This window comes from Monodelphis domestica, chromosome 7, assembly GCF_027887165.1.
Source record: "Monodelphis domestica isolate mMonDom1 chromosome 7, mMonDom1.pri, whole genome shotgun sequence".
NCBI classification, from domain to species: domain Eukaryota; kingdom Metazoa; phylum Chordata; class Mammalia; order Didelphimorphia; family Didelphidae; genus Monodelphis; species Monodelphis domestica.
This window is the reverse complement of record NC_077233.1, coordinates 209,607,097-209,679,185: the sequence shown is the minus strand read 5'-3', so window position 1 is coordinate 209,679,185 and position 72,089 is coordinate 209,607,097.

Genomic DNA, 72,089 nt, shown 5'->3' with positions numbered 1-72,089 from the left:
TGTCAAAGTGCTTTTCTAAAGGTTAAGTATAATCATACTTACATACTACAATGGCTCCCTATTACCTCCAGGATCAAATATAAGCCACTTATGTTCAGTTCTATACTCTGCTATTGACTCTCAAGACTTTTCTACCACTCCACCTGCTCTTTCTCACCCCTCTCCAGTTTTATACTTCCCATTTATGCATTGCTTTCCTCCATTAAAATGTTCCTGAGACCAGGAACCATCTCTCTTGTTGCTTGCTCTTATTCTCAGATCTTAACATGATGCCTGGCAATATTATCTATCTAATCTATCTTATGTGTATATCATCTATTTATTTATCCATCTTATTTGTCTGTCAGTCATATATTTATCTATCTAACCTATACATCTTATCTATCAATCATCTATTTATCTATCCATCCATGTAATCTATCTTTTGGTCTGTCTTATCTTCTTATCTTATCTATCAATCCAATCTACCTTGTCTGTCCATCATCTGTTTGTCTATTATCTATCCAATCTATCCATCTCATTTGTCTTTCAAACATCTATTTATTTATCCTCCCTTCCATCTAGCTATCCATATCTAATATGCTATCTAGATATCTCATCTGTCTTATTTGTCTGTCAATAATCCATTTATCTATCCTTCCATCCATCCATCCAATCTATCATTTCTCTCTTATCTGTCTGTCAATCATCTATCTATCCATCCATCCATCCATCCATCTATTGATCTAATCTATCATTTATCTATTTTACCTGTATTATTTGTCTGTCAGTCATCTATTTATCTATCCTTCCATCCATCCACACATCTAATCTATCATTTATCTCTTATCTATCTTATTTGTCTGTCAATCATCTATCTCTATCCTTCCATCCATTTATCTGTATCTAATCTAATCTGTCCATTTTATTTGTCTTTCTTCAGCTTATCTACCTAACCTGTCTATCTATTTGCCCATCTCTCTATTTTGGCTTGGCATCTAAATCTCTTCATAACTTGGCCTCTACCTTTCTTACCAATCTTCTTACCCTTTACTGCCCTCCACATATTCTACCATCTAGGTGCAAGGGCCTATTTGTTTTTGCTCAGATACAATGCTTCATCTCCCATCTTCCATATTGGTACATTTGCCCTGGCATCATGACCTCCATACCTGAAATGCTCAGCCCTCTCATCTTCACCTCTTCCTTAACTTGGCCTCCTTCAAGATTCAGCTCAAATCCCACCTTACTCAGAAGGCCTTTACTGTTCCCCCAACTGCTAGTGACTTCTCTACTGAGGGCATCTTCCGTTTACTCTTTAAATCTTATATATATTTAGTTATTTTCATGATGTTGCCCTGTTAGAATGTAAGCTTCTTGAGGGCAGGGGCTAATTTTGCTTTTCTTTGTATCCCTAGAGCTTAGAACAAGACTTGGCATATAAGCCCTTAATAGATGTTTCTTGACTGACTGACTCCCTCTGGCAACTTTCTCCATTGCTGCCACCACCACAGCGAAAAGATTCAATCTCCCTCTGCCCCTTTGGACAAAGGTCCAAATGATGTGAGAGGAAGATCAGTACAAGAGGAAAGGTTTCCTAACTGGGGATCTATCACTTAATTAGCTGTGTAATCTCTGTCTTCCTCAGTTTTTCCATCTGTAAAACTGAAATAATGATAGACCCTACCTCCCTACCTCCCAGAACTGTTCTAAGGATCAAATGAGATATGTACAGTGCTTCATAAGCCTTTAAGCACTATATAAATGCTAGCTATTATTTCAACCACATAGAAAGAAGAATGGATTTGGGATCAAAAAACAGATTTGTGTCCTAGCTCTCCTAGTAACTAGTTATGTGATCCTTGCCAAATCACTTAACTTTTCTCTGAGCCTCAACTTTCTCATCTGTAAAGTGGTAATAATATTAATATTTGTCCTACTTCCCTCACAAGGTTTGGCTTGGCTTGGTTTTTTAAAGGAAAGTTTATTTTTAATCTTAAAGTGCTATGCACTAGGCACTGTGTTATGTATAAAATTATAAAAAAGGAGGGCACAAGCATGCCTTGCCTTCAAGGAAATTATATTCTACTGGGGAATCAGAGGAGAGCAGCACAGAAATGCCTAAGTACATAGAAGATTTCTACAGATGAGATGGAAGGCAACATCAGAGGGAAAAGCATGAGCAGCTGGTGGGAGAATGAAAGCATTCCTACTCCCAAGGACCTTCCATTCTAATAGAATATACATGCAGAGGAACATATTGGCAGAGGAACAGAAAAAATACAGCCAGGCTCCCCCTCCCCATACCCAACAACAGATTTAGAAAATGCACCAATCCAAGTTCTGATTGGGAAATCCTAGAGAAAAAACTCATAATGAATCATTTTCCTAGCACAGGTCAACATGGAAAGCCAGATGGAAAGGTCTATGGACAAGGGGGATGGAAGCTCTGGCCAGGAAGAGCCACAGGGAGCATTTTAGCCAAGCTATAGGCTTTGCACCAAAGTAAAAAGAGGTTCCAAATCCAGGGGAAAATACAGGAGCCCAACTTTGGGTGGGGTACAGGGACAGATGACAACTACTAGAGCTAAATAAGAAGGGGACCTGCACCTAGGGGTAACATTCCAACATGAGGAGTGACTGAGGGCCCCAGAATATATACTAGACATTGAGGAAATTCAGAAGCAAGCAGTAGTCACATGGTTCTGATCCTAGGAATGTAGTAAAATCTCATTTCTAGCCTCTAGTTCAGTCTGAAGCCTGTTGTAGAATTATCAGGGCAGCAATCATAGAGCAAAGGACTTGTGTTACTCTGAACCAAAGGAGATTTCCACCTGACTGATAAAGGCTGTGTCAGTAGCAATCTCCTAGAAATCCAGCTGGTGCAAGCTGACAAGGATGTTGCTCAGATCCACACATAGATCAGGGATTTGCAGAACTTAGAGCCTTGGAGGGTGGGGTGGAGACAGAAATTAGACTTTGCCCTAGATCAAAGCACTTTGGGAAAACTGAAAACTGCAGGTCTCCAGTCTAAGTTGTCCCTGAGATCCTGTAAAAACTAAATTCAATATCCCAAGAAGGCAGCAGCAGGACCAATCCAGACATCACCCTCCAGAAGTGTGGAGAGCTCAGTCCTAACAAATCCTGAAATCAGGAAGATGGAAAAATGAGCAAATTTTTAAAAAACTCATTACATAAGTTATTGTGGTGACAGAGAATCTCAAGACACAAATCCAGAAGAGAAAAACTCAAAGACATCTACAAATATTATCAAAGAAAAAACACAAGATAACAACTAAAATTTCTGAAAGAGATAGAGCAAGAATTTCAAATGTTTTTGTAAATTAAATGAGAGCACTAGAGGGATATTTTTAAATGAGAGCTATGGAAAAAAGAACTGAAGAGGAAATTAAGAGTTTGGCACAACAGGTTAAAAACTTTACCCAATCAGAAATCTTCATGAAAATTAAAATCAATCAAAAAGAAAATAATCACTTCTGTGAAATAAGAAATATTTTCTAAAAGTCAAAGGATTAAAAAATAGAAGAAAATGTAAGCTATCTCATAATAAAAGCAACTGAGGGAAGATAATTTAAGAATCAAAAAGAGACTAGATATCATATTTCAAGAAATCATCAAAGAAAATTGCCGAGCTCTTTTAGAACCAGAGGCCAGAGTGGAAATAGAAAGAATTCACTGGTCGTCGCCTAAAAGAAACTTCAAAATGAAAACTGCCAGGAACATTATAGCCAAAATGCAGAGCTTCCAAATCAAAGAAAAAATACTTCAAGCAGTCTGAAAGAAAGAATTCAAGGACTGAGTACACAGTCAAGAGCAAATATAATTAAGCAGCCACTACTATAAAGGACTGTAGAGCTTAGAAGATGATATTCCGTAAGGCAAAGGATATGGGTTTACAAACAAGAATAACTTACCTGGCAAAAAAACAAAAACAAAAACAAAAGTTCTAGGACTAGTACCTCTGGTGTTAAAGTTTGCTGAGCCCTTTTCAGGGCTATTCATCCATCTTTTGTGTCCACCTCTTACCCAGCTCTCATCTGTGGTTCCAAGAAGCTATAATATGCACAGTAACCCCACCCTAGTAAAATCATCTTGGCAGACAAGCCAAACCAGTTTAAGGGTAAATGAAAGACCTCAAATTTGTTAGTGAGTTAAGACGATGTCTACCCCAATATTGTAAAGATGGAAGAATGGACAAAATGGACAGATGAGAACAATTTGTTCCAATGGCCATGAAGACACTGTGGAGCTCTTAGAGATTGGCCAGACATCAAAGATGCCAAGGGCCTTCATCCTGGGCAATTGCTAGTCACCTTGACTTTGTCTTGTCACTGGACTTAGATGACCCTGAAAGAAAGAGTGGGGCTTACACTTTTGCACAACTCTGCCTCACTTAAATCCAATTCACAAGAAAGTCAAGACATCACCCCATGAGGTCCCTGGTCCTTTTTGAAAATAAAGGACAAACAACATCAACCTGGGAAAATAGAGTAGAATTCTATAAGAGGAAAAAATGGAATTTGAATGAAATAGAGAATTTCTAAACATTCTTAATGAAAAAACCAAAGTTGCATAGAAATTTTGAAGTGCAAACACGGCAGTTAAGAGAAACACAAGATAAATATGAGAGAGCAATCATGAAGGATTCAACAGGGATAAATTGTCTACATTACAATATGACGGAAGGTTATATGTGTCTCCTCAGATCCCTATCATTATTAGGAGTCAAAGAAGAAGACTAGATAGAGAGCTAGGCTATGGTCCACATGACTTAGAGTCATAGAATTCATGTTTTTATAATATATTGATGATCTTAGAAGACTGGAAGAAAGCAAAGAGGAATACACTGGGAAGGAGACAGAAGAAGTAGTATGGAGAAAAGTAACTCACATAATCAGGGTATTCAAGTAGAAATTTATACAAACAAGTAGAAAGAGGTGAGGAAAAGGGACAGGAGGATAAGACAGAGGGTAAATTAAAAGCATACATAATCCTAAATGAAACAAATTCTAATGAAAGATATATAATATTTAAAGCAGAATAGTTAAATTTTGTGGTAGAAAGGAATTAGAAATTGAGGGGTGCCCACTAAATAGAGAATGACTGAACAAGTTATGGTAGATAAACATAATGTAATATTATTGTACTGTAAGAATCAATGGGGGGGGGAGAATAGCTAGCACAGTAGAAGAGCACTTGGCCTGGAGTTGGGAGGATCTGGGTTCAAATCTGGCCTCAGAGACTTGCTAGATATGTGAGCATGGGCCAATCACTTTACCTGACTGCCTAACCTTTACCACTCTTGTGCTTTTTGTATTGATTCTAAGACAGAAAGTAAGAGTATTTTAAGAAAGAATGAAGGAAGGAGATGGTTTCAAAGAAAGCTGGGAACACTTAGATGCTTGCTAGCTGTGTGACCCCTGTTCCCTAGCCTTTACCACTCTTCTGCCTTAGAAACAACACACAGTATGGATTCTAAGACAAAAAAAATGCCCAATTTATACACATTCAAGACAAGTGGTCATCATTTTCATCTGGAAACATCCCATCAGGGAGAAACTAATGCAGAGTGAAGTAATGAGGAGGTCCATTCCACTTTTGGACAAAAGCTAATTTACATTTCATTCTCACATTATGAACATTTGTAGATTATCTTCACTTTGTCAGAACTCTTTTGTAAAAAAGTAAAGCAATTTAAAATGATTAGCAATACAGTATCTTCAACTAAAAGTGCATGCCACATTCCACCCCCATAATCCTTCCCCCAACCTCTCTTTCTTGTTAGTGAGTTTTTTAATTAACAGAAATCTATTTTCTTTCCTTCCCACTCCAAACTTCATTGAAAAAAGAGAGAAAAGAAAAACAAATTCCTTGAAACAAATATGCATAATCAAGCAAAACAAATTTCCTTGTTGGCTGTATACAAAAATATGTGTCTCAGTCTGTCCCCTAAATCCAACATCTTTGTCAGGAAGTATTTCATCATAGGTCCTCTGGAATCCTGGATAGGCATTTCACTGATGGTAGTTCTTACAGATTTCAAAGTTGCTTTTCTTTCCAGTATTGTAATATATTACTTGGCAGGTTGCATTGTATATAGGTTATATTACACATAGCTGTATTATATGACTTAGCAACTGGGTAGTACCATGGACAGAGCACTGGACTCTGGAAGACTTGAGCTCAAATTCAACTTCAGACACTTCCTAGCTCTGTGATCCTAGACAAGTCACTTGACCTCTGCATGCCTCAGTTTCCTCAATTGTAAAATGGAAGTAATAATAGCACTGATCCCATACTGTTGTTATGAAGATCAAATGTAGGAGCGCCTAAGTGCCTTACCGGATAGAGATGAGAAAGTCTGGATTCAAATCCAGCCTCAGGCACTTCCTACCTGTACAACCCTAGTTATTTCACTTAGCCCCAGTTTCCTATCCTTTACCACTCTTCTGCCTTGGAACCAATACTTAGTATCGATTCTAAGACAGAAGGTAAGGGTTTCATTTTTTTTTAAGATCAATCATGATAATATTTTTAAAGCACTTAGCCCAGTGCCTAGCACAAAGGGCTATAGAAATGCATGTTCTCTCCCTCCCTTCCTGATTTGTCTCACTTCATTCTTCATCAACTTATTTGTTTATTTTTATATTGCTCTTATAATACAAATTGTTCTCTTCATGCAGATCTACACATCTGTCTATACAAGTCTTTCCTTGTCTCTTTGAAATAATCTATTTCCTCATTTCTTTCAGCATAATCGTATTGCATAACATTCCTATATTATAATTTTTTCAGACATCCCATTGATGGACATTCCAATAATTTCCAACTTTTAGCCACCACAAAACTGCTACAAATGATTTAGTATGTAGGACTTTTTCCTCTTTCTTTGGTCTCTTTTGAGTATAAGCCTAACAGTGGTGTAGTTGGGTCATTGTTGAGTAACTTTTTCTCTAAAATTCCAAATTGCTTTCCAGACTATTTGTATCTCTTCTGATGCAGAGTGAAACAAGCAGAACCAAGAGAACATTGTACACCAAAAGTGAAACATTGTGGAACTATCCAGGGTAATGGACTTAACTACTAGCAACAAACAATACAATAATCCAGGACAATTCTGAGGGACATTTGAGAAAGATGCTATCCACATCGAGAGAAAGAACTGTGGGAGCAGAAATGCAAAAGAAAAACTAATGACATCACTCATCACTCTTTATATAGGTATGTGATTTGGGGTGTAAGCTTTAAAAATTACTCTATGATAAAAATGAATAATATGGACTTCCGGTCAAGATGGCGGCTTAGAGAAAGCTAAAGTTCAGATTTCCGGAAACCCTTCCCTACCGATCTCAAACTATATGCTCCTAGGGTGCCGAAATTCAAAACGATCAACAGCATAGACCCTGGGAATCCTCCTCCTGGACCTGGACCTGGATCAAAAGGTACGGCCCCCCTCAAAAGCCAGAACCCGAGATCACTCAGACCTAAGGGGTAGGAGTGCTGAGTCCAAGGCTACAGAGGGACATTAATTCATTGCTGGTGGAGTTGTGAACTGATCCAGCCATTCTGGAGGGCAATTTGGAACTATGCCCAAAGGGTGACAAAAGAATATCTACCCTTTGATCCAGCCATAGCACTGCTGGGTCTGTACCCCAAAGAGATAATGGACACAAAGACTTGTACAAAAATATTCATAGCTGCGCTCTTTGTGGTGGCCAAAAACTGGAAAACGAGGGGATGCCCATCAATTGGGGAATGGCTGAGCAAATTGTGGTATATGTTGGTGATGGAATACTATTGTGCTAAAAGGAATAATAAAGTGGAGGAATTCCATGGAGACTGGAACAACCTCCAGGAAGTGATGCAGAGCGAGAGGAGCAGAACCAGGAGAACATTGTACACAGAGACTAATACACTGTGGTATAATCGAATGTAATGGACTTCTCCATTAGTGGCGGTGTAATGTCCCTGAACAATTTGCAGAGATCTAGGAGAAAAAAACACCATTCATAAGCAGAGGACAAACTGTGGGAGTAGAAACACCAAGGAAAAGCAACTGCCTGAATACAGCAGTTGAGGGGACATGACAGAGGAGAGACTCTAAATGAACACTCTAATTCAAATATTATCAACATAGCAATGGGTTCAAATCAAGAAAACATGTAATGCCCAGTGGATTTACGCGTTGGCTATGGGGGGTGGGGGATGGGGGGGAGGAAAAGAAAATGATCTATGTCTTTAATGAATAATGCTTGGAAATGATCAAATAAAATATTTTTTAAAATGAATAATATGGAAATAGGTATCAAATGATAACATTTGTATAACACAGTGGGATTGTTTGTCGGCTCTAGCGGGGAGGGGGGGGAGGCAAGAAGGAAAGGAAAGAAAATGAATCATGTAAATGTGGAAAAATATTTTTAAAAATAAAATAAAATAAAATAAAACAATGTATCATGTTACTGTTTTCCCATGGCCTCACCAACATTTGTCATTTTTGCCAATCTGAGAGCTGTAAGGTAGAATCTGTTTTCATTTGTATTTCTCTAATTATTACTCATCTCAAACATTTTTCTAGTGTAACTATCCATAGCCTTGGTTTCTTTCCTTGAGAGCTGCCCGTTGTTATCTTTTAGACCACTTATCAATTGAGAAATGGTTCTTAGTCTTAAATGTAACTAAGTTACTTGTGTATCTTGGAAATGAGATCTTTATCAGAGAAGCTTATGGTAAAGATTTTTCCCAGTTAATTGTTTCCTTTTTCATGTTCACACAAAATTTTGTTAATTTTGTGAAATAAAAAGTATTGATTTTATTCTCTGTGTTCCTTCCTGTCCTTTGTCTGGCCATGAATTTTCCTTCTATCCATAAATCTGACACAATTTTTTTCATGTTTCTCTAATTTGTTTGTGATATGACCTTTTGTATATAAGGTATATATCTACTTGGAATTTATCTTGGTAAAAGGTGTAAAGTATTGATCCAAATCTAATTTTTTCCATACTGTCATTTGATTTCAGATCTCAGTAGCTTGTGTCTTTATATTTGTTGAATACCAGACTAGTATATATATTTGCTTCTATATGTTACATACCAAGTCCATTCCAGAAATCAATCTCTACTTTTTAAACCAGTACCAAATTGCTTGGAGAATTACTGTTTTGTAGTAGAATTTGAGATCTGCCACTGCTCAGATCCCTTCATTCCCAATTTCTTCATTATTTCCCTTGAAACTATTGACCCTTTCAGCCTCCATATTTTTTCTAGTTCCATAAAGTAATCCTTTGGTAGTTTGATCAACATAGTATTGAATAAATTAATTAATTTATTTTTATCATACTTTATATTCTTTTTATCACATTTGATATTCTATCATATTTATGTAAAATATTATATTTAGTATGTGATATAGTATTGACATATTTATTCATTAACTATTCACAAGAAATTAATATTTTTACAATTCTGAAAGTCCCTCTTTATTTCTATAAACAATAGTTTGTCTTCGTATTTCTTTTTTTTTTAAACTCTTATCTTCCTTCTTAGAATCAATACTGTGGGGGGGGGGGCAGCTGGGTAGCTCAGTGGATTGAGAGCCAGGCCTAGAGATGGGAGGTCCTGGGTTCAAACGTGACCTCAGACACTTCCTAGCTGGACGACCCTGGAAAAGTCACTTAACCCCTACTGAGGAAACCTCAGAGAGGCTTTATATGTGGATTGGGGGCAATGAACTAACACTGCTGTATGTGAAGATTGGACCATTCAAACAAAATGGCAGAAAACAGAGGGTCAAAAAGGGCTATTGGAGAACTCTGGACTGCTTGTTATCAGGCAGGAAGCAGAGAGAACAGGATGTCATCACTATGTCAAGTCTGAACTGGGGCCATTTCTGTGCTCTATTTGACCACTCTGTTTCCCAACTTATTTCATAAAAAGGGAGCTTAGCCAAAGTAAGACAATTAGAACTACTCTTAATAATTTCAAATTCACAGGAATTTGCAGTCCACTAAAACCACCAGATCTTTTTCACGTGAGATGACATCTAGTCATTCTTCCCTAGTGTTGCCCTGGTGAGCTTGATCTTTTGAATCCAAGCAGAGGACTTCAAATGTATCCAATCAATCAACAAACATTTATGAAGAGCCTACTGTGTGCCAGGTCCTGTGCTAAGCAAAAGACAGTCCCTCCCCTCAATGAGCTTACAATCTAATGAAATCCTTTTTGCATTTTAGCTAAATTATTTCTGGATCCTGATTTTATCATCTACCATGTTCAACATCTCTCCCAGGTTTGTATCATCTATGAGGTTTAGATGGAGGAGGGGGTCAGAGGGAGAAATAATTTATTATCATTCCACGTGGGGTTGGAAGGTTGCTCCATGCCCACAAGAGCAACCTTTTAATCTTCCTTTAGCTCCCACAGACCTCCAGCAAGATTCACTTAACATGAAGGCAGTCCATGTCCAAGCCTAGTTAAAAATACATCCAAACCATATTTCTATTGATTTTTCTCCTCCTGAGTTATGGGCAAGGGCCTGTCTTCGCCATTAGCCACTGGCTTAATTCTCTAGCTGAGATGGGAGCCCTCAGCACAGAGGAAACGGGAAACATTCCCCACTATGAGAGTGCTATTCCCTGTAGAGGGAAAAGGCAATTAATTAATTAATGTTAATTTAACATTAACATTAATTAAGAAAGAAGTGAGTAAAAAAGAAGATACAGCCATAGATAAGCTCTAGCTCTACACTAATCAGGGATGCTACCTCTCTCAAGATGGGGCTCTTTTAAAATGGACCCGTCCTTCACAGCCCAAGATGACACTCCTGACCCACTTGGTCTGCAGGATGTGGGTTCTGAGATGTTTTTAGAAGTGGTAAACCCTCCACTCCAGGCCATTCTCTTCCCTCCTCTCACCACAAACCATACTCATTTCTACCTTTGCAAAAACACAGTATGGCCTTTGCTTTTACTGCCTTTGCACTGGTCCCATCCTCCTCCCCTCTGGCTCTCCAAATTCCACTTATCCTTTAGGGATTACGGCCTATAGAATTTGAAGCTAAAAAGTTTGTTGCTATTATTGTTTAGTATTTCCATCTTGTCCAATCACTCTTCCTGGCCAGGTTTGGGGCTTTCTTGGCAAAGATACTATAATGGTTTGTACTGTTTCCTTCTCTGACTCATTTTACAGATGAGGAAACTGAGGCAACCAGCTTAAATGACTTTCACATAATTAGGACATATATTAAGCTAGATTTGTACTCATAAGGATGAGTTTTCCTTATTCCAAGCCCAGTGCTCTATCCAGTGCCATCTACCTGCCTTGAACCCAAGTAGGTCTTCTAATTCCAGAATTAATGCCCTTTCCACAATCCTTGACTTCCTATTACACTTACCCTCACTTTCTCCAAATCTTACTCAATCTTCAGAGACCCATATCAAAGCCCACTGTCTCCAAGGAGGCTGCTGCCTTGAACACTTTCACCCTCCTTGTTCTAAACTCCTGTAGCCCTTATGATCAGTACTACTAATGGTCCAGCTGGCTCATGGTTCCATGACTTTCACTGAGTTCTTGGGATGTTCTTCCTTCGTATCTCTCCTTCATGGTCTCCCTAGCTTTCTTCAAGTCCTACCTTCTACAGAAATCCTTTCCCAATTTCTCTTAATTCCAGGGTCTGCCCTCTGGCAATGAGCCTCAATTTTTCCTGTCTACAGCTTGTTTGTGCAATGTTCTTTGCATATTGTCTCCCCCATCAGGCTGTGCCACCCTCAAGAGCAGGGATTGCTGTTAACCTTTCCTTGACTTCCCAGCATTTAGCACAATGCCTGGTACCTAATAGGTGTTTAATAAATGTTTACTGACTGACCAGAGCTAGAAGGGACTTCTGAGACCAACCACCTCATTTTACAGATGGAAAAACTGAGACCCAGAAAGAGCAAATGACTTGCCTAGTGGAGAAAGGAAGGAAGGAAGGAAGGAACGAACGAACGAACGAACGAACGAACGAATGAACAAACGAAGAAACAAAGAAAAAAGGAAAGAAAGAGAGAGAGAGAGAGAGAGAAAGAGAGAGAGAGAGAGAGAAAGTCTAAAATGAGATTCACAGCAATCCTGAGAGACATTAATTACCTCATTTTACAGTTGAGAAAACTGAGGCAGATAGAGCTGGTTATTTACCTAGGGTCACAGGGCTGGGAAGTAGCCAAGACCAGATCTGAATTTAAATCTTCCTGACTCCAGACCAGCACTCTATAGTGACACTTAGATAAATGGTGATGAAAACAGACAACTAGAAAAGGCCAGTTTCTGGGCCTTAAAACATCTGGAGACCTCAAATGCCTCAGCCTCCTTCCCTGACTAGCCCTGGTCACCCAATACCACTGCACCCTGTACCGAGTGAGGGGGGGCCAGTCCACCCAAGAACCTGAATCAGAGTCCATCTGTAGCCAGCTTTGTGTAGAAGTGGGAAAGAAAGGAGAGAATGCAAGGAGAAAGGTAGTCTTATCTGAGCAAAGTAGGTGGTTGCCTGCCTACATGCCCCCAAAGGCATGCTGCTCAGGTTGAAACATGGTGGTGAAGCTCCATCTCTGTCAAGAACTTTCCCAACTTGAAAAGTGCAAATCTCCCAGTGATAGAGTATCATAGAACACTCGAGCAGCATGCTCTGAGCACCTACTAAACAAATGTCCCGCACTGTGCTAGAAGTTGGGGGAACAAAGACAAAAACAACACAGTCCCTGCCCTCTTGAAGACTTGTAGAGTAGCAGGAGGTCTGGACTTGACCTGGATTCTAACCGTGGCTCTGAAACTAAATTGTGTGGCTTTGGGCAAGTTTCTCTCGTTTCTAAGAGCCTCAGTTTCCCTCCCTGTATAAAAATGGAGGTCTATGCCAAATAATCTCTAACGTCTCTTCTAGTCCTGATATTCCACCTCTTTGGAATTTAGCAAAATCCTTTCCAAAGACAACCAAGGAATCTTCCGGCCCTGGGAGCAAGCATTGTAGAAGAGGGCAGTGTCTATGGAAAGAAGGAAACCAGCCCAGAGAGCTGTGTAGATACTTAAAACAGTGGTGCAGGGGTAGCTAGGTAGCAAAGTAGATAGAGAGATCAGGCCTAGATTCAGGAGGTCCTGGGTTCAAACCTGACCTCAAACACTTCCCAGCACTGTGGGCAAGTCACTTAACCCCCTCGATTGCCCAGCTCTTGCAGCTCTTCTGTCTTAGAGCTGATACTAAGACAGAAGGTAAGGGTTTAAAAAAAAATAAAAAACCAAAAACTATGTCTCCTCCTCAAGTTGCTGGGGGTGAGCCCAGAGGGGGTGGAGCCTTAAAGACAAGATTCCAGGCTCAGAACTCTTCTCTAAGATCCCAGATTTAAAGGGAGAAGGCTACCTCACAGTTCTTGACCTAGTCCAACCCTTTCATTTTATATGTGAACAAACTGAGGCTCAGGGACATTAACAGACTTGCCTAAGGTCACGCCGCTAAGAAGTAGCAGAGGCGAAATCTGAGCCAAGATCATCTGGCTCCAGCCGCCATACTGTTTCCCATCAAAGAGCTTTGGAGGAGATCCATACATGCACAGAACACGAGAGCTGGAAGGAGATTAGAACAAAGAATAGAAAATGTCAGAGCTGAAAGGAAACTTTAAAAACATCCTCCACTTGCCTTTTCAATGGGTGGGAGAGGGACTGGAGGGAAAGAAAGAATTTGGAACTCAAAAACAATTTTTAAGAATGCTAAAAAAATTAATTGGGGGAGAAAATGTTAGAAAAATTTTTTTTTGTTTTTAAATATATCATCCCATTTAAGATTATTCCTTTATTTTACAAATGGAGAAACAAAGATCCCTCAGAAGAAAAGAGGTTTGCCTGATCACACAGCAAACTACTTGAAGCCAGGACTCTGCATTAGGTAAAAAGTTAGACTAGGGGCCCTCTGAAACCTCTTCCAACTCTCAGATACTATGAATGAATGAATGAAAAATCATTCATTCATGCATGGTATATCTCTAAGATTCTAGGCAGAGGCCAAGGAATCGGCCCCTGTCCTACCAACTGAGCACTCCAGGAAACTCTAGGTGGGCTGCCTGCTAGTCCCCAGGAGACAGGGCTGACTGAAGCCAGCATTTTAAAATAAAGTCAAACTGGCTACCACGTTGAAGGGCGAAGAGAGAGGAGGGCGGCTGCTATTTGTGCATTCGCTGCAACCCCTCCCCCGCCAACACTCAATGCTCTCCATAGAAATTCTTCCCACACGAGCTGAGACCGTGTTTATTTTGGGACAATCAAAAGCTACCAAGGTGCCTCTGCCTGGCATGTTGAGGCAACCAGGCTGGGAAAGAATGTGGTCTGGAAGTTACCACGTGACTTGGTGGAGAAGAGAGGTGAGGACCCAGGGTAGGGGAGAGACCTTCTAGGAAGGGTGGCCACCAAGACTTAGACGAGCTCTAGTTCAGGCTCTGCCAATTGACTGGATGTGTGACCTTGGGCCTCAGTTTCCTTCTTCCATAAAATGGGAGGCCATCAGAAAAGTTGGAAAAAGTGATGGATTTAGGATCAAGCTCTGGATTCAAAGCTTAGCTCAGTGGATAAAGCATTGAGCTTGGAGAAGACCTGGGTTTAAATCCAGCCTCAGATACTTTCTAGTTGTGTTACCCTGGACTAGTCACTTTACCTTTGCCTTCTTCAGTTTCCTAGACTATAAAATGAATATAATGACAACACCTACTTAGCAGAGTTGTTGTAAGGATTAAAAGAGAGAATATTTGTAAAGCACTTAGTATAGTACATATAGTAGGTACTATATAAATGCTTATTCTATTGCTTTCTCCTCCCCCTTCCCTGTCACTTATAATCTGTGTTATCTTCAGCAAATCATTTAATTTCAGATGGGTCCCAGTTTCCTCATCTGTATAAGAAGAGGGTCAGGCAAATTGTGCTCTGAGCTCTAAATCTGTGATCTGTATTGTTATTGTTCTTTCATAATAATCTATGAGATAGGAAGAACAGGTAGCACTATTTCTCTGGACCAGAAAAGGTAACAGATGAATGCCAGAGTGATAAACGAATAAAAGCTAAAATCCATGTGTCCTTATTCCCTGCCCAAGACTCTTTTAACTCTTCTCTGTTGAGCATCTGAATTGGATATTTGTGAGATGTCATAAGAGATGGTCAAACTCAGAGAAGGCAACTGGACTTCTCCATTCCCAAAAGACCAGATCCTTGTTATCAGGAGACTGGGATGCTATAAGACTACAAATGCTAGCACTTATTTTTGGAAATGTTTTGCTTTTTCTACTTACATGTCTTACCTAATATTTTTCTAAAATTCTATTTGCCTCCTTAACTCCTTTCATGTTGTTTTTGGTCAGACATCTAGTTCTGAAAGGGAAAAATTGAGGTCCCCCATTAGAATAGGTTTACTGTCGATTTCCTACTCTAGCTCACTTAACTGATCCTTTAGGAATTTAGATACTATAACATTTGGTGTGTTTTTACTGTTTTTACTTCATTGTCTGTTACCTTTTATCAAGATGTAGTTTCCTTCCTTATCTCTTTTTATTTTTAAATCTTACCTTCTGTCATAGAATCAGTTTGGTTCCAAAGCAGAAGAACAGTAAGGGCTAGGCAATTGGGTCTAAGTGACTTGCCCCAGATCATACAGTTAGGAAGTATCTAAGTGCAGATTTGAAACCAGAAACTCTCATCTCTAGACTGGTTCTCTATCCATTGACATTCCTACCTGTATCCCTTGTCTCTCTTAATTTGATCAATTTTTGCTTTTGTTTTGTCTCGATCATGATAAGTACCCCTACTTTTTCAAAATTTCAGATGAAGAATAATAGATTCTGCTTTAGCCCCTTTACTCTGTGTATGTGTCCCTGCTTTGAATGTGTTTCTTGTAGACAATGTACTATGGGATTCTGGTTTTTAATCCACTCTGCTAATTGTTTCAGTTTTATGAGTGAGTTCATCCCATTTACATTCACTGTTATGATTACTGTGTATTTTCCTCTATCTTATCTTCCCGCTAATTATCCTTCTTTCATACCCTCTCTCCTTTCATACTTTCCCTGCTCACAAATGTTTTGCTTCTGACCACCCTCACCCAATTCTCCCTCTTTTCTACCAGTGCACCCTCTTCTCTTATTTCCCCTTCCCTCTTACTTTCATATAGGGTAAGATAGGTTTCTAAGCCCAACTGAGTATGTATATTATTCCTTCTTTTAGCTAATTCCAATGAAAGTTAGGTTCAAGCATTGCCTCAATCTTCCTTTTGTTCCCTCCACTGTATTAACTTTTTCATAATTCCTCGTGTGAAATAATTTACCCCCTTCTATATTTTCTTCCCTCTTCTCCCTGTACATTCCTCTTTTTGGCCCTTAATTTTTTATATCATCCCATCATATTCAATTTTCCAAAGAACTTGAAGCAAAACATGTGTGGCACTTTAACTCCACTGAAAATAATTGAGTTGTTTTTCAAGTAGTCAGAAAGTACTTCAGAATGGCAAAGTGATTAGGGATCACCCTTATGAATGATGTGAGGATTGTTGTATGGGACAGAGGGGTATTCATTGGTAATTAGAGCTTACTGGTTGAATCACAAGTTTTAGAGCTGGCAGGGACCTCCTTAGAGATCATGTCTAGCTTCTTCCCTTCAAGCACAGAATCACAGATGCTTAAGAATGGAAAAGATCTTAGAAGACATCAAATCCAATCTAGACCAGAAAAAGAAGTCAGAGAATCTGAGATCCAGTCTTGTGATGGATACTTACCTATGTGACCTTGGACTTAACTTCCCTAGACTCAGTTTCCTCATCTTGGATGAAGAATGGAGAAGTTAGAAGATCAGATAGCCTCCAGGGTCCCTTTAAGTTTGAGATCTGAGGTCCTATGAGCTTGTGACCTCTTGTCCAACAAAAAGGGACCAATCTTTGTTTGAAGTCCTCTAGTGAGAGGAAGCAAACCACCTCTTAAGGAAGCTCACTCCACTTTTGGTTCATTCTAACTTTTAGGAAGTTTCTTTTCTTATATGATTTTATATCTATCTGTAATAAGGTATTCTCCCTGTTTTACAGGTAGAACACCTCCAGTCCAGAGAGGAAAAAAAGAACTTGCTGCCATCATTACACCTTGAGTTAGTGGCAATTAACACCCAAGTGTTCTGAGACCTCATAGAAAGTTTTTTCTACTAGCACTATGACACCATGTTGTTTGAATCCTAAAATGAATGGGTCTTTACAAGAGTTGGGGAGGTGGGTAAAATGGATGAACAAATACCTGGTACATATCTAGAGGGAGGAACCATCTTGCCTATATTTCCCAATAAGCTCACAAAAGTAAGAGGGCCCAAAAAGTTAGATCAAAGGAGCCAAGCCTTAAGAGAAGCCAAGAGTTTCATAGCTCCAAATTGTCATAGCCTCTTGCCTTTGTTTATCCCTCAGGGCCAGAGATAAAATCAGGAAAACTGAAAGAATATCAGAGGAAGGAAACCTGGGATAGCGAGGGATCTGAAAACCATGTTATATAGGGTTCAATTGAAGGATTTGGAAATATTTAGCTTGGAGGAAGGCACAGATAGCTAGGCGACACAGTAGATAAGAGACAAGAAGACTCGTGTTCTGAAAGCACTGATGTAACCTATATAGGACTATTTACCACCTCAGGGAAAGGGAGAAAGAGAGAATCTGAATTGCAAAATATTAGAAAACAATTGTCAACAATAATTTTTACATGTGATTGAAAAAAATCTTTTTTTTTTTTAAAGAAGACACATTCCTGAGTTCAAATCTGGTCTCAAATACTTAATCACTGTGTGATCGTTTAATCATTTAATCCTGGTTAGCTCAGTTTCCTCATCTATAAAATGAAGTGGAGAAGGAAATGGCAAACCACTTCAGTATCTTTGCCAGGAAAACCTTGAATGGGTCACAAAGAGTCAGACACAAGTTAAAAAAAAAAACCTGGAGAAAAAAACCCCAAGATGAGACCTAATTTTCTCCAAATTTCTGAAAGACTAAGATGTGTAACAAGAGGCAAGACTTTCAATGATCTTCCAGTAAATAACACTTGGACCAGTGGCTAGATGTTATATAAGGATGACGTGGGCTAAACAGAAGAAAGACCTTCCTACAAATCTAAGCTGTCTGACATTGGATATTAGGAAAGGATTATTATTAGAAGGATTAAACTGGAGGCTGGATAACCAATTGTCAGGCATATTATAGAGGGGATTTTTGTGTAGGACATGAGATTGGTCACCAAATGATTGCCTAAAGTCCCAGGCAATTCTGAAGTCCTAAGGTTTATGGCTTGCCCTAATCCTCAGGACCCCCTTCTCACTGTTGATGTTCTAGTCTTGCTTTCTGAAATCAACAGGGCTTCTGGTTTTCTGGGCTCCTTGTCAGGCTCAGTCTGGGGCCACTGGAGCATATTTGACAACTCATCCTCCCCAGGGGAATAATGTCGGTAGTGGGATCTAATTCAGCAACTTTAACAGACTAATGAAGCTACCCAAAGCTCAGACCTCCAATAATGAACTCAAACCTGAAACTAGCCAGCTAAGGCACACTTAAGTCCTTAATTAATGACTATAGTCATTAGGATTTTTTAAAAGCCAGTTAAGAAAGAAAGGTGTCTCTCAAGGGGGAAACTACAGATGGAATGAGACAACACTAATATCTGACATTTCTAAAGGGCTCTAAGCTTTAGTCCTATGAAGGTAGGTATCATATTATCATCTCCATTTTACAGATGAAGATCCTAAGATTTGGAGAGATGGAGGGACATACTGGAGGACCCATTAGTATATCTTGTGGGCTGGCAGGGCCACCAGCAGAACTCAGTTCCTTGGATTGAAAGTCTAGTTTCCTTTTCATAAGGTAATGGATTACTACCTCAAATGTGTATTTCCTCAAAGAGGGGGCTACTGTTGTTATTGCTTGCATGTCTGTATTGTTTATATTTGTGCATTGTTGTAGGGTTTTTCCGGTCTGTTCCTATGATTTCATTGACATCAAGAATTATCTGTTGAGGAAACTCCTGTTACCAATGCAGATGGGCCCAGGCTCTTAGAGAGTTGTAGTCTTAGAGGATTCCCTGAAACATTGAGAAACGAAGTGACCTGTCTCGAGTTATGTGGCCAGGAGGTGTCAGAAGTGTGACTTGAATGGTGGTCTTTCCACCAATCCACCAAGCTGTATGACTTATTGTTACTACTAGAATTATCGTTCTCATCAGCCTTATTATTAAATACAATCACGGATTGCAGAGTGGACAATTGTCCTGGGAGATAACCAGTAATCTTTATTTATTTATTATTTATAAATTCCTTAGTATTCTAGTTGGGCAGACAAGATTAACCGTACACTGAATAATTCGATAATAATTAATTTTGAAGGTCCTTTCCAGCTCAAACATTTTATAATTCGATAATTGGAAAGGCCAAGAAGTATTATCCTGACAGAAGATAGTCAGAGGAGGGAAAGAATCTCATTAGGACCTGGAGCTGTGCTTGAAGGATGGGTTGGGAAGGATGGGATATAGAGAAAGGGCAAAGAAATAAGGATGACATTTCTGGGAAGACAGTTGGGAAATCACCACCAACAGACTCATCTAACTTCCTCGTCCACGTCCTCTGGCAAAGGCATGAGTGTTGCCCAGGATGCAGCCGTCCATGGCCCTGCAATGCCGAGGTGGCGTTGGCCAGTCTAACCATGCAGAAGGTCAGTGTGGGGGAGCAGTGGGAAAGGAGGCGATCTACATGGGATGGGGCCAAGCACAAATACAGACTGGATAGGGGGTAGGCAATGGGGAGCCCCTATTGGTCCTGAGCAAGAAAGCAGTGATGAAAGCAATGTTTCAGGAAGATGAGTCTGGCTTCAGGACCTGAGGCACGTGACAACACCCACCGTTCCATCAGGCTCAACTCAATTCTCCAAGGCTTGGGTCTGAACTAGAGAAATAGCAATGTTGCTAATCCAAGGAGCTTGGAAGCGAGTTCTCATCTCCCACCACCTCCCCCAGATCCAGAAAAAGAACACTATCCAGATTGCTTTAACATGCTTTGGTATCCAAGTGTTTCTCTCAAATGCTAATGAACAACTCACTTTGGCATCAAAAACAAACACAATCCGAAGGCAATTCTCAGGCTCCCTAATGAGCATGACGCCACCAGCCCACCATGGGCAGGCTGTAGTACTGTTTGGAGTACTTTGAGTCCCCAGCAGGAGAGACGGTCTTGTGGGGAGACATCCTCATTCTCTCCTCCAGTTCCCCTTGGGACCAACCGACCCATTTGCAAAGCAAGCTGGCTATAGTTCTGGGTCCGGACTATGGATGGCTTCTGAACTTTTCTCTAGATGAAATTGTCTACCGGACACGGTATGGGGATTTCTCCCCTCTCCAGCCCCAACTTCATCAACATTCCTTGGTATTAGTATAATAAATGCTATGGTTGTTCCTATTTGATAGTTGGGGAAACTGAGGCAAACAGCAGCTATATGACTTGCCCAGAAGCACACGGCTAGTAAATGTCCTGGAGTCAAGGGAGCTCATAGGCCTCCATAAGCAAAAGATTTGTTGATTTGAAGGAGAAAAGCACCAATTTTCAAGTCTGATTCTTTGATTCAACTTTACCACTACGTACTATATAACCTTAGGCAAGTCACTTGACTTCTCTGTTTTGTCATCTATAAAATGGCACAGTTTAACGAGGTGCTACTTATTCCATGTTTCCTGGTATGCAGTCTTTTGTGAGCACATCTCATCTTCTCTCTCCTTGAAGATAAGATCTATCAGGATAGGAAAACTTTCTTAGTTTTATCCAAATTCAGAGAATTTCATTCAATTCAATTCAATGAACATTTATTAAGTACCTACTATGTGCCAAGCACTGGGAATAAAAAAAAAGACAGTCCCTGCCCTCAAGAAGCTTACAGTCTAATGAGGGAGACAACACACAAATATATACCAAGCAAGTATATATTTGTAGGAGAGAGAGAGAGACAGACAGACAGACAGACAGAGAGGCAGAGAGAGAAGAACAAAGAGATACAGAGACAGAGAGATAAAGACCAAGAGAGAGACACAGAGAGAAAGCAAGAGACAGAGTGAGAGAGTGTAAAAAAAATAAACAGGATAAATAGAAAATAATAGCAAGAATAGACCTGAGAGAGGTTGGGGAAGACTTCCTGTAGGAGGTGGAATTATAGTTGGGACTTAAAGGAAGCCAGGATACTGAGTAGTCAGAGTGGAAGAGGGAGAGCAGTTGATGAGACTCCAGGATAAATGTCTGTTTTATTCATTTTAGCTCAAGTTAAAACAAATAGGCTAAATGGTTTTGAGTTTTCTATAATGGTTCTTTCCATTTGAGTGTAACACCTGGAATACCTGATCTAAGTGAACATAACCAAAAAAGGGGGGGAAAGGGGGGGGAATTAGCTTTTGAGTGCCTGATGGAAGGAAGAAAAGAAATGAGCAATTAATTATTGTAAGAATTGAATAATATTTCTACCCAGATAGATAGATATATATATACATATATATATATATTTTATAAAGTTTATTGGAAGGATAGACAATGTTCCTACAAGCAACCTGACCGTGTGGTGCCTAGCCTGCCAGTCTCTTCCTCATTCCCCCTCACCTGCCTGCTCTCTCTCCTCTTGGTTTTCCCCCGATTCTCCCTCGATTCTCCAGCTCAGAAGCCCAAAGCCTTGACTTTTATTGACCTACCCAAAGTGCGCAGACACAAACCTGGCACAACTATGCTATGTCAGGAATGTTTGATAGACAGGTAAGTTACTCTGGAAGGGAGGGGATGAGCTCCATTGACACTTTATTATTTATTTGAGCTCAGGTCTTCCTGACTCCATTTCCAACACTCAAGCCACTGTGCCACCTAGCTGCCCCTTTGTTGAAAGAAAGAAGGTTGGCAAGCATAGCAGCTTGCCAATAGCTGGAATTAGGTAATCATGGGCCTCGGAGTTTCAAATTCTTCCTAATTTCTAGTATTATCTCGGTTTCTTTCACCCACTGAAGTCCCCCCAGTCGCTGAGTGAGGCGGATTCTTTATTTACTTCTCCAAAATGCTCTTCCTTTATACTTTTGACCTTTTATCTCAAATTTTCGAACAGGACCATATTGGCTTCTCTGCACCTTGTCCTCCTGCCGAGGACAGTCGCCGGGGGACTCTTCCTTAGCCCTCTCCAAAACCACAACGCCTGCAGATTTGGCTGATGTTTTCCCGAGTCGGCATTCCTGCCTTAATGAAATTACATGCTTTCCTCCACTAAGGATGTTGGAATCTCACTGCCATGGGGCTTTGAAGCCTGGGCTAGGTTTCATTTTGAGCATCCAGGGCCAAAGAGACTCACACTTGTTCCCAGAGTTAATATCAAACTTTTCTGCCCAAGAGAAAAATTCCAAGCCACTGCCCATTAGTGCTGAGTAAAGAATCAAATTCTGATGGTTGCGGCTACAGCCGCCATTAAGAATATGGACCTTCCATGACAGTTCCGAAAGATTCATGATAAAAAATGCTATTAATCTCCAGGGGAAACCAATGAAACCTGAATGCAGACTGATGGGTAGTTGTTGGGTTTTTAATTATTTTATTTGTCTTGCTTTTTTTCACAATATGTCTAATATAGAAGTGTGATATATGACTTCTAGGCATAGAAATATGTTTTACGTGACTAGATGTGGGGTAGGTACCATAATTTTTGGCTTTTCGATGGGTGGGGAAGGACTGAAAGGACAGAGAGGACTTGGAACTGAAAATAATTACAATTTTAAAATAAAAGGAAATGGATTCTATAGACTGGCATAGAGTGGAAGGAGAATGGAGTCACTAAAAAGATATTTTTTTCAAGTTATGGACTGTGAAATATATCATCACCAGCATCCTAAAGTAAACAAAGGGAAAGGAACAGTGCCTAGTTGTACAAAAACATTCAGAGAAGCTTTTGTTGCTGCTACTGTTCAGTCATTTTCAGTTGTGTCTGGCTCCTCATGACCCTTTCTGGGGTTTTCTTGGCAAAGATACTGGAATGGTTTGCCATTTCCTTCTCCAGCTCACTTTACAGATGAGGAAACTGAGGCTAAGAGGATTTTAGTAAGGGTCTGAAGCCAGATTTGAACTCAGGAAGATAAGTCTAGTCACTGCACTACCTAGCTGCCCTAGCTAGCTTTTTTGTAGTAGCAAAGAAATGGAAACTAAGGGGAATGCCCATCCATTGAGGAATTGCTAAGTTAATGAAATACGAATGCAATGGGTTGCTTTTTTTGCCATAAAAAATGGTGAAAGGAGCAGTTTCAATGAAACCTGGTAGGACTTTATGAGAGAAACTAGGTGGTACAATGAATAGTTTATCCAGCCTGCAGTCAGAAAGACTCACCTCCCTGATTTCAATTATGGTCTCAGAACTTACTTGCTGTGTGACTCAGGACAAATCACTTAACCTTGTTTGCCTCAGTTTCTTTATCTGTAAAAATGACCTGGGGAAGGGGATGGCAAACCACTACAGTGTCTTTGCCAAGAAAATTCCAAATGGGGTCATGAAGAGTCAGACATGAACACCACTGAAATGAAGGAACAACAACAAAGATTTATAAACTGATACGGAGTGAAATAAACAGAACCAGACAATTTAGACAATAACAATACTGCAAAAACAAATAGCTTGGAAAGCCTCAAGAACTCTAATCAGTCCAATGACCAACCATAGTTTCAAAGGACCAGTGATGAAGCATGCTATATCCTCCTGGGAGAGCAGTGATCTCAGGGAGCAAAGCAAGACATATATGTTTTTGGCCATGGTCAATTTGGGAATTTGCTTTGCTTAGCTGTGCAGATTTATGATGACTTTTTGTTTTTCTTTCCTGGTAAATTATTCAGTCAGTCCATCAACAATCACATTTATTAAGTACCTACTATATTACCAGATGTTGGGACACAGATAAATTAAGCAATTCCTTCCTTCAGTGAGTTTATATTCTATCAGAAGAAAAAGATATTCCAGCCCTTTTGCTTTGCTGGGCTCCAAAGAATGCATCACATTGCATAAATGGCCACATGGGTAGTCACACTCCAGTTGTAGTCTCATCCCATAGTTGACTATTCACACAATATGGCAACTACTTCACACCTTCAGCTAAGGTGGAGATCCTGAAAGACTTATGGGAGAAGGCATCATCTCTTGGACCCTGAGAGAAGAAAGGAAAAAAGGAAGGGAGGGAGGGAGGGAAAGAGGAATAACAGATTGAGATGAGGGTGGGAGGCCAATGTGGACATGGGGAAGCAATGTGAATAAAAGCAGAAAGGAGAAGGCAGGATGAGAATAGGAGGTGGGAGGAGAGAAGGAGGAGTCCAATCTGGCTGGAATATTAAAGAATAAAAAAGGAGTAATGTGAGAGAAGGTTGGAGCCAGTCTAGGGTTGTCTGAGAAAAGACTCACTATTGCAGTATCTGCTAAAAGCTCAATTTAGCTACCTCTCTCCCACCATAAGAACCTTCAAAAAGACGTGGGCCCATGTCTATTTAAACTAACACACACACACACACACACACACACACATGCCAGACTTAGAATCTGGAATGATAGACAGACCAACATGCTCCACAGGCCTTTTGCTGGAGAGGCAGCATAGCTCAGTGGAAAGAATCCTAACTTGGAGCCTTAGGACCTGAGTTCAAATTCCAGCTCTCCTATTTGCTATCTATATGACTGTGGACAAGTCATTTCATTTCTCTGTACTCCAGCTTCTTCATCTGTAAAATCAAGAGTTAGGATGAATAACCTTTAATCACTATTCCAAGATAGCCATCTATGGGATGTGACTACCATAGATGTGATCACTCGTGGTCTTCCCCCACCTAGCAGAAGGGAGTGGTGTGACTACCTATGGTACATGGCCACCACAGGTGTGCCTAATCATGCAGTGTGATCACTCAGGGGTTCTACCATCTAATAGAAGGTAGTGATGTGACTACCCATGTCATGTAACCACCACAGGTGCGCCTAACCATGAAGTATCACCACTCAGGGGTTCTATCAACTATGTGGTGTGATCATCCATGAAGGATGATCATGCTAAATAATAGAGTAATAAATTTGAAGTCAATAAGACTTGAGCAACAGGGACTAATGATACCATCTAATCCAACTTCTCCATTTTTTTGAAGAGGAAACTGAGGTCCTGAGACATTAAATGACTGCAGTTAAGTGTCTGTGCCAGGATTCAAATTCAGGGCTTCCTAATCCTAAATCCAGTGTTCTGCCAACTACACCAGTACAAATATCACTACTCCAGTTTATAGATAAAGAAACAGTCCTAGAAAGATTACAAGTTGTCTAGGGCTCTAGTCTACACTAGTGGTGTCAAACAGATACAAACAAGAAGTATATAAGAATCCCCTCTGAATCACATATTGCCTTAGAAAACCACAAATTATAGGGTTTGGGTTTCAAAAGATTGCTCTATAGCAAAAACGAATAAAATGGAAATAGGTATCAAGTGATAACATTTGTACAACCCAGTAGAAGTGCTTCTTAGCACTGGGAGGGGGGAAGGAAGAGGGGACGGAAAGAAAATGGATCATGTAGATGTAGAAAAAGATTTAAAAATAAAAATCATTTAAAAAAAGAAAGAAAACCACAAGTTATCATTACCTATGTTTTCTGTTTTCTTTTTCTCTTCTCTTTTTCTTCTTAAACTCTTACCTTCTATAATAGAATCAATACTAAATAGCAGTTCCAAATCAAAAGAGCAGTAAGGGCTAAGTGTATGAGGTCAATTTTGAACCCAGGTCCTCCCAACTCTAATCCTTATCTAATCTCTTATCCTTCACTGTGCTACCAAGCTGCCCATTTGTAATTTTCTCTCTATTTTTATTTCTTTTGTTTAATTTTAATATTAAATGTTTCAAATTGAATATTTTTGTTTAATAATGATTTTTTTGCTTAATTTTGCCAATGATATTTTAGTCTGATTAGGCTAGGATTGTGACAAACAGCGTTTGCCATCTCTGATCTACAGCTCTTTCCAATACACCACACCAAACCCAACACCTCTATTTCTCAGTTGTTTGCTTGTATCCCTCCCTGATCCACCCCACCCCAGTCCCTTCTTTTCTTGCCTTTTTGATCTTCCTCTGACTTCACCCACCCAGGGACGGGCTCTCAGGACACCACATTTTGGAGCAAGTAGCTTCTGACCATTCATTCTGAGAAACTCTGAGGGCAGTTTCTGGGCAAAGGCCTGGGTAGGACAGAGTAGCCTCACAGACCAAGTCCAGCCACAGGCTGGTTTTCTCCCTCCCCCTGGCTACAGCTCAATATCCTAGCTCCAGGCAAGCTGGGAAGAGATGAAAGAGTTTGGGGAAGTAAGGTGCCAACAATAATAATTAATAGTAATGATAACTTTTATTGGAATTAATAATTTATAAATTACCCAGCACCCAGCAGAACTAAAGGAGGTCACACATCATCATCATAAGCAATAATTAAACCAAACCTAACCAGTCAAAAAGCACATGGAGACACAGTAGAAAGGAAGAGAGGGATGGAAAAAGGAATGCAGGGGAAGAAGAACTGGACCTGGAATCAGATGACACAAGTTCTAGTCATTCTCTAACACTTCCATGTGACCCTGTGCAAGTCACTTCTGTGATACAACAAAAAAAGAGGCTCTTCAGTCAGAGGATCTAGATTCAAATTCTACCTTGAACATTATCTGTGTGATCTTAGGCAAGTCACATTCCTGGGCTTCGGTTCCTATAAAATGATACGGGCAGACTAGAGGGCCTGCCTCTAAGGTCTCCTTCCAGATATATGTCTATGATACTCTCAGAGAAAGCTGGTGACACAGAGGAGAGAACCTGGGTCCTGGAGTCAGGAAGACCCAAGTTCTAATCCAGTCTCAGATAATTACTAGCTGTTTGACTCTGGTCAAGTCATTTTACCTCTATTTGACTCAATCTCCTCAACTCTGAAATGGATATAATAAAACCACATCTACCTAGCTTAATGGTTGAGAGAAGAAAGTTGAAAGCTGTGCATAATTGCAAACCCCATTATTATTTTTTTAAACTCCTGCCTTCTGTCTTGGAATTAATTCTGTATATTGGTTCCAAGGAAAAAGAATGGCAAAGGCTGGCTAGGCAATAGGGATTAAGTAACTTGCCTAGGGTCACACAGTTAGGATGTGTCTGAGGGCAGATTTGAACCCAGGACCTCCCATCTTTAGGCACAATTTTCAACTTAGTACAAAGGTGGCATGTATTGGAATGTATTAGTCTTGGTAAAAGAGGTCCTGCTGTCTTTAGAAAATGCCAAGAAATTTCAAGAGAGAGATGGGAGATAGGGAAAGGCCTTATATAGGAAGAGGTCAAGTCATACAACTCTCTGGGTCTCCTTTCCCAGGGTACTTGAATTATACTTTGATAGAAAACTAATGAAAGTTACTCAAAAATCTCCTGTGGCTCCCTATTGCCCAAGGATACAATATAATCCCCTCTGTTCAGCATTTGAAACCCTTTATAGACTGCCTTCAATCTTCCTCTCCAGGCTTGACCTTGTATCCCTTTCCCAAACTCTCCAGTCTAGTCAAACTAACCTATTTGCTGTTCTTCAGACATTTCATTTCCTATTCTCCATTCTTTGCATTGAAAAGTTACAAATATTTATTAAGCATACCTACTACCTACAGTGTGCAAGCACTTTATAAGTAGTATCTCATTTGATCTTCACAACAACCCTGGGAAGTAGGTGCTGTTAAAATCATCACTTTACAGTCAAGGAAACTGAGGCAGACAAACTAAGCTACTTGTTCAAGGTCACACAGCTGGTACGATTTGAACTCATTTCTTTTGAACTCATTTCTGACTTCAGGTATAGTGCTTTATCCACTGGGCTCCACCTAGCTGCTTCCCAGGCTACTCCCCCTTAGAAACCCTATTGTTGTTGTTGTTGTTGTTGTTGTTGCTGATTCACTTCAGTCTAATCCAATTCTTTGTGACCCCGTTTGGAGGGGTTTTTTTGGCAAAAATTCTATTTCCTTCTCCAGCTCATTTTACAGTTGAGGAAACTGAGACAGAGTGAAGTTATTTGCCCAGATTCACACAGCTAGTATATGAGGTCAAATTTGAACCCAGGACCTTCCCATCTCCAGGCCTGGCTGTTTATCTACTTCACTAATCAGCTACCCTTCTAAGAGATGGGAAATCCTGCATTCAAATTTGGCTTCAAATACTTCCTAACTTGTGACCCTGGGCAAGTCACTTAACCCCAGTTGCCCACCCTTTACCACTCTTCTGCCTTAGAACCAATATTTAGTATTGGTTCTGACAGAAAGTAAAGGGTTAAAATAATCTTAGCAGAATAGTAAACTTTGAGGGTTATAAGGAATCTCAGTAGCCATCAAAGTTTTACCAGAACCAGAAAGGAATCCCTACTCAAGGGCTTCCTCCTATATAAAGCCTTTCTTGATCCCCCCCCCTCTTAAATGTGGAGCCTCCTCCTCCCCCATAATAAAAATTGTATTGCCTTTATTTTGTATATATTATTCATTTATATGCATATATCTATTTCATGGAATATTCCTTTTTTATTTTTCAGCTTTGTCTGACTCTTCAGGACCCCATTTTTTGGCAAAGATACTGGAGTGTCTTGTCATTTCCTTCTCCAGCTCATTTTGAAGATGGGGAAATTGAGGCAAATAAGTGACTTGTCCAGGGTCATACAGCTAGGAAATATCAGAGACAAGATTTGAACTCAGGAAGATGAGTCTTTCTGATTCCAAGCCTAGTGCTCTCTCCACCAAGCCACCATAGAATACAAATTCCTTGAAGTCAAAGACTAATCAGTTTTTGTCTTTGTGTGTACTTAGCATATAACAAGTGCTAAATAAATTTTGACTGATTGATTCTAAGAACCATATCTGTGAAAGGGTTAGAAAACTACCTAGCAAGTATTTAGTGTCTTCTAAGAGGTCCACTTCCCATAAAATCAATGACTATTTAGTCCAGTTTAGATCACAGTAAGAAAGAATCAACTCTGGGTTTGAGATTGTGCAAGGAGAAAGAGATAAAGAAGAGACCAAAGCAGAATCAAAATTTATCCAACAATAAGCAGTCAAAATCCAAGGATTCCTTCAAGGGATGGAGCCTCATCTTACCCACCCAGGACTGAACAAAGCCTGCCCACTCCCATTCAAGAACACGGAAGAGCAGAGCCTAACCCAAGCATGATGTCCAGTAACTGAAACTGAAGATATGAGTAAACAAAAGAAAATATCAAGCACAATAAGGAATAACATGAATTGAAAAAAGATCAAAAGATAATAAATCTACAAAAAGAGGGCATCTCTACTACAAATCCAAGCAATGTCTCAGAGAAATGAATGGCTTAGCTATAGGACTCTAAGACTGTCTGGAAGAAATGAAGTAAAAAATACAACATATGATTTTAGATTAAATGAGAACTATGGAGAAAAGGAGAAAAGGAGATAATAATTATAAAGCTTGTATCACTGTTCCTGATACTTAGTAAGTGCTATATAATTATTATTAAAGGATAGTAAGAAGAATTAATGGATTAGTACATAAGGTGATAAATCTTACCTAAGAAATGGACTCTGAAAATTAAAATGAGACAAGAAAAAATCAGTAACTCAATGAGAAAATAAAAATCATTAAAACAAATCAAAAGACTGGAAAAAAAACAGAAGAAAATGTCAGAAGTATGCTATTAAAATCAATTGACTTTAAAAACATGTTAAAGGGAGATAGTCTAAGAATAAATAGACTATCTGAAAAATATTACTAAAAATTACCTGGATAGCCTATTTTAGGAAATTACAAAAAGAAATCCAGCTCTATAGAACCAGAGAACAAAGTGAAAATAGTATGTTCTGGTAACCTAAGTTTTAAAAACATAATATGTAAACTCCCAGGAATGTTAGAGACCAAATCCAGTGTTTCCAGGTAAAAAAAATATATATTGCAAGCAAACAAACTTTATTTTTAAGAATTCAATTGTAAAGCATCCACAATCAGAATCATACAAGACTTAGCAGCCCTAAAAATAAAGTAGAGGTGGTCTTGGAATATAATTGTTTTTAAAAGGCAGATGTTAGTAAGGGGCAAATTCAAGACATTGGAGTTCACTTTTGCAAAGTTTTGAATCCTGGTAATGAAAAATAGAACATTCTATATGGGCAACAACTAATTTGCTATGGGACAATAAGATTTCTAAATGTGTGAAAAGTTAAATGCAAACTTTAGACAATGACACAAAAGATGTCACCAGACCATTTTTACTCAACAACTAGAATTACAAGAATGGGGAGGAGAGGAAGGTCTATATTCATAGGGATCAGAAGATTTTGGATGCTTCTTAAAGGAGGTAGAACTTGAGGTGAGGGTTGAAGGACAGGTAAGATTCAGGTAAGTGAAAAGGAAAAGGAAGAGTACCCCAGGCAATTGGAATGTTGTGAAGAAAGGGACTGGAATAAGAATAATCATGGCGTGTTTGGGGACAGGGCAGTGAGACAGTAAATAGATCAGACTGACTAAAGAAGGGGAATAATTGGAGATAAGGTTAAAATGATGTGCTGGGGAGAGGCTGAGAAGAGACTTCTGTGTCAGAATAAGATAGTTTCGAGGTATTATGGGATTTTTGAGCTAAAAGAAATCTTAGAGATCATCTAGCACAAGGATTCTTAATCTTTCATTTGTCATGGCCCTTTAGAAGCCTGATGAAGTCTATGGACCCCTTCTCAGATTGATATTTTTAAGTAATTGAAAGAAATGCTCAATTTTTGGTAAGAGGTTAGTGAAAATTAGATTGTAACTTTGTCCCTATCCAAGTTCATAAACCCCTCAAAATCTATTCATGAATCCACAAGGGGACTGTGGACTTCAGGTTAGCATCAATTGTGTTAATTCACAGAAGAGAAATTAAAAAGATCATCCTAGAGAAGAGAAGTACAGGGAGGGGCATGTCAGAATGGTGGGACTAATGCCTCTCCAGATCTGTAAATGTTGGGTCCTCTACACATTCCCTTCTACTAGTGACCCCTAAAAGCAGAGTCTTCTTGAGCTTGAAAGAGTGAGGTTCATAGGGTCATAGATGTAGAAGTAGAAAGAACCTTAGAGGTCATCAGATTCAACTCCTTCATTTTACAGATAAAGAAACTGAGGCCCAGAGAAACTTACCCAAGGACACACAGGGAATGAGTCACAAAATCAGAATTCAAACCAAAGTCCAAGGTCTGAAGATTCCAAAACAATCCCAGCCTGATAGGCATTTCTCACCCACTGACTCTGAAGAGCAAAAGTTCTGGCTATTTTCTTTCAATCATTTCAGATCTTGAAACCTAGGGATCCTGGGACCAGCCAGGACTTGCCAGGACTTTTCTAAACTCTTGGAACTGAACCTGTGTGTTCATATAGGTAACTTCTCATGAGGAAGTACCCTCCATCAGTGCAAATCTATACTTGTTTTGCAACTTAAAGAGTTGACTGGGGGCCTGAGATACAAAGTGACTTGCTCAAGATCACATTACCAGCATGTGCCAAACTCAAGTCTTCCAGATCCCTGAGGCTGGGTTTCTATCCACTGTGCCACATTGTCTCTCACTGTCTTGAGGAAAACACATCAGGATTTTCACCACACAGACTGCCTGCCCTTGTGGTCTTCACCCTTGTGAATGTGTTGGCCTAAACCCATTTCCTATTGAATGACTGTTAAAGAGGAAGCATGGACATTGCATCAGACAGTCTTGCAGGGAAGATGTTTCCGAGTCATTCAGAGCCTTCTGCCTCCTGTCCGTCTCTGCCAGAGCCAAGCATGCAACCAGCAGATTTCTCAACGCCTCTACGTGCTGGCCCTTGATGGTGACGCCGAGAAGTCAACATCTGAAGGTCTCACCCGGAGAAGAGAGGATTTATTCTTTTTTTCATCCCAAGACTTTAAAATTCCTCCCCAGGGGACAATGGTTTCTCTCAGAACTTCTTTCTGGGGATGGACAATGGGGATTTCCAAAATGGGAGGCTGAGCAAAGTTGGCTCCTACATCACACACACACACACACACACACACACACACACACACACACACACACACACACCCCACTGGCTCAGTCTCCAGCCAGTGACCCCATTTTGAAACATGATTGGTTGAGGTCTTAAAAATAAGGCTTATAATAATTTTGTTCTCATCCAAGTTCACAAACCCCCTGAACGGGATCCATGAATCTCTGAGGGATGTGTGGACCTCAGCTTAGCACCAGTTGTGTCCATTTACAGATGAGAAATCAAAGCTCGTCCTGAGGAAAAGGACAGGGAAGGTGGAGCTGAAGTCCACAGACACGTCCCCAAGGTTGGGTTGCACTCAGTCACAGAACGGCTTACCCCACAAGCAGCCCTGGCTTGCCTTCTGACCTTCCAAATTCCTTGGCCAGTGAGACCTCTGGAAATCCAAAGGGTGCTGTAACCTCACCTCATAGCTTTCTTTTCTGAAACCCTTGTCTTCCATTTTAGAATCAATATTGGTTCCAAGGCAGAAGAGCAGTAAGGGTTAGACAATGGGAGTTAAGTGATTGCCCAGGGTCACCCAGCTAAGGAGTGTCTGAGGCCAGATTTGAACCCAGGATTTCCTGTCTCTAGGTCTGGCTCTTATCTGCTAAACCACCTAGCTAACTCCCTCACCCTATATTTTAAGAAGCTGAATTACAGCCAGCTCTAGTCTCTTGGGTCCCACACAGGGACCTCTGTTTGGGGGAAGCCAAAAGTCTTTAGATATTGTGAATGTTTTCCATCAGGTATAGTCTTGGTACCCCTTGCCTCGTTTTATTTTTAAACTCTTACCTTTTGTCTTAATATCAATTCTTAGTCAAAAGAACAACAAGCTAGGCATTTGGAGGTAAGTGATTTGCCCAGGGTCACCCAGCTAGGAAGTATCTGAGGTGAGATTTGAACCCAGATCCTCCCTACGCCTAGCCTGGTGCTCTATCTTCTGAGCCACCTAGCTTTCCCACTCCTTGCCTTTTCATCACCCCAATCCTTTTTCTGGCGCAATGCCCCTCCAAACTTCACCCTGAATGAATAGTATCATAAGTACCTTTTCTTTCTATTTCTCTATTAGCTTATTCTTCTGAACCACCACCACCCCCTTCCTCCTGCCATGGTGTGGACATTTTCCTTTTCAAAGACCATGGATGTGAGGTGGTCCGTTTCGGGGATATGTTCAGTCTCTGCCCTTTGTAAGCTCCTCCCAATCTGCAGTTTATTTTCCAGACCCCCTTCCTTCAGGCACTGCTAGCCCTTTCCCCTCTAATTGACGTCATACCTGCTGTTCACACACACATATCCCTCCCCATTTCTGTCCTGTGCCTAGGACACAGAGTTTAGAGAGTTGTCTGATGACCTAAAAAGTCAAGTGACTTTTCCAGGGTCACAAAACCAGAGGGTGTGGTGGCTGGAGAGGATCAGTATTTTCTATCTTTGTCTGGGGGAGGGGATGATTTAGAATTAAATACTGCTATAAGGGTTCACCACATTCAAAGTTCCCACAATCAAAAATTGAAGCATAAATCCATTAGAGGAAAAATAATACAGAGGGAAAAGCATGCTGAATCTCCCATCAGAGGAACTGGGACCCACTGTGTGACCTTGGACAAATTCCTCCACCTCTCTGGGCCTTGGTCTTCTCGGTCTATAAAATAAAAGGTTGGCCTGGATGACCCCTTAGTTCCTTTTCAGCTCTAAATCTCTGATCCTACAGACAATGATCTCTGCCATTAATGTGGCACTTTATACATTTCAAAGCTGTTCCGTTTACATTATCTCATTTTATCCTCACACCAGCTCTGTAAGGGAGGTAAAGAAGAGATTACCATCCTCATTTGACAGATGAAGAAACTGAAGCCCAGACAAGGGACATGACTCGCCTGCCCAAAGCCCCACAGTGAGGTAGCCTCAAAACCCCAACTGACTAGTACTAAACAATAACAATAGCTAATCTGTATGTAGTGTTTTCAGTTTTGCCAAGTGCTTTAGATTCATCATCTCATTTGAGCCTTACAGCAATATTTCAGGGTTTTGTTATCCATCCCATTTTACAGATGAGGAAACTAAGCCCCAAAGAGGTCAGATGATCTGCCCACACTGACATTACTAGTAAGGCTCAAAGAGGGCAGCTAGGGATTGAGCACCAGGACTGGAGTCAGGAAGAGAAGGTTCCAATCTAGCCTCAGATACTTCCTAGCTATGTGACCTTGGGCAAGTCTCTTAGCCCCCTTTTGCCTAGTCCTTGCCCTTCTGTCTTAGAGTTGTTACTATGACAGAAAATAAGAGTTTAAAAAAAGTGACAAAGGCAGGATTGAAAACTACAGATCTTGATTCCTGAATCTGTACTATATATTCTACTATACCAGATATCTCCCTAGCAAAATTCCCTTATTCTTTAGGATAGCTTATAAAAACTAAGAAGGGTCTATTACAGCAGCCTTCCATGTTTAGAGAAAAAAGTAATTTCCCCTATCCACCCACTCCTGAATAATCCCTTGAAAAGTATTACTTCTACAATGAAACTCAAATTACACAATTTTTTCTATACTTACTTTTCAGGAAAAATAGGTAAATGACAAGAAAACCTAGTTGTACCAGATTTCAAACTATACTATAAAATGGTAATCATCAACACAATCTGGTACTGCCTAGAAATAGAGTAGTAGATCAATGGAATAGGTTAGGTCAGTGATGGCAAACCTATGGCATAGGTGCCAAAGATGGCAAGCAGAGCACTCTCTCTGAGCACATGGCCACCTTCCTGCTCTCCACCCACCTCCCTGAGTTTGTCACTAGAAAGGCAGAAAGACTCGGGCAGAACAGCTATACTCTCCTCTGCCCAGCAGCCCAATAGGAGAACTTTTTCCCTCCCCTGTGTGGGGTAAGGGATGGGGGCACACCCGGCACTCAATGGGAAGGAGGAGCATGACACTTCATCTGGGGATGGGTGGGAGCAGGGTCTAGCACTCCATCTCTAAAAGGTTTGCCATCACTGGGTTAGGTAATCAATACACCATAGTTAGTTTCCTTAGTAACTTATTGTTCAATAAATCTAAAGATTCAAGCTTTGAGGGAAAGAAGTCACTATCTGACCAAAACCTCTAGGAAAATTGGCCAGCAATATGGCAGAAACTAGAAATAGATCAACATCTCACACCATACACCAGAATCAAATCAACATGGATACCTGATTTAAAAATAAAGCGACACCATAAACAAGTTCTGGGAACATGGAAAATCTTACCTGTCAGACGTATAGATGGGGGAATAATTTATGACCAAATAAGACAGAGGATATTATAAAAAACTGAAATGGATAATTTTGATTACATTAAGTTTAAAGTGTTTTGTACAACAAAACTAATGCAACCAAGATTAGAAGAGAAAAGACAAATTTAGAAAAAAATTTTATAGCAAGTTCCTCTGATAAAGGTCTCATTTCTCAAATATATTTTTAAAATGTGTCAAATCTATGCAAATACAAAGCGTTCCCTGATTGAAAAATGGTCAAAGGATATGACTAGGCAATTCTCAGAGGAAGAAATTAAAACTATGTATAGTCATACTAGAGAAGCTCAAAATCATTATTGCTTAGAGAAATGTAGATTAGAACAACTATGAGACCACCTCACATCTATTAGATTAGATGACCAAAACAGAAAAATGATACATTTATCTTTACATACATCATTGAAGGGGATGTGGAAAAATTGAGACATCAATAAACTGTTGGTGGAACTGTGAACTGATGCAGTCTTTCTGGAGAGCAATATGGAACTATGACCACAGGGCTATAAACATGTGCAAACTCTTTGACCCAGCAATACCACGTCCTGGGTCTATATTCCAAAAAGATCAGAGATAAGAAAAAAGGACCTACCTATGCAAAAATATTTTTAGTAGCTCTTTTTGTAGTGGCAAAGAATTGGAAACTGGAGGGTTGTCTATCACTTGGGGAATGGTTGAACAAGTTGTGAAATATGGTGGTAATGGAATACTATTTTTTATCTGAAAAATGTTATTTAATTAATTGATTTAGAATATTTTTCTATGTTTACATGATTCATGTTCTTTCCCTCCCCTCTTCCCGCCCTCCCCCCATAGCCAATGCTCAATTCCACTGGGTTTTACATGTGTCATTGATCAAGACCTATTTCTATATTATTAATATTCACACTAGTGTGATCCTTTAGAGTCTACATCCTCAATCCTATCCCCATTGACCCATGTGATCAAGCAGTTGTTTTTCTTCTGTGCTTCTACTCCCACAGTTCTTTCTCAGGATGTGGATAGTGTTCTTTCTCATGAGTCCCTAAGAATTGTCCTGGATCATTGCGTTGCTGCTGGTAGAGAAGTGTAATGGAATACTATTGCACCATAAGAAATGATGAACAAAATGAGTTTGGAAAATCCTGGAAAGACTTATATGAATTTATATGAGCAAAGTGAAGTGAGAAGAACCAGGAGAACCATATATACAGTAACAAATATAAAATGACCAACTGTTCAAATCTGGCCTCAGACTGTGTGACCCTGGGCAAGTCACCTAACCCCCCCATTGCCAGCCCTTACCACTCTTCTAACTTGGAACCAATACACACTATGAATCCTAGGATGGAAGATAAGGCTTTAAAATTAAATTAAACGATCAACTGTGAAAGACTAAACCATTATCAGCCAAGCAAGTTCCCCAGACATCCATAAGGAACCCATGATGAAAAATGTTATCTACAGTCAAAAAAAAGAACTGTTGGAGACTGATTGCAGATCAAAGCATGACATCTTCCACTTCATTTCCTTCATGAGTGTTTGAGTGAAATATGGACATATGTATTTCATGTAATTACCAACTTGCATAACCTAGATGAGACTATGTACTTCTTAGCGAGGCAGGAAGGGGAAGAAGTAAATATGAATCCTAAAATGTCAGAAAACAATTGTCAAGTTCTGTATGTAAATGAAAAAATAAATACTTTTTTTTAACAACAATAAAATCAACCTGCTAATAAGGACCTAAAAAACAACTTCCAGGTTGGGTTCCAGAGATAGCATATAGTCAACCCAAAGGCCTGCCCCCTTCTCCCAGCCTTCTAAGATCTCAGCCAAAAGGCGTCCTATCTTCATGGGACTGGCACAGGCTTTGTAATCTCACTCCTGCAGTGATCATCCAAGGGAAGAAACTCTGTAGAGAAGGGTCCCACCATTCACAGCCCCCACCACCCACGGCCACCAATGGGACAGGCAGGCCAGCCTAACTGAAACAGCGAGGCACCCTGAAATAGAGTCAGAAGGCTGCATGAGCCAGCTAGTTTAAACCACTGTCACCCCCTCCAAACCTCTTAGAGAGTTATCTGGGGACACTTGAGAGATTAAGATATTTGCCAGATGAGAGATGTGACAGAGATGGAACTTGACTCCAAAGGTCTTCCTGATTCCAAGAAAAGTTCTCTATCCTCCCAGTCACACTGCCTTATTGGACATGTCCCAATGTTCCTTTTAAAATTTGGCACCCAGAACCAAATACAAAGCTATAGATGTGATCTGAGTAAGGCAAAGTACAGAGAGAAGATCACCCTCATTCTGGGCTATTTGCAATTCTTGTCTAATTAAACAATATGAAGGAGCCTAGTGGATAAAGAGCCAGGACTAGAAATAGGAAGTCCTGGATTCAAATCTGATCTCAGACAGTTCCTACCTGTCTGATCCCAGGCAAGTCACTTAATTCCAATTACCTAGAACAGTGATGTTGAACCTGTGGCACAGATGCCAAAGATGGCAGGCTCTCTGTGGGCATGTGGCAACCCTCCTCCTCTCTCCTTTGCAGAGTTCACTACTAGAGAGGTAGAGGGACTTAGGTAGAATTTCTCCCTCCCCCTCTCCATGGAACCAGATATTTTTTCACATCCCCTGCCCCTCTACCCAACAGCCCAATGGGAGCACAGGAGGGAAGGTGGATGGCTCACAGGTGGCAGAGTTAGAGGGGAGCAGAGTTCTTGTACCAGTCCCTTTCCCCTCTCTACACTCACTGAGGACATTCCTCACCTCACATGCCCCTCCATCCAATTGTTCCAGGGGAAGTGCTTTCTCCCTCCCCTGTGTGGGGTAAAGGGGTGTGTGTCCAGCACTCAAAGGGAGGAGGGGTGTACACTTGGTCTTTGGGGGCTAAGACACTGCACCCCATCTATAAAAAGATTTGCCATCACTGGTCTAGAACTTACCTTTCTTCTGCCTTAAAACTGTTACTTAGTATTGATTCTAAGGCAGAAGGTAAGAGGTTTTTTTTGGGGGGGGGAGGAAGATAATCATCTAATCTACAGTCTAAGATCCTGTAAGCTGTTTTAGCCACCACTTCACCCTCTTTATTCAGGTTGTATTTTTGATTAACTAAGCCCATCAGGGTCTCCTTTATATTAGCTACTGTTAGTTCAGGTACCCCTCATCCTTCATTTGTCCTGGTTAGTGTTCATCCATGTCCAAGATAAGAGCCTGAAACTGTGTAAGTCCTGACACTTCTGTGTGCTATGCTTAATAAGGCAGGATAAAAGATTGTGACATACTAAAAGATTTCCAACAGAAAAAAAAATCTGATTTTCCATCAGTAAATGAAATATTTATTTTCTTTTTAATCCTTACTTTCTGTCTTAGAATTGATACTAAGTATTGTTTCTAAGGTAGAAGAGAATTAAGAGGGAGGCAATGAGTATTAAGTGACTTGCCCCAGGTCACACAGCTAGGAAGTGTCTGAGGCCAGATTCAAACCCAGGACCTCCTGTCTCCAGGCCTGGAACTCTATTCACTGTGCTACCTAGTTGCCCCCAATACTTCTTTTTAAAAAAAAAAAACAAAACCTTACCTTCTGTCTTAGAATCACACAGCTGAGAACTGTATAAGGACAGATTTGAACCCAGGTCCTCCTGACTCCAATCCTCACTCTTTTCCCACTAAGCTGCCTAGCTACCCCTGAAACATTTCTGTTAAACACAATTGGTACCATGTACCATGGTGCAGAGGAAAAAATTAAAAGTGACTCTAGAATAATATTCATTTGTTTCAAATCTCAGCTTTATTTTGCTATGTGTGTGACCTTATTTCATGGGTAAAATCTCAACGTTAGACTAAGCTGATCTTTTATGTCCCTTCTTGCTTTAAATCCTATGGAATCTTATTACTAGATTATATGCGTACAGAATAGTATATCTTCCTAGATTATTTTGTTCTCAATCTTAGCTAGATTCAGTGTCTACAGTGGAGAGGATATTAGATTCAAATATCCTTTTTTCTCTCTTTCTCTGAGAGATGAAGGCAAGGGGAGTGCAATAACTAAACAAATTGTTATATGTGAATGGAATGAAAATTATTACATTGCATATTCTATGTAACAGAATGTTATTGGGCCACAAGAAAAAGATCTTTTTGTGGTGGCAAAGAATTAGAAATCACGGTGGGGGGTGTCTATCAATTAGAGGATGACTGAACAAATTGTGGTATATAGTTGTGATGGAATACTAGTGAACTAGTAGAAATAATGAGCAAGATAAATTCAGAAAAACTTGGAAAGATCTACATGAACTGATACAGAGTGAAATCAGCAGAACCGAGAGAACATTGTACACAGCAATGATCAACTGTGAAAGACTTAGCTTCTCTCAGCAATACACTTCCAGAGAAAGACCTGTTGGAGGCAGATGCAAATCAAAGCATACAATTTTTCACTTTAGTGTATTTGGGTTTGGTTTTATATATGTATTCTCTCACAATTATCAATATGGAAGTATATTTTGCATAATAATACATGTATAACTCGGATTAAGCTGCTTACCATCTCTTGGAGTGGGGAGGAAAGGAAGGAAGGGGGACAATTTGGGTCTTATAATTTCAAAAAATGTATGTTGAAAATTGTTATTACATGATGTGGGGAAAAAAATATTTCTTAAAAGATGAATCTGAGGAATTTGGGAAGACTTGTATGAATGATGCAAGGTGAAGTGAGTAGAACCAGGACAACAATATACTATACAATAATTACAATGATGTAAATGAAAACATCACAAAAAGGCAACCGAAGTCATATTCAACACAGTGAAATATCTTGGTTCTAGAGAAATAATGGGATCATGAAACACAAGCCCCTTATCTCAGAAGGGGGAGGGAGGTTATAGATCTGGAGTAAAAGATACACTGATCATCAGATCCACTGTGATGTAAACTGTTTTTACTTCAATGTTTTTCCTTTTTAAAAGAATGGTTCATTTGGGGGTGGGAGGAGGATTTAAGGGGAAATGACTATGATGTAAAAACAGAAGACAAAAATAAAACTTTTTCTTAAAAGAAAGCAGAGAGCCCTAGCCTTCATTCTCCCACAACCTTTATTTACTTTATTTATTTCTATGAGAAGCAGAGGATGTGGGAGCCCTGTCACCAAGTCACATCCTTCTCTACTTCCCCCTTCACTCACTCCCGTTACAGCTCCCCACTCTTTTTTCAGGCAAGCCTGCCCTGACTCACCCCTACCAGGCTATCTTGAGACTCCAGGCAGAGCTCTGAGAGGAAAGAGAGCAGTCTCAGACCCTCAATCCCTATTGTCTAGCTAAAGAAGGCCAAGCTTAGATCAGAGCACCTAAACAACTTCTAGGAAGCCTCTCCAGATAAGTTGGCATCTGTGCCTCCCCCTTTCTGCCAAGACTTGTACCCTCCTCTGTACAGTCAAGAGACTTCAATTTGGCTCTGGGTCCTACTGCAATAAAATTAGAATCATAAGAAAAGGGTTCAAATCTCTCTCCAGCACTTGTTACTAAATGACCCTGGGGCAGTCAATTGAACCTCTGTACACTTCGGCTTTCTAAAGGCTAAAATAAAGGGGTTTACCTTAGTAGCCACCAAGGTCCCATCCAGTTCTATATTCTCTGATCCTTTCAGCTTGGACATTTTCTAAGACTCTTTCCCTAACTCTCCAACCCCTCTGAAAACCGTGGCAAAGTACTCACTAGTCAACTGTTGACTTCATCCTTTTATTTTTTTGGATTCTTAGGGGCAGCTGGGTGGCTCAGGGGTTAGAGAGCTAGGGTCCTAGATTCCAATATGGCCTCAGACACTTCCTAGCTGTGTGACCCAATGCAAGTCACTTAACCCCCATTGCCTAGTCCTTACTGCACTTCTGCCTTGGAATTGCCACTTAGAATTGAGTCTGAGACAGAAGGTAAGGGTAGATTTGTTTTTAAGTAAATAACTGGATTCCTCCACCAAAGACTTCCTCAGGTACTTTGCAGTTTGGAGGTGGTGCTGGGTTCTCAAAGGCTCTGCCTTTGAGCCTGAGGTCTGGTAGTTCCTACAAGGGTAGGAAAGTCTTGGGGAGCAGGAAGGGTGATGGGGCTAAGTCTTTTATGCAAGGACCAATCTAGACAAATTGGGGAAGACTTTTCACCAGAATGTTGGCCTCCAAGGGATGAATTTGGGGGTTTGGAGTTTACATAAACTCATCAAACCATTGCCTAAGAGAGGAAGGAGATCCTATTCTCTGTTCTTTGGAGGGAGAACCTGAACAGATCTTTTTGAAATATTATAGGGCGTTAGAAAGAACAGGGGAGCTGGATGGCTCAGTGGATAGAGTCAGGACCTGGAGTCAGGAAGATGAGTTCAAATCCTAGCTATGTGAGCAGGGGTAAGTCACTGAACCCCTTTTTGCCTGGGAGGCAGCTACGTAAGTCAGTAGATGGAGACTGGGAGATGCCCAGTCAGAAAACTGCCATTGTTCAGTTGTTTCAGCCATGTCCAATTCTTCATGACAACAATTTGGGGTTTTCTTGGCAGATATACTGGAGAAGTTGGCCATTTCCATCATTTTACAGATGAGGCAACTGAGACAAACAAGGTTAAGGGTCACGTAAGTGTCTGAGTCTGGATTGAAACTCAGGAAGATGTTTTCTTGGCAAAGATACTGAAAAGCAGAAGACAAGCATATGACCTATCACTGGTTTATATGGGTATATGATTTGGGGTTTGGGTTTTTAAAGATCACTCCATTACAAAAATGAATAATATGGAAATAGGTATCAAGTGATAAAACATGTATAACCCAGTGCAATTGCTTGTCAGATCCAGGAAGGAGGAGGGAAGAAGGGAGGGAGAGAACTTGAATCACTAGGAAACTGAGGCCAACAAGGTGAAGTGACTTCCTCAGGGTCACACAGCTAGTGTGATGCTGGGCAAGTCACTTAACCTCTGTTTGCTTTAATTCACTGGAGAGAGGAATGGCAAACCACTCTGGTATCTTTGCCAAGAAAACCCCAAATAGGGTCATGAAGAGTCAGACCCAATTGAAGGGCTGAACAAGAAAGAGCAGATTTGGAGAAAGAAGCCTTGGGGCGGAAGGTTAGGGTGCTTCTTGGGAACTCAGTCCCCTAATTTAGTTGGACTAGATGACATCTAAGGTCCCTTATGGTACAAATTTATGTTCCCAGTAAAGAATAACTAAATTAGTTGAGTAATAAACTTGATGATTTCTAGTTTCATAAGAGATGCAGAGAGAGTCTGAGTGTGGAACAAGCCAGGGGCACCTACAAACCCCAAGTGTTCTATTTAATGATAGGAGAAAGAACACTAAGTCTAGAGTGAGAAAGCCTGGCTTTGCTATGTGTGATCTAGAGCAAAATCACCAAACATTTCTCGGTCTCAGTTTTCCCATCAGTAAAAAAGAAAGGAGAGGGCAGCAGGGTGGCTCAGTGGATTGAGAGTCAGGCCTAGAGACAGGAGGTCCTAGGTTCAAATCTGAAGGAAGGAAGGAAGGAAGGAAGGAAGGAAGGAAGGAAGGAAGGAAGGAAGGAAGGAAGGAAGGAAGGAAGGAAGGAAGGAAGGAAGGAAGGAAGGAAGGAAGGAAGGAAGGAAGGAAGGAAGGAAGGAAGGAAGGAAGGAAGGAAGGAAAGAAGAGAAAACTAAGATTGGCATCAGGAAGGCCAGAGTTCAAATCCTACCTCAGGCCCTTACTAGCTGTGTGGTCCTGGGTAAGTCACAACTCAGTTTCCTAATCTATAAAAAGAGGAAATGGGATTTAATGGCTTCCAAGATCTTGTCCAGCTCTAGATCCCTAATCTTATGATCCTCTGGTCCTAATACCAATATCCCACAAAGCTTTTTTGGTTTGGGGTAGTTCCTAACATTCAAATTCTGCCTCTCACCCTAATTGCTAGATATTCCTTCCCTGACTCTCCTTAGGGCTACTGGGTCCTTATCTTCCCTCAATTGCTAATTCCATGTATGCCCATGAGCACATCACTTCGCCCTGTGCCTCGGTTTCTTCCTCTCTAAAATGAGAGGGTGAGGCTAAATGATATCTCTGGTCCCTTCCAGTTATAACATTCTGTGTTCTTTGAACCTCTGAGTCAGGAGTCTCTGAGTCTCCTTATCTCCCTCTGCCCTCTTCTCCAGCCTGCCTCTTCCTTCTCTTCCAACTCCGCCTCTCCCGCCATCTCCCAGACTTCGCCCTCCCCAAAATACCCCCCACCCCCATTGCAATGAGCCACTTGATGGCTCCAGCTTTTTCTCCCCCCCCCCAAGCTCCCCCATTCTGTTCTGTTTCCAATTTGCTTGCTCACTTTCTTGCCTTGTTTTATTTTTAGAGGCAGGAGGGCCCACTTGCACAAAGAATGATTTAAGTTAATTATAGGCCCCGTAACTGAATTACATCTCTATGCATGGGCTGGGATGCCAAGGAGGCAGGAGCTGTGCGAAGGAACCCAGCCGTGCGCACACACACACATAGAACACTCACACACTGGCCTCCTCTGCATGGGCTCAGCCTCCGGGCCCCCTAGGGTTCCCCGGGACCCGGGGCCCTCCCTCCCTCCCATCCCTGCTGCGGATGGCTACCAGCCCAAGAGCTCGGGAACAAGACACTCACGGGCGCATGACTGCAGCGGCGGCGGCGAAGCCCGCCGACTCTTCCGCAATTGGCCCCTGACTTTTCCTCTCCTGTCCTCACTTCACCTCTGCCTCTCATCACCCAGACCCAGGGCCATTCTGGGAGCTCCGCCCCTCCAGGCATAGTCATTAAGAATGGCTCAATCGGGGGCTTCTCTGGGGCTTTGGACAGGCCCCGAGCCACAAGTGGGGACCTCCATTTCAGTGCCCTCGGGGCCCGGGCCACTGCCAGAGCTCTGGCGCAATCAAGTGCCAAAGGAGGTTGTGAAGGGGATGCACAACTCCGGCTCTTTACATGGGGGGGGAGGGAAGGGGAGACTGGGAGAGCTTGGTTGCAGACACTCCACCCCCCTACTCCCATTACTTATACACACACGCGCGCGCGCGCGCGCACGAGAAGAATAGGAACTAGATCTGAAATTTCCCCAATGTAGCTAGCGCATGTCATGAAACTCTACCAATGCTGGTCAGCACCTTCTCTGTAACTGCTGTTGTTATTCTGCTGTTTTCAGGCCTTTCCCACCTGCAGCAAATCGCTGCATTACTTCAGGCCTTTATTTTTCAATCAGTAATTTGGGGAGAATAATACCTACCCTCGCTACTGGGTTGCTCTATAAAATAAGACATTGGATTTTCCAAATTTAAAATAAAATAAAATAAGACCCTGGATGTTAAAAGCTTTGACAAATTATGAACATTGGCAGCTAGGTAGCACAGTGGACAGAGAGCCAGGCTTAGAGACGGAGGTCCTGGGTTCAACCTAGTTTCAGATACTTCTTAGCTGTTTGACCCCTGGCAAGTGGCAGCTCCTTTCACCTAGCCCTTGCCTCTTTTCTGGCTTGGAGCTGTTACTAAGACAGAAAATAAAAATGTGAAAAATAAAATGAGGAGAATAATGCTTTCCTTCCTCCTGGGTTGTTGTTATTGGATATATTAAAGTTTTTAAAAGTTATTGGCATGACCACACTCCCTAAATATGTATTTTGTTGTTATCATTCAACTGTTTCAATCCTTGCTGATTCTTTGGGACCCCATTTGGGATTTTCTTGTCAAAGAAACTGGAGGGATTTGCTATTTCTTTCTCTCATTCATTTTCCAGATGAGGAAACTGAGGCAAAGGTCACACAAGCTAGTGGCTGAGGCTAGATTTGAACTTAAGTCTTCCTGACTCCAGGCCCAGTACTATCCACCACACCACCTAGCTAGCTGCCCAGCAGCAACAACCACAACCTCTTCAAAAATAAAGAAAAAAAATGAAGGACAAACAACAAATGTGGGAGAAGTCAAGTAATTTTCCCATAATCACTCAATTAGTGATAAATGGGGCTTACAATCATAAATTGTGAGCTGAACAGAACCTTAGAGTCTATCACAGAGCCCAACTCCACCAAGGTCACACAGAGAGTGACAGCAAAAGTGGAATTTAGAGGTAAGGCATTCTGATGGAAGGCAGCCCTTTGTTATTAGTGTAGTCCAACTCTTCTGCACTCCATTTGAGGTTTTCTTGTCAAAGATACTGAAGTGGTTTCCCATTTCCTTCTCCAGCTCATTTTATAGATGAGGAAACCAAAGAAAATAGAAGTGACTTGTCCAGGGTCATACAGCTGTCTATATGAAAGTGTCTGAGGCCCTATTTAAACTCAGCAATAGGAGTCTTCCTGACTCCACAAATACCACAATATTGTTTTTATTTTAACATTTATTGTTTCTTTTTTAATTTAATTATCTGTCCAGAAAAGACCAGGAGAGGTCTAACCAGGAAAGGGAGCAAACCCACCCTCATTTCCAGATCAAGGAGGCTAAACCTTGGACAGAGCCTACATAAGCTCTAAATAAGAAATCAATGAATATTATTGAGCCTTAACTCTGAGCCCAACCCTTTAGTAAGAGAGATGGGAGGAAACAGGGAAGTATAAACACCCTCCCTTCCCCCAAAGGGCAGTCTAGTTGGAGAGACTGCTGACTAGCACTAAGCCCGGTGGTGCTGATTAAAATGCAAATGTGCAAGGAAGAGATCATTTTGGACTGAAGTGGTCTGAGAAAGCCTTGACAGAGGAGGTAGAACTGGAGCTTGGCAAAAAGGAAGGAGTTTTAGGAAGGGAGAGAAGAGAAGACACATGTATAGAGGAGGGAGGTGAGGCAGCTAGGTTGCTCAATGGTTAGAGCACTAGACCTGGAGTCAGAAGGACCTAAGTTCAAATTTGGTCTCAGACATTTACTAGCTGTGTCACCCTGGCCAAGTCACTTAGCCTCTGTTGGCTTTAAACCGCTGGAGAAGGAAATGGCAAACCACTCTAGTATCTCTGCCAAGAAAACCCAATGTGTGTTATGGTCCCCAAGATCACAAAGAATGGGACATGACTGAACAACTAAACAAAAACATAGAGATGAGAATAAACATGGAACTTCTCAAGAATTATGAGGAACCAGGGTCCAAGAGGAGCACAAGGCTGGCTATGTAGGGTGAAGACAGACCATGAAAACCTGGAAAATTGAGCAAAGGGGCTTCATCTTGATTCAAAAGTTCTGGAACAGGTAACTAAGTGGCTCAGTGGATAGAGAGCCAAGCCTAGAGATGGGAGGTCCCAGGTCCAAATCTGGCCCCAGATACTTCCTAGCTGTGTGACCCTTGGCAAGTCACCTAAGCTCCATTGCCTAGCCCTTATTGCTTTTCTGCCTTAGAGTCAATACACAGTATTGATTCTAAGACAAAAGGTAAGTTTTTTTTAATACATAAAATTATAAAGGAGACCAATTATATTGAAATAAAATTATCATAATATGTTTAAAAATTTATGTTCAAGAACCTCAGTTTAAGAATTCCCAGGAGCAGGTAGGTGGGTCAGTGGATAGAGAGCTAGGTCTCGAAATGGGAGGTTTTGAGTTAAAATATGGTCTCAGATACTTCCTATCTATGTGACCCTGGGTGAGTCACTAGCCCTTACCACATTTCTGCCTTGGAACCAATATTTAGAATCAATTATAAGACAGAAGGTAAAAGCTTTTTGTTTTTTTGTTTTTAAAGGTAGCCAGGAGCCATTGTGAATATTTGAGCAAGGTAGGGACATGAAGAAAAGAATGTTTATAAGATTAACTTTTACAGCCAGGAACCTTAGATGGCACAATAAGGTTAGACTCATTTTCCTGAGTTCAAATATGACCTCAGACATTTACTTAGCTATGTGACCTTGGGCAAGTCACTTCACCCGTTCTCTTTGTTTCCTCATCTGTAAAATGAAGTAGAGAAGGAAATGGTCAATCAGTCAAGTACCCTTGCCAAGAAAACCCCAAATGGGATCACGCAGAGTCAGACAGAACTGGAGCAAATGAACAACTACAGATCTTGACGGCATCAGATGGATGGATGGGGCAAAGACTCCAGGCCCAAGGACTAGAGAGGAGATGTACTCTGGTGGGTCTCCATCCATGACCAGCATCCTCATGAACTCCGTCAGGGAATGGGCAGGGATAAAGGAAGGGTTAAGCCAGCTCTGCAAAGCCCTGTTGGATAGGTGGAACATTACCGTGCAGCTCACAGGCTAATAAAATGATATTCATCTTATTGATGAAGCCCTGAGGGCTGCTGCATAGCCCTTTTTAAAGAAGATAAAAACCACAATTAAAAGACCTCCTCTGTGAGGGCAGACCCAGGGAGCCAATGAGCTCCAGAAGCCTGGGTCCTGCTGATCCTCAGTCCCTGGGTGAGCCCTGGACCTTCTCCTACCTCAGAACCCCACAGCTGTCTTTGTCCAGATTAGGGCTTGTCCTACACTCAGCCCCCTGCTCCACAGCTGTTGTAACCAGGCACTATGTGGTATGTGGTAAGGTCTGCTAGATTTGCAGTAAGAGGCCCTTCGAACCCTAGCTGCCACCTACTAATGGTGTGACCTTGGATGAGCCATTTAACTTCTCATCTGTAAAATGAGGAGATTGGCATGATTCCAGAAGACAGATGATGAAGTCATTCCTAACAGAAAGGTGACAAGCTTAGGGTACAGAATAGAGCGTATTTTTTAGATGTAACTGATCTAAGCTAGGTGCCCCAGTGGATAGAGTGTCTGGCTTGGAATCAGGGAGGTTCATCTTCCCAAGTTCAAATCTGGCCTCAGACACTTTCTAGCTGTATGACCTTGGGTGAATCACTCAACCCTGTTTACCTCAGTTTCCTCATCTGTAAAAGGAGCCAGAGAAGGAAATGTCAAACCATGATGCCTTACATCTCTAGCTTTGCTGTTCTCTGGGTGACCTTGGTGGAGCTGGACTCGATGATAGACTCTAAGATTCTGCTCAGCTCACAATTTAGGGTCCTGAGCCCCACTGGTCATTAGTTGAGGGGTTAGGGGAAATCACTTCACTTGCCCCATAGTTGTTGTTCCTTCTTTTTTTGTTCATCATTGTTTCATTTGTTCATCCTTTTTTTAAAGAAGTCGTTGTTGATGTTGTTGATGATGATAATGATGAAGAAGAAGAAGAAGAAGAAGAAGATGATGATGATGATGATGATGATGATGATGATGATAGGCAGGTTGGTGCAAGCCTGGAGTCAGGAACACCTAAGTTCAAATCCAGAATGGAACACATCTGAAAAGACTGAACAATACATGAATTTCTTTTGTGTGACTATACAGGTTTTGGTTTGTTTGTTTGTTTTTAAACCCCCCACCTTCAGTCTTAGAATCAATACTGTGTATTGGTTCCAAGGCAGATGAGAGGTAAGGGCTAGGCAATGTGAATTTTATATTACTCCACCCTACTTAGCCTAACAAAAATCAGGAATGTCTACACCCATACTTAAGGATTAAATATTTAGGAGGATGGCCTATGATAGACATGTGCTAGCAAAAGACAAATCAGAAATGACTGTCCCCTGGGCTGTCCTAAGCCAAGCTTGAGCCACCACTGGCACAAGTGAGATGCAGGAAGTGGCATAGAGAACTGCCTCTGGAGTTCCCATCACTTCCTGTGGAGAGGGCTAGACGCCATTTCGATCCTGGAACTCAAGTTTGGAGGAGCTCCTGCAAATAGCTTCCCTCAATTGGTCATGTGAGTGAAAAGGACTGATTCCCCTTTCCCTTGGCTCTCAGGGGAAGACTGCCCTTGGCCAAAACCCTTGAACTTTTTCCTGGTTCAGCCTGAGCCAGAGCAGTTTGAGTTAACACTCTCTCTCTCTCTCTCTCTCTCTCTCTCTCTCTCTCTCTCTCTCTCTCTCTCTCTCTCTCTCTCTCTCTCTTAATTTCTTCCTCCTGTTGTAATTAAATCACCATAAACTCCATTCTGACTTGAGTGTTTCATTTAGGATTTAAGAAATTAAATCTGTGGTGACAAAATAATGATTATATTCAGTCTCAACCCTAAATTTAACCTTTTATCTTTGAACTCTTTTCATGGAGAGGTAGCTCTGGCAGCAACTTTCTGAGCATTTCAGCATCTTGGTGTCTTTGAACTCCCTCTGGCACAGGCCAGGTAGGAGAAATCTTATACCTTCTTCTCTCTCTTCTCCTTAATTCCTTCCCTCTATATCAATTTAAATCATCATAAATTTCCAAACTGACTTGGGTATTTTATTTGGGATTTCCTCTGGCAACCAAATTAATTTAGATTAGGTCACAATCCTAAAATTATCCTTACAGCAATGAGGGTTCAATGACTTTGCCAGGGTCACATAACTTGGAAGTGTCTGAGACCACATTTGAACTTAAGACCTCCCATCTCTAAGCCTGGTTTCCCATCCTCTAAACCACCCAGTTGGCCCCTGTTTATTTGTTTTTAAACAAAGGTTTGGTTTTTCATTCTCTCATTGGGAAGAGAAAATAAATTTTAATTGAAAAGAATTTTTTTTCATGAAGGAGTAGGTGACATGGCTGCTAAGGGACTTTTCAGATATAATATTTCAACAAGGCATTCTAGAATTGGCTTCCAAGAGGGATCTAGATGGGGTTCCAAAGGGAATCTAGAAACCAGTCTAGAGGTTTGTAACCAAGACCATGAAAAGTGAAATATTGTGTTCAAGTCTACTCAGTTGATGTGTCAGAGGTAAAATTTGAACTCAGCCCCCCCCCTTCAATCTATTCATCCAAGAGGATAAATAAAAGAGCATAAGAGCATTTCAGGGGGCAGCTAGGTGGTACAGTGGATAGAGGGCCAGACCTAGAGTTGGGAGGACCTGGTTCAAATCTTTCCTCAGACTCTTCCTAGCTGGGTGACCCTGGGCAAGCCATGTAAACCTGTTTGCCTAGCCCTTGGCCTTCTGTCTTAGAATGGTACTAAAACAGAAAAGTAAGGTCTCAAAAAAAAAAAAGTTTCACTGAGAAAGTGACATCGCCACCTCGGGAGGCTGGGAGAAGATAAGAAGGGAGAATCAGAAAATGAACATAAAATTTACTATTTACAAACACAGCAACCAATCTAAGAAGCAAAGACCTTTGGTCATTTTCTTCTACTTAGCCTAAAGGCTCAACCTATGGATCTAAGCTCAGCCTTATTACATTAGTCATGAGCTTACAGAATAATGAGTCTGAAAAGGACACCCAGACTGGGCCCTAGAACTTCTGACTGTTGAGGCGACCCCCAGGAGTGGCCTGAGTCCAGGGCTCCTACCCTATGGAGATGTGGGGAGGGAGGAACAGGGACCACCTCTGCAGAGTCTTAGTGCTTTGGGTGCTCAGGTCTCCAGATCGCCCCTCTTCAGAGCAAAGAGCATGGAAATCTGACAGCCCCACACAAGCCTTTAGCCCCTAGAGACCAAAGGGCTAGTGTCCCAGGCCCTTCCTCCCTTTCTTTCCTTCCAAATGTTTGTGTTTCCATAAGGGGGCCATGGGTCAAGCTCCCACAGGACAAACAGTACCCAAAGAACCAGGAATAGGACAGACAGGTGGCCAGCCCCAAAATGGCATGGTGTCATGGAAAGAGAATATGGGATCATAGAATTGGAACTTGAAGGTCACTTAGAACTCAGAGGTCACCTAATCCATTTTACAGATAAAGAAACCAAGACCCTGAAAAGACAAATACTGTGTCCAAGGCTACTCAGTTGCCAAATGTCAGAGGTAAGATTTGAACTCGGGCCCCCTGGCTTCAAGTGTAATTTTCATTCTGCTGGCTCATATTATCTCTCATTCAGGCTGACTCTTGATTCTGCTAGTATACCTGTGGGATCTTAGATGATTTTCATTAACTCTCTAGACCTCAGTTTTGCCTAGATAAATTGGACTATATTCAAGGCAGCATAGTGTACTGAATAAAGTAAGGAAGACCTGGGTTCAAATCCTGCCCCTGACATTAATTATCAGAATCACCACCGGCAAATCATTCAGGTGTAAAATGAGGAATTTGGACTAGATGGCTTCTGGGTTCCCTTCCAGCATTAACCCGATGATTCCTCTGTTGTCTTCCTCCTCTTCTTCTTTCTCTTCTTCCTTTTCCACTTCTTCCTCTTCTCCCTTTTTCTCCTTCTCTTCTTTCTTCTTCTCCTTCTTCCCTTATTTTAAGACAGAAGGGCAAGAGCTAGACAATTGGGATTAAGTGACATGCCAAATCTGACAACTCAGATTTGAGCTCCAGGCCTGGATCTCTGTCTACTCTGTCACCTAGCTGCCTCAATTCCACTGTATTCTGATTTCTGGGGTTGGAGCATGAAGGATAAAGCACTGGAACCAGAGTCAGGAAGTCCTGAGCTTAAATCTTACCTTATACCTACTAGCACTGAGAATCTGGGCAAGTCCCTTAACTTCTCTTAATTTATTTTTTAATGCATAAAATTGATATTATAATAGCACCACCTACCCTCATTGGGAGGATCAAACAAGATAATGTTCATAAAGTACTTTACAAACCTTGTTCTTGTTATTCATTCTTGTCCAGCTCTTTGTTACCCTGCAGACCATACCATCCAGGGAGCTTTCTTGGCAAAGAGAGCCCAGTGCTTTGTCATCTCCTTCTCCAGCAGATTAAGGCAAACAAGGTGAAATGACTTGCCCAAGTGACTGAGGCCATGTTTAAACTCACGTCTTCCTGATCCTGATCCCAGGCACACCCAGCTGCTTCCTTTCAAACCTTAACTTAAAGTACTATGTAAATGCTGCTTATTTTCTAATAGTTCTTCTAAAAGCCGAAATTTTTTTTTAAACATTATTTTATTTGGTCGTTTTCATACATTATTCACTGGAAACAAAGATCGTTTTCTTTTCCTCCCCTTCCCCCCCCCCTGCCTTTCCCTCTCCCAACGCATGATTCCACTGGTTATCACATGTGTTCTTGACTCGAACCCATTTCCCTGTTGTTGGAATTTGCATTATAGTGTTCATTTAGAGTCTCTCCTCAGTCTTATCTCCTCCAACCCTGTAGTCAAGCAGTTGTAAAAGCCGAAATTTTATGACTTGACAACACCCTGAAACCTTTAGGGAGGTGAAGGGGTTGAGCTCTCTCCTCATCACCCTCTCTGGCCCAGACTACGGACAGCTTCCCCTCTAGAAGGTGCATGACAGAGGAGAGGGAAGAGGAGTCTGCCCATGATGGGACAAGCCTTCCTTCTGTCAATGCTAGGGAAGCCTTGCCCCTCAAAAATCTCGCAGGCCCAAGAGGTAGAGGAAGAAAAAGAATTCTCCAGAACTAAGAAGGGATATAGATAGATAGAAAGATAGACAAATCAGCATAGAAATAGATAGATATTTACATATCTATAATAGAAAGAAAGAAAGAAAGAAAGAAAGAAAGAAAGAAAGAAAGAAAGAAAGAAAGAAAGAAAGAAAGAAAGAAAGAAAGAAAGAAAGAAAGAAAGAAAGAAAGAAAGAAAGAAAGAAAGAAAGAAAGAAAGAAAGAAAGAAAGAAGAAAGAAAGAAAGAAAGAAAGAAAGAAAGAAAGAAAGAAAGAAAGAAAGAAAGAAAGAAAGAAAGAAAGAAAGAAAGAAAGAAAGAAAGAAAGAAAGAAAGAAAGAAAGAAAGAAAGAAAGAAAGAAAGAAAGAAAGAAAGAAGAAAGAAAGAAAGAAAGAAAGAAAGAAAGAAAGAAAGAAAGAAAGAAAGAAAGAAAGAAAGAAAGAAAGAAAGAAAGAAAGAAAGGAAGGAAGGAAGAAAGAAGGAAGGAAGGGAGGGAGGAAGGAAGGAAGGAAGGAAGGAAGGAAGGAAGGAAGGAAGGAAGGAAGGAAGGAAGGAAGGAAGGAAGGAAGGAAGGAAGGAAGGAAGGAAGGAAGGAAGGAGGGAGGGAAGGAAGGAAGGGAGGAAGGAGGGAAGGAAGGAAGGGAAACAAAGACAGACAGACAGCAGGATAGATAGATAGATAGATAGATAGATAGATAGATAGATAGATAGATAAAAATAATGGATATATAATCAGGCAGATGAACAGAGAGATGGATATGAAGGATAGATAGATGGAGATAGATAATCAGAAAGAGAAATGTGTGAGAAATTAATGTGATAAAGAGATATTTGTATAGCTATATCTAGAAAAATAGATGGAGATATATTGCTATCTAGCGAGGTAGAGAGATATCTCTCTCTACATATCTATATTTCTCTATATATCTAGATAAATATAGAATACATATATCAGGCAAAGGTCTGAGTAAAGACAACCAGAACCTGGAGCTCTATTTTGGAGTCTCTCTGTTCAAGGAAGGATTAGGGTGGAAGGCGGTAAGGGAAAAGGATCATCATTTGTACATTCTCTACCCAGCCTAAGAAAGGAGCTGATGGTGAGCTTCTGCTAATATTTGCAGTCTCATCTTTTAAAAGGGCCACCCTCACCCCTTTACCTGAATCTTGGATATTGGCATCCTAGATCTCATCATTAGTGGGTTTTTTTTCATTATTTCCCTGGATATCCTTGATCTTTTGTTATTCCAAATGAACTTTGTTTGTTTTTTTCTAAATCAGTAAAGAAATATTTTGGGAGTTCCATGGGTATGGCACTAAAGAGATAAATAAGTTTGGGTAGGATGGTCATTTTTATTATATTGGCTTGTCCTATCCATGAGCAGTTAATGTTTTTCCAATTGCTCAAGTCTAGTTTTAGTTGTGTGGAGAGTGTTTTGTAGTTGTGCTCATATAGTTCCTGTGTTTGTCTTGGGAGATAGATTCCTAGGTATTTTACTTTATCTAAGGTGATTTTGAATGGGATTTCTCTTTCTAGTTTTTGCTGCTGAGCTGTGTTGGAGATATATAAAAATGCTGATGACTTATGTGGGTTTATTTTGTATCCTGCAACTTTGCTAAAGTTGTTGATTATTTCAGCTAGCTTTTTGGTTGAATCTCTAGGATTCTTTAAGTAGACCATCATGTCATCTGCAAAGAGTGATAACTTGGTCTCCTCCTTGCCTATTTTGATGCCTTCAATTTCTTTTTCTTCTCTAATTGCTACTGCTAGTGTTTCTAATACAATGTCAAATAGTAGAGGTGATAATGGGCATCCTTGTTTCACTCCTGATCTTATTGGGAATGCATCTAGTTTATCCCCATTGCAGATGATATTAGCTGATGGTTTTAGATATATACTGTTTATTATTTTTAGGAACGACCCTTCTATTCCTATGCTTTCTAGTGTTTCTAATAGGAATGGGTGTTGTATTTTATCAAATGCTTTTTCTGCGTCTATTGAGATAATCATGTGATTCTTGTTGACTTGCTTGTTGATGTGGTCAATTATTTGGATGGTTTTCCTAATATTGAACCAGCCCTGCATCCCTGGTATACATCCTACTTGATCATGGTGGATGACCCTTCTGATCACTTGCTGGAGTCTTTTTGCTAGTATCCTATTTAAGATTTTTGCATCTATATTCATTAGGGAGATTGGTCTATAGTTTTCTTTCTTTGTTTTTGAACTGCCTGGTCTTGGAATCAGTACCATGTTTGTGTCATAAAAGGAGTTTGGTAGAACTCCCTCTTTGCTTATTATGTCAAATAGTTTGTATAGTATTGGGATTAACTGTTCTCAGAATGTTTGATAGAATTCACTGGTGAATCCATCAGGCCCTGGGGATTTTTTCTTAGGAAGTTCTTTGATGGCTTGTTGGATTTCATTTTCTGATATGGGATTATTTAAGAATTCTATTTCTTCTTCTGTTAGTCTAGGCAGTTTGTATTTTTGTATATATTCATCCATATCACCTAAATTGGTGTATTTATTGCCATATAATTGGGCAAAGTAATTTTTAATGATTGCTTTAATTTCCTCTTCATTGGAGGTGATGTCCCCCTTTTCGTCTTTGATGCTGTTAATTTGCTTTTCTTCTTTCATTTTTTAATTAGATTGACCAGTACTTTGTCTATTTTGTTTGTTTTTTCAAAGTACCAGCTTCTTGTCTTATTTATTAAATCAATAGTTCTATCACTTTCGATTTTATTAATTTCTCCCTTAATTTTTAGGATTTCTAGTTTGGTTTTCTGCTGGGGGGTTTTAATTTGGTTGCTTTCGAGTTTTTTTATTTGCATTTCCAATTGATTGATCTCTGCTGTCCCTAGTTTGTTGATATATGCACTCAGGGATATGAATTTACCTCTGATTACCGCTTTGGCTGCATCCCAAAAGGTTTGAAAGGATGTCTCACCATTGTCATTTTCCTCGATGAAATTATTAATTGTTTCTATGATTTCTTCTTTAACTAAACGATTTTGGAGTATCATATTGTTTAATTTCCAATTAGTTTTTGATTTGGTTTTCCATGTACCATTACTGATCATTATTTTTATTGCCTTGTGATCTGAAAAGGCTGCATTTATTATTTCTGCTTTTCTGCATTTGTGTGCCATGTTTCTGTGACCTAATGTATGGTCAATCTTTGTGAATGTGCCATGTGGTGCTGAGAAGAAGGTGTATTCCTTTTTATCCGTATTTATTTTTCTCCATATGTCTATTAATTCTAATTTTTCTAAGATTTCATTCACTTCTTTTACCTCTTTCTTATTTATTTTTTTATTTGATTTATCTAAATTTGATAATGGTTGGTTTAAGTCTCCCACTAATATGGTTTTACTGTCTATTTCTTCCTTCAATTCTCCTAGTTTCTCCATTAAAAATTTGGGTGCTATATTATTTGGTGCATACATGTTGATTAGTGATATTTCCTCATTATCTAAAGTCCCTTTTAACAAAATATAATTTATCTTGGTGTAAGGTGTGAGGTGTTGATCTAAACCTAATCTCTCCCACACTGTCTTCCAATTTTCCCAGCAGTTTTTATCGAATAGTGAATTTTTATCCCAAAAGCTGGGATCTTTGGGTTTATCGAATACTGTCTTGCTAAGGTCTCTTGCCCCCAGTCTATTCCACTGATCCTCCTCTCTGTCTCTTATCCAGTACCAAATTGTTTTGATGACTGCTGCTTTGTAATATAGTTTAAGGTCTGGGACTGCAAGGCCCCCATCATTTGTGTTTTTTTTTCATTATTTCCCTGGATATTGGCATCCTAGATCTCAAAGCCATCTTTTTTTTTTTTTTTACAAATAGTCCTTGCAAAATTCTAATATCCCTTTAAGGGATAAGGGATTTTTTTTTTAGTCTTTGAGTTTATTTATTTAATTAATTAATTTAGAATATTTTTCCATGGTTACATGATTCATGTTCTTTCCCTCCCTTCCTCCCACCCTTCTCCCATAGCCAGCAAGCAATTCCACTGGGTATTACATGTATCCTTGATCAGAACCTATTTCCATATTATTGACATTTGCACTAGCATGATCCTTTAGAGTCTACATCCCCAATCATATCCCCATCAACCCATGGGATCAAGCAGTTGTTTTTCTTCTGTGTTTCTACTCCCACAATTCTTTCTCTAGATGCGGATAGTATCTTTCTCATAAGTCCCTCAGAATTGTCCTGGATCATTGCATTGCTGCTAGTAGAGAAGTCCATTACATTTGATTGTACCACAGTGTATCAGTCTACAATGTTCTCCTAGTTCTGCTCCTTTCACTCTGCATCACTTCCTGGAGGTTGTTCCAGTCTCCATGGAATTCCTCCACTTTATTATTCCTTTGAGCACAATAGTATTCCATCACCAACATATGCCACAATTTGTTCAGCCATTCCCCAATTGAAGGGCAGCCCCTCATTTTCTAATTTTTTGCCACCACAAAGAGCACAGCTATGAATGTTCTTGTACAAGTCTTTTCCCTTATTATCTCTTTGGGGCATAAACCCAGCAGTGGTACAAAGCCATCTATTCTATCCTCTTCTTTTTTTACAAAGGAGGAAATTGAAGCCTGAGAGACATGCCTAATCCCAACTGCTCAGCCCCCTTGAAGTGATCATTTGGTGATCATAGTGTCATTGGGTTAGAGGTAGAAGAAACCCCAAAGGCTATCTAGTCCAACTCCTCCATATCACAGATGGCCTAGGGAAGGTAAGTGAATTGCCAAAAGTCACACAGAACGTCCACCCCAGAGGCAGGATTTGAATTCAAGTTCCTTGATTAGAGATAATGCTTTTTCTAATCTCCGAATTCTCACAGTGGGCAGGGGCAACCCAATCTCCAATACAATCCTAGAATAAATCAGTAAGTCCATCAGCCAAGGAATCACTAGAGGGCTGAGTTTTACCACTTTCAGCATGACTGTGGATGGGGCCTCAGTTTCTCCCTTAGTGTAACCTCCTGATCTCTGACATCCTTTCCAGCTCTAGATAGGGCACCTGGCTGAAAGGAGTTCTGGGTTCTTTCTCTGATAGTAGAAGCAGAGTGAAGAATTCCTACCAGCAGCCCCACACTCACCCTAACAACCGCTGAGTAACCCAAGGTTGAAACTAAGTCATCCATAAATAGCCCTTGCAATAGGGAGTAACCCCAAGCTCCCAGTCTCCAAAGCTCAAATTCAGAAGAGGGCCTGGGAGTCTGGTCCATCTTTTGATGCCCTTCTGGCATGCATAGCTGAGCAATTTGGCAAAAATCCTTATACCTTCTCCCATACTAAGACTATGCATACAGAAGAGGATTGAGCATGGAATCAAAGTCTTTTCTTCTTTTTTTTAAAATCCTTACCTCCCTTCTTAAAATCAAAACTATCAGTTCCAAGACAAAAGAGTAATAAGGGCAAGGCAACTGGAGTTAAACGACTTGCCCAGGGTCACATAGCTAGGAAGTGTCTTTGACAGTATTTGAACACAGGCCTTCATGACTTCAGGTCAATCCCTCTAACACTCTGCTGCCTAGATGAGGAAATACTAAGAGATTAAGTGATTGTGTAGAGGGTCACACTGCTGCTCAGGGTCTGAGGAAGGTTGCAGCTCAGATATTTCTAATGAGAAATCCAAGGTACATTCATTACACCATGATGTTCCACCTCTAAGTTCCTCTGGGGCTCACACTTTCCAGTCTTAAGCAGCCTGCCAGGAAGGATGGGGAACAGATTCCAACCACCTTCCCATGTTTCCTGCCCATGGCTCTGCCCAAGTCAGCTCTCCCCAGGGCCCTGGCCAAATAACAGGGGCTGAAGAAGGGGGACAAGACCCAGAGGTTACCAGCAGAAATACCTATCCAGGAGCTGGCTCTGGCTTTCCTCCATGCCTTAATTCTTGAAACGGCAGACCTGCCTACTGCAATCACGTTTCCAATCACCCAGAGAGGCCCCGATGACCCCCGGCTGGGGAAACTGCTTAGAGATGTAAGTGGTGTTGAAGAGCTTAACTCTCCCACTCAAAAAGCAATTTGCCACCAGAATAGACTATTTGGGGCTGCAAAGAAGAAGGAGAGTGTTGGGGGGAGGCAGAAAGAGAACAGTGATGCCCAGGAAAGAAGACCTAGAATAAGGATTTTTGAAGGATTGTCTCCATCCCCTCCCCTGGGCACAATCCAGTCCCCGTTCTATTCTTCCTGTTTTTATTGTTCAATCATTTCAGTCATGTCCCACTCTCCATGACCCCATTTGGAGTTTTCTTGGCAAAGAAACAATTTCCTTTTCCAGCTCATTTTACAGATGAGGATACTGAGGCAAACGGGGTGAAGTGACTTGCCCAGGGTCATACAACTAATAAGTTTGTGAAGCCAAATTTGAACTTGAGAAAATGAGTCTTCCTGACTCCAGACCCAGTGCTCTATCGACTGCACCACCTGGCTGTCTTTCTTCTTATGGGCCAGATTTAAAATCTGCTGGAAATCAGAGCACCTAAACTCTGTCACCAGCATTTCTATTGCCTGACCTTGGACAAGTCCCTTAGCCTTCCTCATAATGTCACTAATTCCCAGGGATACTAAGGAGAAAGCTGAGGTGACGAGGAGGAACCCCTCTTTGAGCAAGTAGAGAGAAAGACTCTGTCCTGCAAAGGATCAGTGCATCATAGATCTAGAACTGTAGGAAATGACAGAAAGCATCCAGTCCAACCCCTCCCCGCCCCCAATTTTACCAATAAGGAAACTGAGGCCCAAGCATAACAATTACATTCATATGGGGAATAAGTGTCAGAGATGGGATTTGAAAACAGATCCTCTGACCTGAGCCAGAGCTCCCTCTCAAGGGTTTTTTGTCCTGGAGACTAGCACTGAGGCCACCCATTTTCCAAAGTCTTTCATGTGACATGAAGCATTCATCTGCAGGGTTTTTTCCATTCTCTTAGAAGGCCCACCCAGGAAATCTGGAACAACATGTAAAGGATATATAGCCCAGGAAACTGAGGCCAGTTCCTCACTTGAGGCACACAACTCATACTTAGAAAATAAAATTGTTAGAGTTAGTTAAGTGGTGTAATAGATAACTGTAAACCTAAAAAGCACTTCTATGAAAAGGCAGCTAGGTAGTGCAGTGAATAGAGCACTGGCACTGGAGTCAGAAATCCCGAGTTTGAATTCAGTCTTAAAACCTTACTAATGCTGGCCCCAAGCATTTCCTAGATGTGCAACCCTGGGCAAGTCACATAACACCAAAGACCTATCCTTTACTACTCTTCTTTCTGCCTCAGAACCAATTCTTAGTATCAATTCTAAGACAGAAGGTAAGGGTTTTTAAGAAAAGGAAAGGAAAGGAAGGAAGGAAGGAAGGAAGGAAGGAAGGAAGGAAGGAAGGAAGGAAGGAAGGAAGGAAGGAAGGAAGGAAGGAAGGAAGGAAGGAAGGAAGGAAGGGAGGGAGGGAGGGAGGAAAAGAAGGAAGGAAGGAAAAGAAGGAAGGAAGGAAGGAAGGAAGGAAGGAAGGAAGGAAGGAAGGAAGGAAGGAAGGAAGGAAGGAAGGAAGGAAGGAAGGAAGGAAGGAAGGAAGGAAGGAAGGAAGGAAGGAAGGAAGGAAGGAAGGAAGGAAGGAAGGAAGGAAGGAAGGAAGGAATAGATTTGGAGTTGAGGAACCTGTATTCAAGTCAAGTTAACAAATATTTATTTTGCCCTTCAGTTGTGTACAACTCTTTGCGACCCCTTTTGTGGTTTTCTTGGCAAAGATACTAGAGTGGTCAGCACATAGATCCCTGTACCAATGAAATCCCAGCTTTAGGGAGGGAAGGAGGGAAGGAATGAAGGAACAAAGGAACGGAAAAAGGAATGAACGAAAGAATAAAGAAACAAAGGAACTTGGTAGCAGCATGACCCTAGGCAAGTCACTTTACCTTGATCTGTCCCAGTTTTTTAACCTATAAAATGGGTATAATAATGCCCCCTTCCTTCCAGGGCTATATAAATGCTAGTTATTATGTTATTATTAAAAGGAGTGAAATGAAAAAGGTCCTTAAATAAACCACTTGTTCTGAAGATTTTGTAGATATAAAATAGAGATATATAACTTATACATATAAATACATTAGTCAAATCACTTTGATTCTATTTCCTCCTCCATAAAATAAGGCTAGACTACTTAAAGTCCTTTCCAGTTCCAGCTTTCTAAATTCCAAATTCCCTTTTAGCTCTAGCCTTCCATGTTCTCAGTTCTCAGGTTCTCTGTTCTAAGACCCCGCCCAAGTCTAACACTGTATATTCCAAGATTGCTTTCTGCTCTTACATTCTGTGTTCCAAGGTCCCCTGCAGCTCTAATATTCCATGGTTTGGGGCGGGTAGGTGGCTCAATAGATAGAAGGTGATGGGTTCAAATTTGACCTCAGATACTCCTTAGCTGTGTGACCCTGGGCAGGTCACTTAATTCCCATTGCCCAGCCTTGACTTCTCTCTTCTACCTTAGAACTAATACACAGTATTGATTCTAAGATAGAAGGTAGGAGTTTAAAGCACATACATATGTGCAAATGTGTATACACACATATACACACACACCACACATAGTCTATGAGTTCAACTGTCTACATTCTAAAAATGGAGCAGAGGAGAGTTTGTTGATTCTAGTCATAGTCCCCAAGTTTAAAGTCTCTATACTACCTATGTGAATTTGAGCAAAGTTTGAGCCTCAGTTTCCTTTTCTGTAAAATGAAGATATTAGATTCAAAGGCCTTTGAGAACCCTTTGTGGAGATCCAAGGGCAAATTACCAGAAGCATATCTCTCATTTCTGATTATTATACCACACAACCTCCCAAGGGAGGGGACTGGACACAATAGGCAGAGAGGAGCCGGTGAGGGCCCATCCTCCCAGGCATGCTTCCACCTTTCTAGGATCTAAGGTTTTATACTCTAGGATTCCATGATCAAGTAAAAGTATGATTTGCATCGGGTTTTCACCACAAAGACACAAAATGTCTTTCCTTGAACAGACAGACCCTGGTAGGTCCTGGGTGACCCTACCCCTAGGCTTCAGGACAGAATAGACATCTCAAGGCATCCAAAGATTTCTAAGAGGTAGGACCACAGGGAAAAAGAAATAAGGGAGAGCATTCCCCCATTCAGCATAAATCTTGTTGCCAGGACTCCCATGATGCATTTCTAGGTCTCATCATTCTCCATTACACTGACGGAAATTGGAGTCAGTCAATCAAATCACTGCATGGCTGACGCCTCCTTATTGACTAAAGATAAAAGGCATAAATCTTCAACCACGTACCAAGCAGCCTATCTTTCAGTCTACTCTTTCCTTAAGAAATGGGAAGCTGGCCTTCAGTTGGCCATGGCCAAGGACTCAGTGGTTCAGTCTAGTGACCAAAATACAACTATTTCCAAACTCATTGCTGCCTTGAAAAGTGGCAAAGAACCTCCAAAAGCAAAGGGCAAGTCCCCTTCCTAATATGTGATATAGTAGAAAGAATATCTGCTCTTCCCCTCCCCTGAAGATACATAGAGTTGTACCATGTATGCTGCCATTGTACTCTCCACACTCCCAAAGCCTTGTCATCCACCTTTAGGACTACCAAATCCTTCCATTTGCTTTGCAGCTGAACCTTCTTATCTACATTGTTTCTACCATTAGAGGGGCAGCTGGGTGGTACAGTGGATAAAGAAACTCAGACACTTACTAGTTGTGTGACTTCACCCTTTTTGCCTCCATTTTCTCTGGAGAAGGAAATGGCAAATCACTCCAATATTTTTGCCATAAAAATCCCAAAATGGGGTCACAAAGGGTCAGACATGACTGAACGGGGAGGGGGGGGGGGGCCGCAGCGGGTGGCTCAGTGGACTGAGAGCCAGGCCTAGAGATGGAAGATTGGTTGGGCTATGTGGCCCTGGACAAGTCACTTAAACCTCATGGCCTAGCCTTTACCATCAAAAGGTAAGGGTTTTGTTTGTCTTTTTTAATTAAAAAAAATAATTAAAAATTTTTAAAGAACAGGAATTTTTAAAAAATAAAATAAAATAAGAAAGAATAAGGACTGCCTTGATTCTTTCTTGTATCCTCAGGCAAAAGTGTTCAACAAATAGTACATATTTAATAAATGCCTTTTTTCATTCATTTACCTTAGGAATGTGAATTATTATTGTTATCATTACTATTGTACAGCTTAGGGGACAAAGTGAAGACAGAGGCTGGGTTTAGAGCCAGGAAGACCTGAGTTCAAATTCAGATACTTACTAGCTCTGTGGCTTTGGACAAGTCACTTAACCTCTCTCTGCTTGAGTCTCCATAACTGTAAAATGGAGATAGCACCTACCTCACATGGTTTTTGTGCCTAACATAGTGCCTAATAAATGTTTATATCCTTTCACTGTCCTGTAGGCTGTCTATACACTATTTTCAGGACACTAGCAGACCTGGCCCAAATCCTTACCCCTAAACAAACCACCTGACTATTGCCACTTCTCCCTAGGCTCTGTGCCAAGTGTCTGCATCCCCAGAAGGAAACCGCTAACGCCTGACTCCACCGTGCTGAGCAGTCAGTGGAAGGAACAGAATTCCCCTTGGGGGCTCTTTTCAACCGGGTAATTGTTAAATGCAATGTTCTATACATCTCACAAGCTTGTGACACATTTCTTGAAACCTATATTATAATAAACGCTGGGAGGAGAGACCAGGCTTACTAATGGGTCTCTGGGATCTCAGCACTGGCACCAAGCTGGAAAACAGAGCAATCCTACCTGTCCCTACAAGCACAGGATTGATGGGTAACAATTGCTCTTAGCCAGGACAAGAGAAAGGAAGAAATCTTTGGGGGTTTGATAGGGGAATCTGGGCTTTCTGGTCAACTTAACTGGCTCTGTCTCTGGGCAGCAGCAAAATTGTCCACAGCACAGAGATCTGTTTATAAGCTCCCTAAGGACAAGAATGTCAACATTCTTCCCACCCTCCAAGTCCTCGCTTCAATGCCATCTCTTCACGAAGCGTCCCACCATTCCCTCAATCAGAAATCCTCTTTTCTAGACCTGAAGCCCCTGCTCCTCTTATGATATAGTCAAGTCCCCATGTTCCATGATCCCAGTTTTTTAATTGGTAGGGAGGGACCTTAGAAGCTATAATAATCCAGCCCTCTTATTTTGCATATGAAAAAGCTGAGGTCCAGAGAAGTTATATGACTTCCCCAAGGTCACATAGCTAGTAAGTGAGGCTTATCTCCTGCTCTTTGGAGGCAGGGACCATGGCATTAATTTCCAAATACCTGTATTGCTGAGTACAGGTCCCTGATTGAGTGAACAGTCCTCTACAATCTTCCTTTCTTCCTACTATTCTCTTCCACATCCTCTGTGTGTTTTTTTTTAAACCCTTATCATCTGTCTTAGAATCAATACGGTTTATTGGTTCCAAGGCAAGAGAGGTAAGGGCTAGGCAATGAGGCTTAAGTGATTTGCCCAGGATCACATAGGTGAGAAGTGTCTAATGTCAGATTTATACCCAGGACCTCCTGTCTCTAGTTCTGGCTCTCAATCCACTGAGCCACTCAGCTGCCACCCACGTCCTCTGTTTTTTTCAGCCCAAATTCTCTATCTCCCTAAAAAATATGTTCTGTGTTATCCTACCTCTATGCCTTTATCCTGCTTAGAAATTATCTGGTGAGTCCAACCCTCTTAGTTTTCACATTAGAGAACTAAAACCAAGAGAACTTAAGTGAATTTATCATCATTACAAAGGGAGTAAGAAGGAGAATTAGGATTTGAACAAGGCCTTCCAATGTCAGGCCTAATATGAGAGAGAGAGAGAGAGAGAGAGAGAGAGAGAGAGAGAGAGAGAGAGAGAGAGAGAGAGAGAGAGAGAGAGAGAGAGAGAGAGAGATTTAACCTTTATCTTCTATCTTAGAATCAATTCTAAGACAGAAGAGTAGCCAGCTAGGTTGCTCAGTGGATAGAAAACCAGACCCAGAAAAAGGAGGTCCTGAGTTCAAATTTGACCTCAGACACTTTCTAGCTATATGACCCTGGGCAAGTCACTTAATCAAAATGGCCTAGCCCTCCCTGCTCTTCTGCCTTGGAACAAATATTTAGTTAGATTTTTAGATTAGATTTTAAGACAGAAGGCATGGGTTAAAAAAAAAGAAGAATGATCAGGGCTAGGCAATCATGGTTAAATGACTTGCCCAGGGTCACACAACTAGGAAGTATCTGAGGCTAGATTTGTACCCAGGTCCTCCCAACTCCATGCCTGGCTTTCACTCTATCCCCAATACTCTTTATAGTAGGGATTTGCCCTAACCAGCTTTACCCAGCAGACCAATTGCTAAATTTTCAGTCTAAGCATTTACAACTCAGAAATCAGCTATCACTACAAATCAGAACTTGATTTATTATTTTCTCAATTGTCTAGTCTTAAAAAAAATGGCACTAATGCACATTAAACTGAAAAATGTGCGTATCATGCATTTTTTCCCCAGAGAGCCAGGTTGTTAACCATTTAACAGAACACCTTCATTTTGCTCTATAAACATGGCTTGAGCCCAGCAGGAGTGCAATAAAAGGTTCAGGAAATAAAAGCATCTCCAGACTGGAGGCTAATAATAATGATAATAAGAACTGGCATTTATACAGCACTAAGGTTTGCAAAGTGCTTTTCGTCCATTATCTCCTTTGAACCTCAACAACACCCCTGACTATCCTGGCCAATGAGATTCTCCTCTCTGTGCCACATGCCCTACCTTTACCTGTTGAAGATCTGCTCATTCTTTTTTATAATTAATTAATTTTTTGTTAACATTAGACTCCCTTCCTCCCCCACACTAAAGAAGGCATCACTTAACAAAAAGATATAGATAGACTGACAGACACAGACAGACAGATGATAGGCAGATAGATAGATAGAAATAGATTAGATAGACAGACAGACTAGGCAATCATGGTTAAGTGACTTGCCCAGGGTCACACAGCTAGGAAGCATCTGACACTAGACATATATATATATGGAGAGAGAAATGGATAGGTGGATGGATAGATATATCGACAGACAGAAAGATAGATAGATATAGATATAGATATAGATATAGATATAGATATAGATATAGATATAGATATAGATATAGATATAGATATAGATATAGATATAGATATAGATATAGATATAGATATAGATATAGATATAGATATAGATATAGATATATAACTATGTCTTACTGGATTCTATTTATCAGTTCTTTCTCCAGACATGGACATACACAAGTTATTCTTCAATCAATATTTCTGTTGTATATAGAATGTTCTCTTGATTCACTTTTCATAATTTTACAAAGGTCTTTTCATGGATTTTTTAAATTAACCTGCTCAGTTGCATCTAGGTGACTTGGTGGATAGAGATCCAGGCCTACAGATGAGAGGTCCCAGTTTCAAATCTGGCCTCAGACGCTTCCTAGTTGTATGACCCTGGGCAAGTCACTTAACCCCTATTGCCTGGCCCTTACTTGATACTAAGACGGAAGGTAAGGATATAAGTAAATTAATCAGTGATGCTTGAATTGAACTGAAGGGAACCAAGAAGGCTTCTACCATGGTCCTTGCTCACTCAGGCAGAGCTAGGCCTATGTAAGCACCCAGTATAGATGGTTTGATGTGTTGAATGCTCAACATTCCATGACTCCTAGAGTTGGAGAATGGCTTCCAGAGTAACTATTAACACCCTCTTTCCTCAGTCACTAGGTTTAAAAAAAGACTAGACAAATCTCTGGCCTCATCAAGGAACTTTTAACGAATGAGTTTTCCACTTGGGTAGGATTCCTTGTCTCTCCGCCTCCCGCCTCCGACGGGGTCTGTTGCATTTTTAATGTGACTTGATGTGGCTATTAAGGCTGTAATTGAAACAGAGGCCTCACCCAGCTTTGTCAGGAGGGGCTTTGTCAGATTTCAGCCATCCAGAGGCATTGATCATATCAGTTTCTCTGATGTAAGCCCTTCCTGAGACCCCCGCCATCTCCCCAGTGTCTCTCTGGCTCAAAGCCTAGCATGGATTAAAGCTCCCTGTTAGTTTCTTCAGAGGAAGCTGAGGGTGGGGAGAGCAGGAGGCCAGGACCACTTCCTTCACTGAATCTTCCTTGATTTCCTTCCTCATCATCATCCCCACTAAAATCCTCTTCATATTTTCTTTTTATTTTTTTAATCCTTATCTTCTATCTTAGAATCAAGACTGTGTATTGGTTCCAAGGCAGAAGAGGGGTAAGGGCTAGGCAATGGGGGTTAAGTGACTTGCCCAGGTTCACACAGGTAGGAAGTGTCTAAGGCCACATTTGAACCCAGGACCTCCCATCTCTAGGCCTGTCTTTCAATCCACTGAGCCACCAGCTGCCCCCTTCCTCACTATTTTCTTATATCACTTTGATAACTCATCTTCTCATCCCCAAATCCACTTCCAGAAATCCCCAGCCCTCGCCCCTCTCATTCTCAGTCTTTGGAATTCCATGGATATCAGACTTTAAGTAGATGAGGGAAGTGGTAATAGAAAAGAGATTCTAGATGCAGTAATCCTAGCACTGTCCCTTATCCACCGTGTGAGCTCTAGCAAGTCTGACTTTCCATCGACTCATCTGTCATATAAGAAGTTAAACCAAACGAGCTCTAAAGTCCATCTCAACTCACATTTCCTGTAGTTCTAGGGTTTCTCCAAGAAGATATGGGAATAGGAGGAAAGGAAAAGAGGGAAGAGAGAGGTCAAAAGAGAGAGGAGAGTAAAAGGAGAAAGGGGAGAAAGGGGAAGAAAAAAGGGGAAGAGAGAAGGGGGTGAAGGGAGAAAAAGACAGAAAAAGCATTTAAGGGCCAACTCAGTTTCCCCTTCCCGTCCCAGAGCTCAGCTACCTTGGTTTTTGTCTCATTCTCTCCTGCTCATGAGACCATACAGATTCCTAAGGTGGGTAGAGGAAGCCAGGGGCACAAAGTGGGACATGAGGCCTGCAAACCTAGGCCAAGGCAATTCTGTGGGGCTGCCTCCTCTTAACCTTCTTTCCCTGCTTTTTAAAACCCTTACTTTCTGTTTAAATATCACTTCCAAAGCAGAAGGACACTAGGGGTTAGGGAATACATAGCTGGGAAATTTCTGAAATCAGATTTGAACTCAGGACCTTCTGTCTCTAGACCTGGCTCTCTAACCAATGAACCACCTAGCTGCCCTCCCCCCACTCCCTTCCCTTTAATTCAAGGAACATTGTCCTTTCCATTTGTTCTATAACACAGCCTTGAAGATAAATGTTATTATGTTTGATCTGCTGAAATCAAATACAATTTCTCTTTTAACTACAAAATTACCTTGTGTCTATTTTGTATCTACTTTCTATGTACATGTTTCCCTAATAGAATATAAGCTTCCCATGGGCAAAGATAGAGCCTTTTTTTTCTTTGTATAACCAGAGCTTAATACAGTCCCTAGCACACAGGGAGTGCTTTAAAAATGCTTGCTGATTAACAACTTTGAAAAATAGCAGTAGTGGGGCAGCTAGGTGGCTCATTAGACAGAGAGTCAGGCCTGGAGACAGGAGGTCCTGGATTCAAATCTGGCTTTAGATACTTCCTAGCTGTGTAACCCTGGACAAGTGATAAACCCTCATTGCCTAGCCCTTACCACTCTTCTGCCTTGGAATTAATACTTATCATAAATTCTAAGAGAGGAAGTAAGGGAAAAGAAAAGAAGGGAGAAAGGGAGAAAGGAAGGAAGGAAGGAAGGAAGGAAGGAAGGAAGGAAGGAAGGAAGGAAGGAAGGAAGGAAGGAAGGAAGGAAGGAAGGAAGGAAGGGAGGGAGGGAGGGAGGGAGGGAGGGAGGGAGGGAGGGAGGGAGGGAGGAAGGGAGAGGGAGGGAGGGAGGAAGGGAGGGAGGGAGGGAGGGAGGGAGAAAAAGAATAAGAGAATAGAAAAAGAGAGAAACAGACAAACAAAAGGAAGGAAGGAATAGTAGTTCACGTTTCTTTATCAGTTTTGATGTTTGGTCATGGTAAATTTTTCATGACCCCCTTTGGGTTTTCTTGGCAAAAATACTGGAGTGGCTTGCTGTTTCTTTCTCCAGATCCTTTTACAGATGAGGAAATTGAGGCAAGTAGGGTTAAGTGAATTACCAGAGTGATATAGCTCAGAAGTGTCTGAGGCTGGATTTGAACTCAGAAAGATGTGTCTTCCTGACTCCAGGCCCAGCACTCTAGCCACTGCACCCCTTAGCTGCCTCTATCACCTTAAGGGTCACAAAAACTCTCAACACAGCTCCTTGAGTTGGGGTGCAGATAAAAGAGCACTAGATTTTGAGTCTGAGAATTTGGCTTCCAGTCCCTGGTTAGTAATTTAGTAGCTGGGTGACCTCAGGCCAGTGTCTTTACCTCTCTAGGCTCCTTGTCCTCAGGCATAAAAGGAGGGAGTTGGGATTCGTGCCATTCAAGGGCCCTTCCAGTCGAAGTCCAACAGTTTGCCAGTTTGCTGCTGCCTTGAGGAAGAAGCTTCACCAAAGGCTTAGTGACATGCCCTCCTCCACTTCGGACTTCCCACTTTCTCCATGACACTCCGCTCCTTCCAAGGCCGCGCGGTTATCCTAAATCCAGAAATCACTCCTATTTCTCTCCAATCTCTCTCTGTCTCTTTCCATAGCCAGACCAGAACACAGGGGCATGCGAGCTATGTTCAGGGGCCACAGCCCAAGTATTGAGCCAGAAGAAAGGTCGGGAGAGGGGAGACTCAAATCTCATGTAAACATGCCTCAGTTTCCCTTCCCTGTCCCCTTCATATCATCCCACAAATTCCTATTCTCCCTACCCACCCAATAGAGTGGGAAGGGGATCCTCCGAGCAACCCTGCCTCTCTTCCTTCTAGTCCCTTGGAGGTTATTATAGCTCATTTCCTCAAGCTCCAGTTGCCCAGACAATGAGGAATTGTCTCCCTAATTACCCAACTTGATGGCTTCCTTCTCATCACCTTCCAGCAAGCTAGGGATGACTGGCAGCCCTTGATGCAAGCAGCACCAGAGACAGCTCCGCTTCCCCTTACACCTCCTCCCCACCCCCACCCCCACTTCAGTGTTTTCTAACCAAAACTCTCCCCCAAACCAAAAAGGGCTACAAGACTCCCTGCCCTCCTTTCTATCGAAGGGGGTAAGGGCAGTGGAGGAGGAAGAGGAGAAGCTGGCCAAGTCCTAAAGATCCCTGGTCCAGTTGGGAAACAGAAATCATGGAAATGGGGGCAGATAGGAGGCTCAATAGATTTAGAGCCAAAGCCTAGAGACAGGGAGTCTTGGATTCAAATGTGGCCTCAGACACTTCCTAGCTGTGTGGCCCTGGGCAAGTCACTTAACCCCCATTGTCTAGCCCTTATTGCTCTCCTACCTTAGAACTGATACACAGTATTGATTCTAAGACAGACAATGGGGGTTTTATATATATAAAAACATAATATAATATATAGATAATAAATTTAATATAACTATGTCCAGTATTGGTTCTAAGATGGAAGGTAAGGATTAAAAGAAAAGAAAGCATGGAACTTAAGCCATACAGCATGTCAGAACTGGAAGAGCTCTTAGAATTTAGAACATAGAAGTCAAGGATGGAAGGAACCTTAGGATATAAATTTTAGAGCTAGAAAAGAGCTTAGAACATAGGCAATGGAGTATCAGAGTTGAAAGAGACCTTCAAATAGAAAATCTCCAAATTGGAAGGGAACTTACAATTTGATAAACCAGAAACATTAATTAAGCACCTACTATGTGCTAAGCACACAGGACCCAGAATGTTAGAGCTCAAAGGAATCTTATATTTCTGCTACATATTATCTACTTTATATATATATATATATATATACATATATATCATATGCATATATTATCTCATTTGATACTAACAGCAACAACCTGGGAGATTGGTGTTATTATTATTCCCATTTTACAGGCGGAGAAACTGAGATCAAGTGAGGTAAAGCAACTTATCACACCATTTGCATCAGGATTTGAACGCAAGTCTTAGACTATCAGAACTGGAAGGGACTAGCTCAGTGGTGGCAAACCTTTTAGAAACTACATGCCCAAACTGCAACCCTCCCAACTCATGTGAGCCACCCCCCTTATGTCAGAGAGGGGAGGAAGGAAGCCCTCCCACTGGGCTACTGGGCAGAGGGATGAGTAATGTGAGAAATATCCTCAGGCACATGGAAAGGGGGAAGAGAGCAACCCCATCTGGCATGTGTGCCTTAGGTTCACCAAAATGGGACTAGCCCCATCCTCCTTCCCATTTTACAGAAGGGGAAACTAAGGTCCTAAGAGGGGAAATCTTATCAAAGATCACCTGGGCCATGTGGTAACAGACCAGGGATCTTGATCCTCTTGAAGGTACTTCCTGGGACAAGTACTAAGCTCTGGCAGAGTAGGTGGCTTCCTGTATGCAATGATCTAAGGTACCCAAGTGCAGCCATCACTACCTGTATCTCATTCCCAACCATCCAGCACACTGCCTGAAATTGCACCCCAGAGCATCATTCCTTTGAGTTAACTAGCCTCCTCTTTTATGGAGCAAATCCCTGAGTTAACATGTAAAGCTATCAGACACAACATCTTTTAGTAAAAATGAATTTATTAAAACATAATTTTAAAACAATTTATATCATTATATTAAAATTTATATTAATTAATGCATGCATTATGTTTATTAATTAGAATGATGATTTATTAGAATTATATAATGAATATAATTATGCATAATATAGGAATAATTTACATAATTATAGTTAATTGTTAGTAATTCTAATTCTGTATTCATCAATATTAAAAACAATTTATTAAAACTAATTATATTGGGGAGTAGAATGAGAACTTTGCCAAGGTAGGCAGAGGGGGAGCAGAATAGATTAAGGGACAGAGACAGGGGAAGCTTGAAAACCCAGGGCAACCTCCTCACTTTGGGGAAGGAACTAGGCTAAAAGATGGAGTTATTCCGTTGGCCTTCTTCCCATGCTCTGAATTAGAACTCCTCCAATCTGGCAGAATTCTACCTGTCTCGTCTTCTCTATGGATAGTTCCTTCCACCCATTATATTCTAAACAAACTAAGTTATTCTCTGCCCCTTGAATGGCTCCTGGGTCATCTCCTACCCCTGTGCCTTTGCTCTGTCTGGATGCCTCGTGTGCCTTTCCCTTAAGGAAAGTAATCCTGGGATTGTTGAATTCCAAACCTCTAATGTCACAGGATTTCACAGCACTTTGTTGGCACCTCAATAATTCAATCCAATCCAACAAGCATTCAGTAAATACCTACTGTGTGCAAAACACCTGCTAAGCACCTATAAAAGCAAAACCAGCCTGTCTTCATGGTGTTTATGGTTTATGGTCTCTCCATTGTGAGCTTGTAAGATACCCCTTATTCAGGGTTGCTAAGTGGCTCAGAGGATAGAGCACCAGGCTTGGAGTTGGGAGGTCTACTCTGCCAGGGCTTAGTACTTGTCCCAGGAAGTACCTTCAA